This window comes from Pseudophryne corroboree, chromosome 3 (genome assembly GCF_028390025.1).
Source record: "Pseudophryne corroboree isolate aPseCor3 chromosome 3, aPseCor3.hap2, whole genome shotgun sequence".
Classification (NCBI taxonomy): Eukaryota; Metazoa; Chordata; class Amphibia; order Anura; family Myobatrachidae; genus Pseudophryne; species Pseudophryne corroboree.
This window is the reverse complement of record NC_086446.1, coordinates 360,212,437-360,284,525: the sequence shown is the minus strand read 5'-3', so window position 1 is coordinate 360,284,525 and position 72,089 is coordinate 360,212,437. Positions and strand designations below refer to the sequence as shown.

Below are 72,089 nucleotides of genomic sequence, written 5' to 3'. Positions count from 1 at the left end.
GCCTCAGTGCTCTGTCTGGTGCAGTGTGCCTCAGTGCTCTCTGTCTGGTGCAGTGTGTCTCAGTGCTCTGCCTGGTGCAATGTGTATAACGTGCTCTATCTGGCGCAATATGTATAACGTGCTCTACCTGTCGCAGTGTGTATAGGAGGTTCTACCTGGTGTAATGTGTCTCAGTGCTCTCTACCTGGTGCAATGTGTCTCAGTGCTCTCTACCTGGTGCAATGTGTCTCAGTGCTCTCTACCTGGTGCACTGTGTCTCAGTGCTCTCTACCTGGTGCAGTGTGCCTCAGTGCTCTCTACCTGGTGCAGTGTGTCTCAGTGCTCTCTACCTGGTGCAGTGTGCCTCAGTGCTCTCTACCTGGTGCAGTGTGTCTCAGTGCTCTGCCTGGTGCAATGTGTATAACGTGCTCTATCTGGCGCAATATGTATAACGTGCTCTACCTGTCGCAGTGTGTATAGGAGGTTCTACCTGGTGCAATGTGTATTAGGTGCACTACAGTGTGCTGTAATGTAAATTGCCACTATTATGTGGCCATGCCCCTTCCCCACAAAACAACGCCCCTAAATTTTTGATGCGCGCCTTTGGCGCGCACTGTCCATGTTTTTGCCTATAGGTATGGGAGCACCAAGCATTATAGTATGTACCTAAGTTTGCCCATCTAATTTAAAAATGTGCCCTCCCGCATGAAAAAGTGCCCTCCCGAATGGAAAAATGTGCCCTCCCCGTGATCAGCACCCTGCCCTAAAAAAAATCCTAGAGTGAACACTAATTATATCGGCACACCGCTGCGCCAAAGCATCTCCATCGAGACCTGCTGGCGGGTGAGCACTGTAGGTGTACTATAATGGTATGCTGGTGTCTGTTTTATTGTAATGACTGACTTGGAGTGCGTCCACTTTCTATGTGTATCTATATTACTATTGGGAAAGGTACCTGAGCACGCTGCTACTGTTCACCCTTAGTGCCGGATAGCTACATATGGTATGTGTGTGTATATGTAGGGGGGCACCAACATTTATCATGCCTCCGAGCGACTGGGACGAACTTACGCCACTGTGGGGGAGGTATGTGGACTAAAGTGATGGTAATATTATTATTACTATATCCATCTTAAAATACTTTTTAATATTAAATTAATCTCTATTTTATGTTTTTAATATGGTAAAGGGGAAAAAACAGGAAAGGCAGAGTATTGAGGGGTCACCAATCTCTTACTTTGTCAGGGGCACTCAGACCCCCAGATACACCCTTGATTAGGGGCCCAAACAAAAGAAGCACTCCAGTCCCAAAAGTGACAGTTCCTGTCGCTGAATTGCTTGGTTTGTTAAACTGTGCACGTCCTTTTTAATAGCCAACATAAAAGTGGGTGGGAGGGCCCAAGGACAGTTCAGTCTTGCACCACCAACTATCTTGCCTCTTGACTCCTAGTATGACTTTACGCCCATGATCAGTGATATATGTGGATGGATTTCAAGCAACACAGTAGATTATATAACTTGTAACAAGGTTTATTAAGTAACTGGAACTTGCAGGGTTAATACAATATGTACAGATCCATGGCAACAGTAACTATGGGGTGTATTCAATAGCTGTCTGAAGCTGCCGTTTTGTCGGAAAGATGGCAGCTTCCGACAGATTTTGGTCGGAAGGGGTTCCGACCTATTCAAAATGTGCAGTTTTTTTCCGACAAGTTGGGAATTCCCGACTTGTCAGAAAACACGTGGATCAGCGGAATAGCCGCCAATCCGTGTGCTTCTATCGGAAATGGGTCTAAATCCGACAGGTTTTGGCCCCTTTTCCGACAAACTCGATCCGACTTGAAAATAAGTCGGATTGAGGTGAGGAGACGGAGAAGGGGTTCAGGGCGGGGGGTAATTCAGACCTGATCGCTCGCTAGCTGTTTTTTGCAGTCCTGGGTTCACATAGTCGATTGCATGTGCAGCCGAGCAGTACAAAAACACTTTGAGCAGTTTCTGAGGGACCAGAATTGATGTCAGACACCCGCCCTGCAAACGCTTGGGAATGCCTGCATTTTTCCAACCACTCCCAGAAAATGGTCAGTTGACACCCACAAATGCCTTCTTCCTGTTAATCACCTTGCGATCGCCCGTGCGAATGGATTCTTCACAAAAAGCCATTGCAGAGCAATGAACAGCTTTGTACTTGTGCGACGCACCTGCGCATTGCGAGCAGGTCTGAATTACCCCCGGGGAGCGGTGCAGCAGGCTACGGAGATCGGGGATGAGAGGTACATTGACGGTCGTCCCCGGGCCAGGCACCTCTCTTCCTGCAGCGCCTCCCCCTGCCGCAGACATGTCCCCCCTGTCGCGAGCTCCTCCCACCGCCCGCCGATTTCAACTCCCCGCCCACCACTCTCTGCTCCCCCCGCCGGTCGCCAGTCTCTGCTCCCCCCGCCGGCTGCCGATCACAGCTCCCCCTGCCGCCGCTATCAGCGCACCCGGCAGCTGCTGACAGTTAGCGGCAGGACAGGACACTGGGAACGGGCAAATCCGACAGTCGGATTTGGCCGTTCATTGAATAGCCTTTGTTGGATCCATTCCGACAACTGCATGTTTGAATGGATCCGACACTTATTGAATACACATCTATAACAGGTCACCTGCACATGGTATAACTGATCATATGTGTGCAGTAGCTTAAACGTGATGACATAGGGGGTAATTCAGACTGGATCACTGCAGCAACATCGATCGCAGTCTGAATCTTTTTATGGAGTGTGCACGCGCAGTGGCCGCACTGCACGTGCGCACTCCGTGATCCCAGTGAGATGCTATCAGCATCTCTGGGCTGCAATTGCCTTTCCTGATTGACAGGAAGAGGCAGTCGCGGGGCAGGAGGGGGCGTGCCGCGGTTGGTGGGTCGCGGTCCAGACAACGGTGGCGTGTCCAGACCGTTAGGGGAGGCGGGCTGTGGCAGCTGCATGACGTCACATGCAACAGCTGCAACCCAGGAAGCGGGTAGGTAAGAGGTAAGAAGTGTCGGAGAAGGCGCCAGGTAAATAGCAATGAGCGGGTTCGGTTCCTCTGAATCCGAACCCCCCCGAACTTCACCCAATTTACACGGTTCCGAGGCAGACTCGGATCCTCCCGCCTTGCTCGGTTAACCCGAGCGCGCCCGAACGTCATCATCCCGCTGTCGGATTCTTGCGAGATTCGTATTCTATATAAGGAGCCGCGCGTCGCCGCCATTTTCACTCGTGCATTGGAACTGATAGGGAGAGGACGTGCAGCGTTCTCTCAGTTGTGTTCAGTGTGCTGCAAATATCTGTGCTCAGTGTGCTGCAAATATCTGTGCTCACAAATATCTGTGCTCAGTGTGCTGAAAATATCTAGGTTCTCTGCCTGAAAAACGCTCCATATCTGTGCTGCATTGTAGTATATAGTAGGGGGACAGTGCAGAATTTTGCTGACCAGTGACCAGACCACCAGTATTATATCAGTACGGTACAGTAGGCCACTGCTCTACCTACCTCTGCGTCGTCAAGTATACTATCCAGCCATACCTGTGGTGCATTTTAGTTGTGCGCAGTATATATAGTATGAGGACAGTGCAGAATTTTGCTGACCACCAGTATATAATATATAGCAGTACGGTACAGTAGGCCACTGCTCTACCTCTGTTTCGTCAAGTATACTACAAAAGTTCAGTAAAATGACCCAAAAATCAAAATTAAAAGCGTCTGATGAGAAGCGTAAACTTGCCAATATGCCATTTACGACACGGAGTGGCAAGGAACGGCTGAGGCCCTGGCCTATGTTCATGGCTAGTGGTTCAGATTCACATGAGGATGGAAGCACTCATCCTCTCGCTAGAAAACTGCAGTGCCACTCCTAGATGGGCCAGGTGTTTGTGTCGGCCACTTGGGTCGCTTAGCTTAGTCACACAGTTACCTTATTGTACCTCTTTTTTTCTTTGCATTATGTGTTGTTTGGGGACTATTTTTTAAATCTGCCATCCTGTCTAACACTGCAGTGCCACTCCTAGATGGGCCAGGTGTTTGTGTCGGCCACTTGGGTCGCTTAGCTTAGCCATCCAGCGACCTTGGTGCACCTCTTTTATTCTTTGCATCATGTGCTGTTTGGGGACTATTTTTTAAATCTGCCATCCTGTCCGACACTGCAGTGCCACTCCTAGATGGGCCAGGTGTTTGTGTCGGCCACTTGGGTCGCTTAGCTTAGCCATCCAGTGACCTTGGTGCACGTCTTTTTTTCTTTGCATCATGTGCTGTTTGGGGACTATTTTTTAAATCTGCATCCTGTCTGACACTGCAGTACCACTCCTAGATGGGCCAGGTGTTTGTGTTGGCCACTTGGGTCGCTTAGCTTAGCCATCCAGCGACCTCGGTGCAAATTTTAGGACTAAAAATAATATTGTGAGGTGTGAGGTGTTCAGAATAGACTGGAAATGAGTGAACATTATGGTTATTGAGGTTAATAATACTATGGGATCAAAATGACCCCCAAATTCTATGATTTAAGCTGTTTTTTAGGGTTTTTTGTAAAAAACACCCGAATCTGACAAAAAAGTTTCAGGGAGGTTTTGCCAAAACGCGTCAGAATCCAAAACACGGCCGCGGAACCGAATCCAAAACCAAAACACAAAACCCGAAAAATTTCCGGTGCACATCACTACAGGTAAACCTGGACCCCTCCAAGAAACCTAGGCCCAGGAATTTAATACCTGTCCCTCTTGGGCTCCTGCCAACATGCAAGGTCAGCAAATCAGTAAATACAGCCTCCTCATCATGTTGGATAGTGCCATGTCCCCAGGGGTTAAAGTGGGCCAGAACAGGGCAAAACTGTGTTCCGTCAGTTGTATATTCTGGCCCACCTTGCCCAGCCTGCACAGCAGTACTGCCTGGTGAAGTAGGAAGGTGACCTACTGTGCACTGCACCACTCAAAACAATAGATGTGTCTTGTGGCAGGCGGGTGGTACTACAGAAACATGACCCACCTTTCCCCTTCTATAGCAGGCTCGGAATAAGACAGAAGGTGCTCGCCCAGCCCCTACCTCCTCATTCATTAGCATCTTTAAAGCCAAAATTTTAATCAGCGAGTGGAGGAGCTGGAGGGAGGAGGCCAGTATAAAATCAATACATTAATAAAGGGGGGGGGGGGGGGGTGACGCTGATGAGATCAAGGGGGACATGTACTCAGCAGAGATAAAAGTGGAGAAGTGAGCCAATTGAGAAATTACCCATGGCAACCAATCAGCATTGCCGTAACATTTATAATTTGCATACTTTAAAAGTATACAGAGCAGCTGATTGGTTGCCATGGGCAACTTCTTCACTGGCTCACTTCTCCACTTTTATCACTGCTTAATACATGTCCCCCATAAGGTGGGAGCTGGAGAGAGGCAGAGGGGATGGAACTGAAGAGATGCAGGAGGGAGAGATGGTGCTGGAAAGACGCATGGGAATGACACTGGAGAAATGTAGGAGGATGGTGTCTCCAGGATTTTAGATCAGGGAAGACCACATTTTACCCATCCCCAAAAGTGTTGGGGTAATGCAGGGCAAATGACGCTGGTGAGACATAAGGGGGAGCTGGAGAGATGCTGGGAGGCATGGGACTGGAGATACGCATGAAGGGATGGCGCTGGAGAGATGCTGGGAGGGATGGCAATGGAGACAGGCAGGAAGGGGTGATACTGAAGAGATACAGGGGGGATGGTGCTGGGGAGACGAAGGTGGATGATGCATGAGTGACATAGGAGTACAATGTCTCCAGGATGTTTGATCAGGGAAGTTCACATTTTACCCTGCCCCAAATCTACTATTACTTTGGATTAACTGGTTGAACCTTTGAAGATCACATATTATTCTTACGCAAACAGTTGGCTTACGTACCAGAGATCTCCTATATGCATACTGAAAACCGGCTCAAGACACTGCCTGCCAAGAGAGGCACAATTTCTTCAGAGGGCCTCCGTTCCCAAGAAACCTCCATATAGGTAAGAAAAGACTTGCAGGATTTCAAAGTTTTTAAGGGACAAAAATTTTTTTTTTTGCTCTGAACATCATCAATCCTTTTTGCGCCTCTAGGAGGGGCAAGACACCAACTCCGCCTAGCAATGGGGACGGTGAGAATGAGTTCCACCACTTTTCCAGGCCCACTTTAAGCCCTGCATGTCCCATGTGGGTATTCCTAGTGTTTCTAGGTGTTAGGTTACCCCATATTCCATTCGACTAAAAACACACATGCACACAACAGTTAGTAATTCTTAGTTACTTTTTCTTACTGTGTTTTGAGACAAACACTAGCTACCACCCCATCTTTCTTCTTCCTTTCACCTCCAAATTATTTGAGCGATTTGTCTACAGCCGTCTCACCAGCTATCTCTCTGACAACTCCATCCTTGATCCTCTCCAATCTGGCTTTCACCCACTTCAGTAGATTCAAACTACCCTGGTCAAAGTTGACAATGACCTGCTTTTGGCAGAATTCAGGGGTCACTTTTCTCTGCTCATGCTCTTGGACCTCTCTGCTGCCTTTGACACCATGATCATTCGATTCTCCTCTATACCCTCCTGTCCATTGCCCTTCCTGGCACCCTCTATGTGTCTGACTCCGGCTCCACCCCACCCCTTTCCATCCTTCCCATTGGTGTCCCCCAGGGTTCTGCCCTTAGATTCCTGCTCTTCTCCCTGTACACTGCTTCCTTGTGTGAACTCATAAGATCCTTTGGTCTAAAATACCACCTCTATGTGGATGACATGCAACTATACCTTTCATCGCCTGATCTCTTCCCCTCCATCCTCTCTCAAGTATCCAGCTGCCTCTCAGCCATCTCCTACTGACTGTCTGAGCACTCCCTGAAGCTCAACATGGACAAAACAAAACTCAGACTTTTCCCCATCCAGAGTACAATATCTCTATCACTGTTGACAACACCATCATCTCCACTGTACCCCACATCTGTTGCCTGGGTGTCACTCTTGACTCCTCCCTCTCCTTCGTCCCCACGTTCAATCTCTAGCTCAATATTGTCAGTTCCAGTTGTGTAACATCGCTCGCATCAGGCTGTTCCTCTCCCAGAGTGCGACCAAACTTATTTCTCAACTTGACAACTGCAACCTCCTCTTTACTGGCCTCTTACTTTCCTAACTCGCTCCCCTCAAATCTGTTCTCAGTGCTGCAGCTAGACTCATCTTCCTCTCCCCCAACTCCACATATGACACCCCTTCGCCAAAACTTGCACTGGCTCCCCTTCCCCTACAGAGTACTCTTCAAACTCCTCACCCTCACTTACAAGGCCCTCTTCAACTCCACTGCTTCCTACATCTCCAACCTCAGCTCTTGACATACTTCCTCCTACTCCTCGGGTCGGAAAATGACCACTGCGTGGTCACTGCATCTCACGCTCCATTGAAGATTTTGCCTGTGTTACCCCCTTCACTAGAATGAATTCTCTCACTCTATCAGACCCCCCCCCGACCTTGCAAAGCTTCAAAAGGGCACTGAAAACCCACCTGTTCATCAAAGCATACCCTTCCACCACACAACCAGTTTCGAGATCACTCTCCCCACCACCTGCCTCATGCCCTGACCATCTCTACCCTGCTTACTTCCTGCCCCCCGGCTTGCTTGTGCCTCATGTCACCTGTCTGCCTTCCCTCTCCTGCTAGATTGTAAGCTCCTTAGAGCAGGGACCCCTTCCCTCCTGTTCTTGCAACCCTCTTCTCTCACACATCAACTACAACCCTTCCCTACCCAGTGGCCGTCTAACCTACATCTTCTCTCACTCACGATTACTCCTTCGCTTACATTACAATCCAGTTGTATTGTGATTTGTGGTGTGTTAACAGTGGCGGATCTTGCCACGGGCAAGCAGGACTTTTGCCCGGGGCGCCGCCTTCCGGAGGGCGCCGGCGCCATCCGGAGGGCGCCGCACCATGGCAAGATCCTCCACTGTCAGTGTGCGCCCCAGCAGTGTCCCCCCGTTGTGCCCCCCCTCCCGCTGTGAGAAGGGAACCAGACGCTATGCGTCTGGTTTCCCTTCGTGGCGCTGGTCCTCCCCCGCTCTGAAGGGAATCAGACGCTAAGCGTCTAGTTTCCCTTCATGGAGAGGACCTTTGGTGTGCGGTGCGCGATGACGTCATCGCGCACCGCACAGCATTGTGGCACAGACGCTAGGGGTCATAATTGACCTCTAGCGCTTATGCTGTGCTATGGGAGAGACGTCATGACTGACGTCTCTCCCATAGATCTGAGGAGAAGAGCGGCGCCGGTCTGCAGGGTCTGGAAACAGGAGCGGGGTACAGTAAGTATACTTTTTTTTTTTTTTTCCTTTCAGCGGCGCTACAAATGGGGGGCGTGACTGACCACGCCCCCACATTAAGCCACGCCCCTAACTTTTGCCCGGGGCGCCGCAAGGGCAAGAACCGGCCCTGTGTGTTAATTGTTACTTGTACTCCATTTAGTTTTAGTTACTGTAATGTGATACGTGTTTACCCTGTATTGTTCTAAAGTGTGTTGTATGTTTGTTGCTGCAAACTGCTTGTTGCCCCTTATAAATAAAATATAATAGTAATAACCTGCAAGAACATTAGACATCTGAGTAGCCTTCAGGTTACTCAGGATAAATAATGTAATCAGCCAGCAGAGGCCAAGGTCCTAATTCAGACCTGATCGCTGGGCTGCTAATTTTGCTGTCCTGCAATCAGATAGTTGCCGCCCAAGGGGAGTGTATATATGCTCGTGCAAGTGTGCGATCGAATGTGTACGCTGTGCTTCAAATATCCCTCAGTCAGCGGACAGCTGCAAATCCGTTCGCATCTCACTCACCATGAAATGTTTTTTTCCACTGTGTGCAGTCTGTGCGCAGCCCAGGACTTACTCCTACAGTGCGATGAGAACAGGCTGATCAGGTCCGGAGCTGACGTCACACATCCTCCCTGAAAACTCTTTGGAATGCCTGTGCTTTCCCTGACACTCCCAGAACCGGTCAGTTAAAACCCACAACTGGTAACCGGTCAGTTACCACCCACAAATGGCCTCTTCATGTCAATCAGCTTGCGAATGGCTGTGCCATTGAAATTTTCGCACCAGTTTGTTGCTGTTTGGCGACGTATGTTAGTGTTTGGCGACGCGTATGTGCATTGCGGTGCATATGCATGCGCAGTCAATCGATAATCGACAGCGATCCGGTCTGAATTGGACCCCAAGAAATCTGCATCTATGTCTGTCCAAGCTTTAATAAATTTCACCTTTTGTCTCCAAGACCCCATACCTAGGCTTTGTCACTGGTTCCTATTGAATGTAATTAGGCCCCCAAACGCCCTTTGGCAATTTTAACTTCCCATATTTCAGGACCTGAGAGTGGTTGGGTAGTATCTCAAATAGGGGCTAGAAAAAGCATTGCCCATTTAAATTCCAGGCATTCTATAAACACAATCGGGAGTTCTGGATTTGGACATATGGTCTAATTATTGAGAAGGCACACACACACTGATTGATATCGGGAGATTTTTGTTACTGCCTGACAGATAAGATGATCGAAGAGTGTTGTATGTGTGGGCTAGATTTGTTCGAGTTGTCGGAGAAATGCCGAAATGATCTTTCATACAAACTATACAATAAATTAAGCTGCGTACACATTAGGTGATGTGTACCCAGCATGGCAGTGACGTGACCCGGCGAGGGTGCAGGCAAGATCGTACACATGGGTAAATGCCATGTGAAGGAATATATTCATTCCTATCTTGTGCTGTATATGCATAAAATACAAAACATAGATGTAATTTCAATTAATGATACACAAACTATTTTCTCACAGTCATGTCCATGCCATATGCCACCAGTGGCAAACGCAGGATTTGCATGGGGGGGTTTCCAGAACTGGGCGGAGCCAATCACGGGGGTGGGGACTGAGGTGACCCAGTATATGCTGGGTCCGTAAAACTAGTGTGTCTGTGTGTGTGTATATATATATATATATATATATATATATATCTACACATATATATGCTTGTGCCATTATGCCACAGTTTACACCGCACCACTGGCTGTTGGAGTGATGCAGGTCGTTGATTAAGTGGATGCATTAAAATCATTTATACTAAAGTCCTGGAGTGCCATGTCCTGTCTTGGACATTTGTTTGTTCTGACTCTTCTACATATATATGTACGTAGGCAAGACCATACGCAATGCCAGGGAGCGATTTGCCCTGCACAGGTCCGCATTAAAAGCAGCACTTTTATCCAAGAAATCGGAACAACCCGTGGCCAGACACTATGTCGAGAAGCAACATACGTTGAAAGATTTACAGTTCCAAATTATTGACCATATCCCCATTAATCCAAGAGGCGGAGACAGAGCAGCCACCCTACTTAGACGGGAAGCAACGTGGATGTATAGATTGGACACTGTGAGGCCGAAAGGTCTTAACGACAGAATCCAATGGAGTGTCTTCTGAGTAATATCTATTAGCACTTGTCTCCACCATTTGACTATGGGGACGGTTGTATTGTTGACATTTCTGATCATGTACCAGACCCATCAGCCCTCACACTTTATGACTTATGCGTGCCGCTTAATATGTATTTCTCTCACTGGTATAGTATTGTATAATTTAGGTGTTTATCATTAATGACTCTTTGATCCATTATGAGATTGCTAGTGCTAGACTACCAGGTGATCTTTTAATCCAGTTTATCATGTCTGTTTTTGGTATGCTGTATGTTACGACAGCACACTGTAACAGTTTCTTCCTATCTTATGTAATTGTCATTTCACTCTCAATCACCCTCAGCCTGAAGTCACGCTTCCTCCGCAACCCCAGCACCCGCACTTGCCGTAGGCATCCATGGCAACCAAGGAGCGTCTGGTTGCCAAGGCAACGTGACGGCCCGGGACACGCTGGAGGTCACGTGACCAGGGCATTGACACGTCACCACATCCAGGGCGGAAGCTCCAGGCTCCCCAGGACGCTGCACACCTTCCCACACGTGGGTCCTCCTCACCATAAAGGTAAATGTTTTGCACTGTTTTCACACTTTGTATTTGGCTCACCTTGAAAAAGGGGCTTGCGTGCCCCGAAACGTTGGAGTTACCAGCCATGAATTAAAAGCACCAGCACTTTATTCACGCTGTGTCAGTCTCTGAGTGCCGCTGTTTGTTACACAGTTTGCTACCTGCATTAATTCCTCCAGATGGCACCTGAGCAACATATCCATCGCTAGGAGAGTGCCGATCCGACAATTGCAAGTATATATATATATATATATATATATCTACACACACACACATATATATATATATATATATATATATATATACACATACACACACACATACATATACACAGGTGGTCTTCAGTATGCCGGCGGTCGGGCTCCCGGCGACCAGCATACCGGCGCCGGGAGCCTGACCGCCGGCATACCGACACTTATTCTCCCTCGTGGGGGTCCACGACCCCCCTGGAGGGAGAATAGAATAGTGTGGCGCGCGTAGCGTGGCGAGCGCAGCGAGCCCGCAAGGGGCTCATTTGCGCTCGCCACACTGTTGGTAAGCCGGCGGCCGGCCTCCCGGCGCCGGTATGCTGGTCGCCGGGAGGCCGGCCGCCGGGAGATCGTAGTGAACCCATATACACATATACATAGCATATTAAACATGCATACATATATATATATATATATATATATATATACACACACATACAGTACACATATATATACACATGTATATATATATCATATGTGTGTGTGTGTGTGTTTATATGTATGTATGTATGTATATACATGTGTATATATGTAGGCACATGGATATATATGTACTATAATTAAAATAAAGTAAACTTTTATTGCACTTGCAAGTGCCACCAGGAAGACAGCAGGCTGCAGAGGACGCTAGACAGTCATTAATAATACTCATGCAGCAACAACAACAAAAAAAAATATATATATTTTTTTTAAGTGGAGGGGGTTTCTGGGTACTCGGAACCCCCCCCCTGGGTGCGCCACTGGCCACATAGACGCCTTTGTGGACAGGGCACATGCAATCTCATAGAGGCCAACAGATCTCAAGCTCTAATTGCAATTTCTTCCTTTTGTGTGAACAAGACTCCAATGAAGTGTAGACATGATTGCAAACATTTTGAAATATCCCCCAGGAACATTATCATTCCATCTTTGTTGAATGTTATATCAGTAAATCTGTTTTTCATTTTAAATGCCCCTTTGTTATAAGTATCTTCTGAAGCCTAGATAATAACAATGGATTGTCCAAACTGCATTTAAAAAGCCTTAAACCAGGAATGTTATTGTGCAGTTTAGTCAATACTGAGAGGCAAAGATCATAAATTTCCAGGGACAAGTCTTTTAAACCTGCATCTGTCCCTGAGAATGAAGGACAGAGGGCAACAATGGTGTAAGCTAATGAGAATATACATAATATATTGGCCCTCATTCCGAGTCGTTCGCTCTGTATTTTTCTTCGCATCGCAGTGAAATTCCGCATAGTGCGCATGCGCAATATTCGCACTGCGACTGCGCCAAGTATCTTTGCTATGAAGATAGTATTTTTACTCACGGCTTTTTCCTCGCTCCGGCGATCGTAATGTGATTGACAGGAAATGGGTGTTACTGGGCGGAAACACGGCGTTTTATGGGCGTGTGGCTGAAAACGCTACCGTTTCCGGAAAAAACGCAGGAGTGGCCGGAGAAACGGGGGAGTGGTTGGGCGAACGCTGGGTGTGTTTGTGACGTCAAACCAGGAACGACAAGCACTGAACTGATCGCACAGGCAGAGTAAGTGTGGAGCTACTCTAAAACTGCTAAGTAGTTTGTGATCGCAATATTGCGAATACATCGGTCGCAATTTTAAGATGCTAAGATACACTCCCAGTAGGCGTAGGCTTAGCGTGTGTAACTCTGCTAAATTCGCCTTGCGACCGATCAACTCGGAATGAGGGCCATTGTACAGTATCATGTTTGTGGTTATTATCTTTTTAAGTAAAGTATGCAAAGTTGCAAACAAGGAGAGAAACTATCTCGAAACCACTTACACTCCTTTCTACATTGTTTTTCTCACATCAGATTATCTAGATTCCAACCTTATTACCAAAGCCATAGAAAACAGAAAGATATGCACACAAAAAGAACAAAGCAATACATTTGTATCATAACATTGAAACAGAACCTTCATTTCTCTCATGTAGCTGACAGTCAGAAAGGCATATTTATCTCAACAGCAAGATCCTCTCTATGGTAACGCATACCAAGCGAACACTGGGAACCAGAGGTCGCAGGGAGGATCAGGGGTGGGACAGATTTTGGAATTTGCTTTTTTTTTTTTTTAGTATAATGCATATATCAAAATCTGTGTACTGAGGGTTGTAGTTAAGTAACTATTGAGAAGCAGTTGGACATTAAACAAGAGTACTAATTAATGTAAAAATCATTAATACATATCACTATAAAATATTGTACAGTATGAGATCATTTTGTCTGCTTCATTTCCCCGATTGGATTCTATTAAGCAAGATTTCCTTCATAAAATGCGCTAGATAAAAACTAATGAAGACAAACTTTAGCTATTACCATGATATTGATCACTTTTGTTATGCAAAAAAAGAACCCCTGCAACCACAAGTGGTGACAGCAAGTAAAGGCCATCACATCCTGCAGTACTATTATTTATTATTTATTTATTAACAGTTTCTTATATAGAGCTGCATATTCCTTTACAATTAGAACAACAGTAATAGAACAAAACTGGGTAAAAAATAGACAGACATAGAGGTAGGAAGGTAGGACTAGATAGAGAGAATCCCTAAATCCAGCAAAAATTTAATTTTTTGCTAGATTTAGGGATTTTCAGCCTAGGATAAATAGAACCCTAATATACCTACCAAACAAGGGGCCTAATTCAGACCTAATCGCAGCAGCAAAATTGTTCTCTAACGGGCAAAACCATGTGCACTGCAGGGGGGGGGGGCAAATATAACATGTGCAGAGAGAGTTAGATTTGGGTGGGGTGTGTTTAAACTGAAATCCAAATTGGAGTGTAAAAATAAAGCAGCCAGTATTTACCCTACACAGAAACAAAATAACTAGAGATGAGCGGGTTCGGTTTTACTCGGATTTACCCGAATCTCCTTGTTGGCTCACGGACGTCACGTGTTTTGGTTAGCCAATAAAAAGAATCCAGAAAAAAATAAGATTTTACTTACCGGTAAATCTATTTCTCGTAGTCCGTAGTGGATGCTGGGGACTCCGTAAGGACCATGGGGATAGACGGGCTCCGCAGAAGACATGGGCACTTTAAGAAAGAATTTAGGTTCTGGTGTGCTTTGGCTCCTCCCTCTATGCCCCTCCTCCAGACCTCAGTTAGAGAAACTGTGCCCAGAAGAGCTGACAGTACAAGGAAAGGATTTTGGTAATCCAGGGCAAGATTCATACCAGCCACACCAATCACACCGTATAACATGAGTTTATAACAACCAGTCAACAGTATGACAACAACAGAGCATCAGGTCCAACCCTGATGCAACCATAACATAACCCTTATTGAAGCAATAACTATATACAAGCATTGCAGAAGAAGTCCGCACTTGGGACGGGTGCCCAGCATCCACTACGGACTACGAGAAATAGATTTACCGGTAAGTAAAATCTTATTTTTCTCTAACGTCCTAGTGGATGCTGGGGACTCCGTAAGTACCATAGGGATTATACCAAAGCTCCCAAACGGGCGGGAGAGTGCGGATGACTCTGCAGCACCGATTGAGCAAACACAAGGTCCTCCTCAGCCAGGGTATCAAACTTGTAGAACTTTGCCAAAGTGTTTGAACCTGACCAAGTAGCCGCTCGGCAAAGCTGTAATGCCGAGACCCCTCGGGCAGCCGCCCAAGAAGAGCCCACCTTCCTAGTGGGATGGGCCTTAACTGATTTTTGGCAGCGGCAATCCAGCCGCAGAATGAGCCTGCTGAATCGTGTTACAGATCCAGCAAGCACCAAGCTTGTTGGAAGCATACAGGAGAAACAAAGACTCTGTTTTCCTGACCCTAGCCGTTCTGGCTACATAAACCTTCAAAGCCCTGACCACATCAAGCAACTCAGAATCCTCCAAGTCAGTAGTATCCACAGGCACCACAATAGGTTGGTTTATATGAAAGGATGAAACCACTTTCGGCAGAAATTATGGACGGGTCCGCAATTTTGCTCTATCCGCATGGAAAACCAGATAGGGGCTTTTATGTGACAAAGCCGCCAACTCTGACACACGCCTAGCCGAAGCCAAGGCTAATAGCATGACCACCTTCCACGTGAGATATTTAAACTCCACCGTTTTGAGTGGTCCAAACCAGTGGGATTTCAGGAAACTCAACACCACGTTAAGATCCCAAGGTGCCACTGGAGGCACAAAAGTTGGCTAAATATGCAGCACTCCCTTTACAAACGTCTGAACTTCAAGTAGAGAAGCCAGATCTTTTTGAAAGAAAATGGATAGGGCCGAAATCTGGACCTTAATGGAACCCAATTTTAGGCCCAAATTCACTCCTGACTGCAGGAAGTGAAGGAACGGCCCAGCTGGAATTCCTCCGTAGGGGCATTCCTGGCCTCAAACCAAGCAACATATTTTCGCCATATACGGTGATAATGTTGAGCTGTTACGTCCTTCCTAGCCTTTATCAGCGTAGGAATGACCTCTTTCGGAATGCCTTTCTCTGCTAGAATCCGGCGTTCAACCGCCATGCCGTCAAACGCAGCCGCAGCAAGTCTTGGAACAGACAGGGCCCCTGTTGCAACAAGTCCTGTCTTAGAGGAAGAGGCCACGGGTCCTCTGTGTGCATTTCTTGCAGATCTGGATACCAAGTCCTTCGTGGCCAATCTGGAACAATGAGTATTGTTCTCACTCCTCTTTTTCTTATTATCCTCAGCACCTTGGGTATGAGAGGAAGAGGAGGGAATACATAGACCGACTGGAACACCCACGGTGTCACCAGGGCGTCTACAGCTATCGCCTGAAGGTCTCTTGACCTGGCGCAATACCTCTGTAGCTTTTTGTTGAAGCAGGATGCCATCATGTCCACCTGTGGCAGTCCCCACCGACTTGTAATCTGTGCGAAGACTTCCTGATGAAGTCCCCACTCTCCTGGGTGGAGGTCGTGTCTGCTGAGGAAGTCTGCTTCCCAGTTGTCCACTCCCGGGATGAACACTGCTGACAGTGCGCTTACGTGAGTCTCCGCCCAGCGAAGAATTCTGGTGGCTTCCGCCATCGCCACTCTGCTCCTTGTGCCGCCTTGTCGGTTTACATGAGCCACTGCGGTAATGTTGTCTGACTGAATCAGAACCGGTTGGTCGCGAAGCAAGTTCTCCGCTTGACGCAGGGCGTTGTATACGGCCCTTAGTTCCAGGATGTTGATGTGAAGGCAAGTCTCTTGACTTGACCACAGACCTTGGAAATCTCTTCCCTGTGTGACTGCTCCCCACCCTCGGAGGCTTGCATCCGTGGTCACCAGGACCCAGTCCTGAATGCCGAATCTGCGGCCCTCTAGAAGGTGAGCGCTCTGCAGCCACCACAGAAGAGACACCCTGGCCCTGGGGGATAGGGTGATTAACCGATGCATCTGAAGATGTGATCCGGACCACTTGTCCAGTAAGTCCTATTGAAAGGTCCTCGCATGGAACCTGCCGAAGGGAATGGCCTCTATGATGCCACCATCTTTCCCAGGACTCGAGTGCAGTGATGGGGATCCGGTCTGAAGATCGACAGTGTCTAGGTCGACAATGTTTAGGTCGACCACTATAGGTCGACAGTCACTAGGTCGACATGTATGGAAGGTCGACAGGGTTTCTAGGTCGACATGTGCTAGGTCGACAGGTCTAAAGGTCGACATGAGTTTTTCACATTTTTTTGGGGGGGGGTTTCTTTCATACTTAACGATCCATGTGGACTACGATTGGAACGGTAAAGTGTGCCGAGCGAAGCGGTAGTGGAGCGAAGGCACCATGCCCGAAGCATGGCGAGCGAAGCGAGCCCTGCGAGGGGACGCGGTGCACTAATTTGGGATCCCGGTCACTTTACGAAGAAAACGACACCAAAAAAAACAAAAACCTCATGTCGACCGTTAGACCTGTCGACCTAGCACATGTCGACCTAGAAACCCTGTCGACCTTCCATCCATGTCGACCTAGTGACTGTCGACCTATAGTGGTCGACCTAAACATTGTCGACCTAGACACTGTCGATAAAACAAACCACACCCCAGTGATGCACTGACACCTGTTTTGGTTTTAATAGGTTCCTGACCAGTGTCATGAGTTCCTGAGCTTTCTCTATCGGGAGATAAACCCTTTTTTGGTCTGTGTCTAGAATCATGCCCAGGAAAGGCAGACTAGTCGTAGGAACCAACTGCGACTTTGGAATATTTAGAATCCAGCCGTGTTGCCGTAACCCTTCCAGAGACAGTGCTACGCTGATCAGCAACTGCTCTCTTGATCTCGCTTTTATGAGGAGATCGTCCAAGTATGGGATAATTATGACCCCTTGCTTCCTCAGGAGTACCATCCTTTCCGCCATTACCTTGGTAAATATTCTCGGTGCCGTGGAGAGACCAAACAGCAACGTCTGAAATTGGTAATGACAATCCTGTACCACAAATCTGAGGTACGCCTGATGAGGTGGATAAATGGGGACATGAAGGTCTGCATCCTTTATGTCCAGAGACACCATAAAATCCCCCCCTTCCAGGCTTGCGATGACCGCTCTCAGCGATTTCATCTTGAACTTGAACCTTTTCAGGTATATGTTCAGGGATTTTAAATTCAATATGGGTCTGACCGAACCGTCCGGTTTCGGGACTACAAACATGGTCGAATAATAACCCCTTCCCTGTTAAAGGAGGGGAACCTTGACCACCACCTGTTGAAGATACAATTTGTGAATTGCAGTTAACACTATTTCCCTCTCGTGGGGGGAAGCTGGTCGGGCCGATTTGAGGTATCGGTGAGGGGGCATCTCTTCGACTTCCAGCTTGTATCCCTGAGACACAATTTTTATTGCCCAGGGATCCACCTGGGAGTGAACCCACTTGTGGCTGAAATTTCGAAGACGTGCCCCCACCAGGCCTAGTTCCGCCTGTGGAGCCCCAGCGTCCTGCGGTGGATTTTGTAGAGGCCGGGGAGGACTTCTGTTCCTGGGAACTAGCTGCGTTGTGCAGCTTCTTTCCTCTGCCCCTACCTCTGGCACGAAAGGACGCACCTCGGACTTTCTTGCTTTGTGATCGAAAGGACTGCATTTGATAATGTCGTGCTTTCTTAGGCTGTGCGGGAATATAAGGCAAAAGATCAGAATTACCAGCTATAGCTGTGGAGACCAGGTCCGAGAGCCCTTCTCCACACAATTCCTCAGCCTTGTAAGGTAAACCTTGCATATGCCTCTTTTAGTCGGCATCACCTGTGCATGTTCCACAGGACACGTCTAGCAGAAATCGACATAGCGTTGACTCTAGAACCCAGTAGACTAATGTCTCTTTGGGCATATTTTATATATATATATATATATAAGACAGCATCTTTTATATATATATATATATATATACATATGTATACACATACTAGGGTCTCCATGTCCACGCTGCTAAAGCGCTATAAGCCCATGCCGACACAATCGCCGGTCTGAGTAGTGTAACAGCATGTGTGTAAATGGACTTCAAAGTACTTTTACTGCATGCTATCTGCAGGATCCCTGAGGATAGCTGTTAAGTCAGCGCTACCTTTTGGGTAAACTTGACATGCTTTGTCCACCCTAATGGAAGATTCCCATCGTATCCTGGCCCTAGTAGGGAAAGGATACTCCCTGAGAATTCTTTGTGGGAAGCTGCAGCTTCTTGTCTGGAGATTCCCGCTCTTTTTCTTCTTGAGAGGAGGGAAATTTGCCTCAGCTTTCTTCCCCTTAAACATGTGTACCCTTGTGTCAGGGACAGATGAGTCATCAGTGATATGCAAAACATCTTTCATTACAATAATCATATATTGAATTCTTTCCTGCCATTTTGGCTGTAACTTTGCATTATCGTAGTCGACACTGGAGTCAGACTCCGTGTCAATATCAGTGTCTATTATTTTGGATAGTGAGCGTTATGAGACTCTGAATGTCTCTGCGACATAGGGACAGACATGGGTAGATTCCCTGTCTGTTCTCAATCTTTTGTGCAATAAATTTTCCTCAGCACTTAATTTCACATATCCAATCAGGTGTCGGCGTTGTCGACGGAGACACCACACACACACACATTTGCTCCATCACCTCCTTAGGAGAGCCTTTTACCTCAGACATGTCGACACACACGTACCGACACACCACACACTCAGGGAATGCTCATCTGAAGACAATTCCCCCACAAGGCCCTTTGGAGAGACAGAGAGAGAGTATGCCAGCACACACCCCAGCGCTATATGATCCAGGAAAAAACACAGCAATTTAATGTTTACCCAGTAGCGCTGTTATTATCTGCGCCAAATTATGTGCCCCCCCTCTTCTTTAAAACGCTCTCTTCTACCGTGGTATAAGCAGGGGAGAGACCGGGGAGCTTCCTCTCAGCGGTGCTGTGGAGAAAAAACATGACGCTGGTGAGTGCTGAGGAAGAAGCCCCGCCCCCTCGACGGCGGGCTTCTGTCCCGCTTAAATATAAATTTTCTTGGCGGGGGCTCATACATATATACAGTGCCCACTGCCCAACTGTATATTTGTTTACTTTTGCCAAAAGGAGGTCCAAATGCTGCCCAGGGCGCCCCCCCCCCCCCCCCTGCGCCCTGCACCCTTACAGTGACCGGAGTATGTAAGGTGTGTGGGAGCAATGGCGCACAGCTGCAGTGCTGTGCGTTACCTCAGTGAAGAACGGAGTCTTCTGCCGCCGATTTCAAAATCTTCTTGCTTCTCATACTCACCCGGCTTCTGTCTTCCGGCTCTTCAAGTACCATTGAGACACAGAAGGAATAGTGTGAATACGGCTAGGCCAGCGGTGGCCAACCTGTGGCTCTTGAGCCACATGTGGCTCTTTCTTTACTCAAATGTGGCTCCCAACACTCAAAGTCACGTGACCACAACAGATACAGAAACCGCTGCACTCTGCGAGGGGGGCGGCGGCGCGGCTCTGGGATCGGACGGCGAGGGTGAGATCCTGTGTACGATCCCTCTGGAGCTAATGGTGTCCAGTAGCCTAAGAAGCAGGACCTAGCTTCAGAGAGTAGGGCTGCTTTTCTCCCCTCAGTCCCACGATGCAGGGAGTCTGTTGCCAGCGGAGCTCCCTGAAAATAAAAAACCCAACAAAATACTTTCTCTCAGCAAACTCAGGAGAGCTCACTGAAAAGCACCCAGCTCGCTCTGGGCACAGTATCAAACTGGGGTCTGGAGGAGGGGCATAGAGGGAGGAGCCAGAGCACACCAGAACCTAAATTCTTTCTTAAAGTGCCCATGTCTCCTGCGGAGCCCGTCTATCCCCATGGTCCTTACGGAGTCCCCAGCATCCACTAGGACGTTAGAGAAATGTTTGTTTATAGCTCTCTTCTAATAGCGATGCAAAAGTTATTCTGCACAATTTATCAGAGTAGATAAGGAAATCACAATGGCTTAAAAGGACTGTGGAGTAAGCCTAGTATAATCCCTTGGGAACTGCTGATGCAAAACTTTTGACTTGTAATTTGTTAACTTTCCAGGGAGCCATAAAAGGGAAATGCTGATTTACTGGGGAAACTCTGAGCCGGCCACACCAAATCATTTCCTTAAAGTGGTAGAAACGCCCCTGGACATAGTGCAATATTTATTCCTATGCGAGTGTGGAACTGGACAGCAGTGGGGTGTAGATGGGCTGAAGCTGCATAAAGTATATGACTGCATAAAGTATATGAAAAATACAAAGAATATATTAGAAATATCTTCTTTGTATTATTATAATCAGTTTTATAGTCAAAACTCTGGAGTAAAAAGTCTATGGCAGGTGAGGCAGTGACTCCCTGGCTATCTTTTCTGCACATCTCTGATCAAAACTCACCAAATTTCCAGCAGGATATACTGCTGCACCTGTGAATAATGCCCACATGAACTCTTTGGCTCATATATTGTGTGTAAATATGACTCTGGTTCTAGCCAGTGCCTGCTTAGCCAGTTACCTCACTGAAAGTCCCGCCAAAGTCCTGGGTCTGTCCCAGAATTTGGAACACAGTTCCAAGCCAGGCCGGACCCAATACTTACATTGTTCCCACTGCGGCGGAATATCCTGGATTGGCACCATTCACACTGCACACGGGTGCGGTGTCCTTTGGCCAGCACTTGCAGACGACATCATCTCCAAGTGCCGGGAAATCTGTCAGATTGGTACCCTGGGGCATGGCCATGGTCCTGTTAGGGTCTAACATAGCAAGCTTCCCGGGTTGGATTCCTGGATAACTGGACCTCAGGTTTTTTTTTTGGATCCTTTTCCACTGAGCAAAACTCAGGTTGATACACGTTCATGTGCAAAAACCCGAGCCTTTGAAGGCAGTGGAAAAGGATTATTGACAAGCAAAACTTTCTTGGGTACCTACTTGGACCGGAAATCCACCATAAGAGTCCAGGCTTGTTGGTATCTGCCTTAGATGTGTCTCCTCACCAACGCATTTCGGCTTATAGTAGCACACCTTGATAAAGGCTTCTATAAGCCGAAACGCGTTGGAAGGAGACACATCTAAGGCAGATACCAACAAGCCAGGACCCTTGCGGTGGGTTTCCGGTCCAGCGAGGTACCCAATAAAGTTTTTGTTTGTCAAACGTGATTTGGTGTGTACTATACATCGCAAATTATGGTATGCTGCATGACGTGAATTTTAATCAAAATTTTAATCAATTAAAAAACGTTATTACACTATTGCCACCTACTATTTTTCCCTACATGTAATATAAGAATGGGAGAAGTCTTATACCAAAAGGGAAATACTTCAAGTACCATTGAGACACAGAAGGACTATTAGAGATAAGAAGGAGGACTTAGATGTAATCATGCCGCTGTATAAGGCATTGGTACGTCCGCACCTGGAATATTGTGTTCAGTTTTGGGCACCATTGTATAAAAAAGACATCAGTGAACTCGAAAGTGTTCAAAGGTGAGCTACTAAATTGATTATAGGCCTAGAAGGACTGGACTATAAGGAAAGACTTGCTAGGCTGAATATGTATACACTAGAAAAGAGGCGCCTAATATGTAAAGGGACATCACAAAGAGTTATCAGAGGAATTATTTATTAAAAGAACACAGTTTAGGACACGTGGGCACTCACTGCGACTGGAGGAGAGAAAGTTCCGAACACAACGGAGGAAAGGGTTCTTCACTGTTAGGGCAATCAGGATGTGGAATTCCCTGCCAGGGAAGGTGGTAATGGCGGACTCTGTAATTGGATTTAAAAAAGGAATGGATAAATTTCTGAATGAAAAAGCTATCCAAGGTTATATTACTTAAAATATCAACGTGGTTATTCCAGGGGTAACATGAGTTATAGTAGCTAACTAGTCATAAAACATTATTTAGCAACTATGTAGAATCATCACAACTTAAAACAGGTTGAACACGATGGGCAATTTGCCTCTGTTCAACCTCAAATACTATGTTACTATGTTACTATGACTGATTATCATTATATGTGATCTTGGACAGGATACTATTATCCATTTATTATATCAATATACACAGGATTCCATCATCTGGTTATTATACCAATATATACAGAATACCATCTTACTCTGTCTATACCCTTTTTTGCATTTGCGCCGGTCTACTGTCGAGTGTTATATTGCACATGTGTGTTGCTGCTAATGATGACCACAGGCACATTGCTCCCCTTTAATTTGCTGGTAATTGCTGCTATATACATGGGGAGAAGCGGTATCAGTGAACATACAGTAATGTGCGCTGATACCCCTTATCCCCCATAACTATAATTATAATGATCTTGGGCCTCAGTCTGTATCACATAAATGAGAGGAAAATTACCTAGCCCCATCAATTTCACTTAGATAGTTGAAAATACAAATCACACACAGTCCTTGAGCTCAAGGTCAAAACATGGGACTCCCTGGACTAGCATAACTAAACTGCCTCAGAACACTATCCATGTGTACATCTATTGGGAATAGTAAACTGTGGTCAGCAAAGCGGAGCCAGCCACCATGCCCGATGCGAGCCAACGAGGGTACACATTTTAGTATTCTGAATAAGTTTAATGATGTTCTGAATAGTGATGAGCAGGTTCGGTTTCTCGGAAACCGAACCCCCCCTAACTTCACCCTTTTTACACGGGTCCGAGCCATACTCGGTTTCTCCCGTATGGCTCGGTTAACCCGAGCGAGCCCGAACGTCATCATCCCGCTGTCGGATTCTCGCGAGATTCGGATTCTATATAAGCACCCGCGCGTCGCCACCATTTTCACTCGTGCATTGGAAATGTTAGGGAGAGAACGTGGCTGGCGTCCTCTCCATTTATTTATTGTTGAGTTGATGCAAATATTTGTGCTTGCTTATATCATTGTGGGGACTGGGGAGCAGCTTTATATTAATATAGGAGGAGTACAGTGCAGAGTTTTGCTGATCAGTGACCACCAGTTTTATCCGTTCTCTGCCTGAAAAAAACACTCCATATCTGTGCTCAGTGTGCTGCATATATCTGTGCTCACACTGCTTAATTGTGGGGACTGGGGAGCAGCTGTATTATATAGCAGGAGTACAGTGCAGAGTTTTGCTGACAGTGACCACCAGTATACGTTGTCTGCCTGAAAAACACTCCATATCTGTGCTCAGTGTGCTGCTTTATTGTGGGGACTGGAGAGTCGGGACCACCAGTATAATATTATATAGGAGGAGTACAGTGCAGAGTTTTGCTGACACAGTGACCACCAGTATATATAGCAGTACGGTACGGAAGGCCACTGCTGTACCTACCTCTGTGTCGTCATTAAGTATACTATCCATCTACATTCTAATTCTATACCTGTGGTGCATTTTAGTTTTGCAGTTTGCTGACACAGTGACCACCAGTATATATAGCAGTACGGTACGGAAGGCCACTGCTGTACCTACCTCTGTGTCGTCATTAAGTATACTATCCATCTACATTCTATACCTGTGGTGCATTTCAGTTGTGCAGTTTGCTGACACAGTGACCACCAGTATATATAGCAGTACGGTACAGAAGGCCACTGCTGTACCTACCTCTGTGTCGTCATTAAGTATACTATCCATCTACATTCTATACCTGTGGTGCATTTTAGTTTTGCAGTTTGCTGACACAGTGACCACCAGTATATATAGCAGTACGGTACGGAAGGCCACTGCTGTTCCTACCTCTGTGTCGTCATTAAGTATACTATCCATCTACATTCTATACCTGTGGTGCATTTCAGTTGTGCAGTTTGCTGACACAGTGACCACCAGTATATATAGCAGTACGGTACGGAAGGCCACTGCTGTACCTACCGCTGTGTCATCATTAAGTATACTATCCATCTACATTCTATACCTGTGGTGCATTTTAGTTTTGCAGTTTGCTGACACAGTGACCACCAGTATATATAGCAGTACGGTACGGAAGGCTACTGCTGTACCTACCTCTGTGTCGTCATTAAGTATACTATCCATCTACATTCTATACCTGTGGTGCATTTTAGTTTTGCAGTTTGCTGACACAGTGACCACCAGTATATATAGCAGTACGGTACGGAAGGCCACTGCTGTACCTACCTCTGTGTCGTCATTAAGTATACTATCCATCTACATTCTATACCTCTGGTGCATTTTAGTTTTGCAGTTTGCTGACACAGTGACCACCAGTATATATAGCAGTACGGTATGGAAGGCCACTGCTGTACCTACCTCTGTGTCATCAAGTATACTATCCATCTACATTCTATACCTGTGGTGCATTTTAGTTTTGCAGTTTGCTGACACAGTGACCACCAGTATATATAGCAGTACGGTACGGAAGGCCACTGCTGTACCTACCTCTGTGTCATCAAGTATACTATCCATCTACATTCTATACCTGTGGTGCATTTTAGTTGTGCGCAGTATATATAGTAGTAGGTCATTGCTATTGATACTGGCATATAATTCCACACATTAAAAAATGGAGAACAAAAATGTGGAGGTTAAAATAGGGAAAGATCAAGATCCACTTCCACCTCGTGCTGAAGCTGCTGCCACTAGTCATGGCCGAGACGATGAAATGCCATCAACGTCGTCTGCCAAGGCCGATGCCCAATGTCATAGTAGAGAGCATGTGAAATCCAAAAAACAAAAGTTCAGTAAAATTACCCAAAAATCAAAATTGAAAGCATCTGATGAGAAGCGTAAACTTGCCAATATGCCATTTACGACACGGAGTGGCAAGGAACGGCTGAGGCCCTGGCCTATGTTCATGGCTAGTGGTTCAGATTCACATGAGGATGGAAGCACTCATCCTCTCGCTAGAAAAATGAAAAGACTTAAGCTGGCAAAAGCACAGCAAAGAACTGTGCATTTTTCTAAATCACAAATCCCCAAGGAGAGTCCAATTGTGTCGGTTGCGATGCCTGACCTTCCCAACACTGGGGGTCATTCCGAGTTGTTCGCTCGGTAAAAATCTTCGCATCGCAGTGATTTTCCGCTTAATGCGCATGCGCAATGTCCGCACTGCGACTGCGCCAAGTAAATTTGCTATGCACTTAGGAATTTTATCCACGGCTTTTTCTTTGTTCTGGCGATCGTAATGTGATTGACAGGAAATTGGTGTTACTGGGCAGAAACAGGCCGTTTTATGGGCGTGTGGGAAAAAACGCTACCGTTTCCAGAAAAAACGCAGGAGTGGCCGGAGAAACGGGGGAGTGTCTGGGCGAAAGCTGGGTGTGTTTGTGACGTCAAACCAGGAACGACAAGCACTGAACTGATCGCAGAAGCCGAGTAAGTCTTGAGCTACTCAGAAACTGCTACGAGGTGTGTAATCGCAATATTGCGAATACATCGTTCGCAATTTTAAGATGCTAAGATTCACTCCCAGTAGGCGGCGGCTTAGCATGAGCAAATCTGCTAAAATCCGCTTGCGAGCGAACAACTCGGAATGACCCCCACTGGACGGGAAGAGCTTGCGCCTTCCACCATTTGCACACCCCATGCAAGTGCTGGCTGATGGTGAGGTGGTTTGTTTAAGTCAGGCACCCGGGGAGACACCTGTTGTCCGTGGGACGAATATGGCCATTGACATGCCTGGTCAAAATACAAAAAAAAATCACCTCTTCGGTGTGGAATTATTTCAACACAAATGCGGACAACAGGTGTCAAGCCGTGTGTTGCCTTTGTCAAGCTGTAATAAGTAGGGGTAAGGACGTTAACCACCTCGGAACATCCTCCCTTATACGTCACCTGCAGCGCATTCATCATAAGTCAGTGACAAGTTCAAAAACTTTGGATGACAGCGGAAGCAGTCCACTGACCACTAAATACCTTCCTCTTGTAACCAAGCTCCTGCAAACCACACCACCAACTCCCTCAGTGTCAATTTCCTCCTTACCCAGGAAAGCCAATAGTCCTGCTGGCCATGTCACTGGCAAGTCTGACGAGTCCTCTCCTGCCTGGGATTCCTCCGATGCATCCTTGAGTGTAACGCCTACTGCTGCTGGCGCTGCTGTTGTAGCTGCTTGGAGTCGATCGTCATCCCAGAGGGGAAGTCGGAAGACCACTTGTACTACTTCCAGTAAGCAATTGACTGTCCAACAGTCCTTTGCGAGGAAGATGAAATATCACAGCAGTCATCCTGCTGCAAAGCAGATAACTCAGGCCTTGGCAGCCTGGGCGGTGAGAAACGTGGTTCCGGTATCCACCGTTAATTCAGAGGCAACTAGAGACTTAATTGAGGTACTGTGTCCCCGGTACCAAATACCATCTAGATTCCATTTCTCTAGGCAGGCGATACCGAAAATGTACACAGACGTCAGAAAAAGAGTCACCAGTGTCCTAAAAAATGCAGTTGTACCCAATGTCCACTTAACCACGGACATGTGGACAAGTGGAGCAGGGCAGACTCAGGACTATATGACTGTGACAGCCCACTGGGTAGATGTATTGCCTCCCGCAGCAAGAACAGCAGCGGCGGCACCAGTAGCAGCATCTCGCAAACGCCAACTCGTTCCTAGGCAGGCTACGCTTTGTATCACCGCTTTCCAGAAGAGGCACACAGCTGACAACCTCTTACGGAAACTGAGGAAGATCATCGCAGAATGGCTTACCCCAATTGGACTCTCCTGGGGATTTGTTACATCGTACAACGCCAGCAATATTGTGCGTGCATTACTTCTGGGCAAATTCCAGCACGTCCCATGTTTTGCACATACATTGAATTTGGTGGTGCAGAATTATTTAAAAAACGACAGGGGCGTGCAAGAGATGCTGTCGGTGGCCCGAAGAATTGCGGGCCACTTTCGGCATTCAGCCACCGCGTACAGAAGACTGGAGCACCACCAAACAATCCTGAACCTGCCCTGCCATCATCTGAAGCAAGAGGTGGTAACGAGGTGGAATTCAACCCTCTATATGCTTCAGAGGATGGAGGAGCAGCAAAAGGCCATTCAAGCCTATACATCTGCCCACGATATAGGCAAAGGAGGGGGAATGCACCTGACTCAAGCGCAGTGGAGAATGATTTCAACGTTGTGCAAGGTTCTGCAACCCTTTGAACTTGCCACACGTGAAGTCAGTTCAGACACTGCCAGCCTGAGTCAGGTCATTCCCCTCATCAGGCTTTTGCAGAAGAAGCTGGAGACATTGAAGGAGGAGCTAAAACAGAGCGATTCCACTAGGCATGTGGGACTTGTGGATGGAGCCCTTAATTCGCTTAACCAGGATTCACGGGTGGTCAATCTGTTGAAATCAGAGCACTACATTTTGGCCACCGTGCTCGATCCTAGATTTAAAACCTACGTTGTATCTCTCTTTCTGGCAGACACAAGTCTGCAGAGGTTCAAAGACCTGCTGGTGAGAAAATTGTCAAGTCAAGCGGAACGTGACCCGTCAACATCTCCTCCTTCACATTCTCCCGCAACTGGGGGTGCGAGGAAAAGGCTAAGAATTCCGAGCCCACCCGCTGGCGGTGATGCAGGGCAGTCTGGAGCGAGTGCTGACATCTGGTCCGGACTGAAGGACCTGCCAACGATTACTGACATGTCGTCTACTGTCACTGCATATGATTCTCTCACCATTGAAAGAATGATGGAGAATTATATGAGTGACCGCATCCAAGTAGGCACGTCAGACAGTCCGTACGTATACTGGCAGGAAAAAGAGGCAATTTGGAGGCCCTTGCACAAACTGGCTTTATTCTACCTAAGTTGCCCTCCCTCCAGTGTGTACTCCGAAAGAGTGTTTAGTGCAGCCGCTCACCTTGTCAGCAATCGGCGTACGAGGTTACTTCCAGAAAATGTGGAGAAGATGATGTTCATCAAAATGAATTATAATCAATTCCTCCGTGGAGACATTCACCAGCAATTGCCTCCAGAAAGTACACAGGGATCTGAGATGGTGGATTCCAGTGAGGACGAATTAATAATCTGTGAGGAGGGGGATGTAAACAGTGAAAGGGGTGAGGAATCGGAGGATGATGATGAGATGGACATCTTACCTCTGTAGAGCCAGTTTGTGCAAGGAGAGATTGATTGCTTCTTTTTTGGTGGGGGCCCAAACCAACCAGTCATTTCAGTCACAGTCGTGTGGCAGACCCTGTCGCTGAAATGATGGGTTTGTTAAAGTGTGCATGTCCTGTTTATACAACATAAGGGTGGGTGGGAGGGCCCAAGGACAATTCCATCTTGCACCTCTTTTTTCTTTCATTTTTCTTTGCATCATGTGCTGTTTGGGGACAATTTTTTTGAAGTGCCATCCTGTCTGACACTGCAGTGCCACTCCTAGATGGGCCAGGTGTTTGTGTCGGCCACTTTTGTCGCTTAGCTTAGTCACACAGCGACCTTGGTGCGCCTCTTTTTTTCTTTGCATCATGTGCTGTTTGGGGACTATTTTTTTGAAGTGCCATCCTGTCTGACACTGCAGTGCCACTCCTAGATGGGCCAGGTGTTTGTGTCGGCCACTTTTGTCGCTTAGCTTAGTCACACAGCGACCTTGGTGCGCCTCTTTTTTTCTTTGCATCATGTGCTGTTTGGGGACAATTTTTTTGAAGTGCCATCCTGTCTGACACTGCAGTGCCACTCCTAGATGGGCCAGGTGTTTGTGTCGGCCACTTGTGTCGCATAGCTTAGTCACACAGCGACCTTGGTGCGCCTCTTTTTTTCTTTGCATCATGTGCTGTTTGGGGACTATTTTTTTGAAGTGCCATCCTGCCTGACACTGCAATGCCACTCCTAGATGGGCCAGGTGTTTGGGTCGGCCACTTGTGTCGCTTAGCTTAGCCATCCAGCGACCTCGGTGCAAATTTTAGGACTAAAAATAATATTGTGAGGTGTGAGGTGTTCAGAATAGACTGAAAATGAGTGGAAATTATGGTTATTGAGGTTAATAATACTATGGGATCAAAATGACCCCCAAATTCTATGATTTAAGCTGTTTTTTAGGGTTTTTTGAAAAAAACACCCGAATCCAAAACACACCCGAATCCGACAAAAAATTTTCGGTGAGGTTTTGCCAAAACGCGTCCAAATCCAAATCACGGCCGCGGAACTGAATCCAAAACCAAAACACAAAACCCGAAAAATGTCCGGTGCACATCACTAGTTCTGAATCAGTTTAGTTATGCCAACCCAGGAATCCCACAGGGGCGCTTTAACTTTAAGAGAAGAGGAGGCCCGTGTGCTGCCTCCTCCATTCGGGCCCCCTCCTCTCTGCTGGTAGCACTGGAAAGTCTGAGCACTAGAGGGTTCAGACTCTACTGCACATGTGCAGATCACCGGGAAAATGGTGCGGCGGACATTTTCCCAGTAATTTCTCTACTGCACATGCACAGAACACTGTGAAAATGACTGCTTTGCCATTTTCATGGTGATTCAACAGCACTGCTGACATCGGTGCGGGACTCCGGAGGGGTAATTTTTTAAAATATGGATGCAGCGTGTGTGGTGGGAGCCCCGTCTGGACTCAGGGGCCCGTGTGCACTGCACACACTGCACCCATTATAGATACGCCAGTGGTATCCCATGCAAGGGCACAGCTACTGTACCATAGGCACAGGGAGTGCAGCTGCTATGGGGCCCAGAGTTGAGAGGGGCCCACCTTCCCTGTCAAAGTTTCATGTGTTATATACATTTTTCACCATTGGGTGGTACATAGGGGCCCTTACACGGAATGTCATAATGTGACTTGGAGGTAATGTGTTGTATAATGTGTACTGGAAGCCCTACAATTTGACATAACGTGAACTAGAGCACTACTATGGTTCACTAAAAAAACTAGGGCACTATTATGGGGCAAAACATTAACTAAGACACTACTATGGTTCAAAAAAGGAGCTAGGGCACTATTATAGGACATAAATGTAACAGCTGCTGCAGAGCGGTGTCTACCTAGAGGCATTGGCACAGGGGCCCCTTCAAACTGTTGCTATGGGGCCCACAAAGTTCTGTCTATGCCCCTGGTCCTATGTTCTGAACTTGAACTTAGTTCTTGTATTCCTCCGATTGTCAGTCACTGTGGTCAAATATAAATAGTTTAAATGCATTTTTTTCCATTTTATCTATATTTAAAGTTAACTGTATACTGTGCATGTCATTTACTGTGTATTGCTGAAGTTTTTTCTCCAGAAATGTTGGTAGTAAATGATTTTTTATTACCACACTAAGGGGTATATTCAATTAGGGTCAGATCCATTCCATTCCCGACATGCATTTGTCCGAATGGATCCGACAACCCCTATTCAATCTCATCTCAATTCGACTTTTAAAAAGTCGAATGAGATGAGGGACCCAGAGGAGGAGAGGGGGGAAGTGGGGGAGCCGCGGGGAGACCAGCGGGGCAGCCGCCGGCAGACAGAGGAGATCAGCGCTACAGTAGCGCTGCAGGAGGATGTTACACAGCCGCCCAACCTCATGGCAGTGTCCACCCGGCTCCAGCAAGCGTGACCTCACTTGCTGGAGCCCGGTGGAAGCTGCCGTGAGTGGGGTGGCTGTGTAACATCCTCCTGCAGCGCTGTGCTGTAGCGCTGATCTCCCCTATATGCCCGTGGCTGTCCCCCGTCTCCCTGCGGCTCTCCCCCCTCTCCTCCTCTAAGTCCCACGTCTCAGTCCGACATTTTTTTATGTCGTACTGAGATGGTCGGAAACGGGGCCAAATCCTGTCGAATTTGGCCCCGTTTCACTCAAAAGTACGTGAATCGGCAGCTATACCGCCGATTCACGTACTATTCGACAAGTCGAATTCCCAGACTTGTCGAAAAAAAACTGATGGGACTGAATAGGTCGAATCACTATTCGACCTTAAAAAGTCGAAAACTGCCGTCTTTTCGACAGACGGCAGTTTTCGACCCTAATTGAATATACCTCTAAGGGGGTAATGCAGACCTGATCGTAGATGTGTGAAAAAACGCACATCTACGATCATTTTCTCTGACATGCGGGGGGACGCCCAGCAAAGGGCAAGTCCGTCCCGCATGCTGGGTCCTGCTCATCTCCCCGCAGACATGCGAAAGCATCACATGGTGGCGATGCTTTCGCATGGTTCAAATAGCCAGCTACCAGCCATATTTTGGGTTGCAGCAGCTGCGACCTGCCCCAGCAACGGTCCAGACACGCCTGCGTTATCCGGACCATGGGGGTCATTCCGAGTTGATCGCTAGCTGAAAATGTTTGCTGCGCAGCGATGATGCAAAATAAAGCACTTCTGCGCATGCGTATGCGGCGCAATGCGCACGCGCGCCGTACTTTCACAACCGCCGATGTAGTTTCACACAAGGTCTAGCGAAGCTTTTCAGTCGCACTGCTGGCCGCAGAGTGATTGACATGAAGTGGGCGTTTTTGGGTGTCAACTGACCGTTTTCAGTGAGTGTTTGGAAAAATGCAGGCGTGCCAGGAAAAACACAGGCATGGCTGGGCGAACGCAGGGCATTTTTGTGACGTTAAAACAGGAACTGAACAGTCTGAAGTGATCGCAAGCGCTGAGTAGGTCTGAAGCTACTCTGAAACTGCACAAAATTATTTTGTAGCCGCTGTGCAATCATTTCGTTCACACTTCTGCTAAGCTAAAATACACTCCCAGTGGGAGGCGGCATAGCGTTTGCACGGCTGCTAAAAACAGCTAGCGAGCGATCAACTCGGAATGACCCACCATGCCCCTTAAATGGAGCATTGACGCCCCATTCCCGCCCCCCTCTAGGTCTTAAACAGCATTCTGAAGAGAACGCAGTTGAGGACCTCGCACATGTGCGTACCGGCGTACGCGCATGTGCACATGTGCGAAATACGCTTCATATTGATTTTTGCACACTTGCGACAGTGTCTGAATTAGACCCTAAAAACAATTCTATTGCAGCAATTGGGTCACTTATGATAATCAGACCACAACAATATTGTCTAAAAAATTGCCTAATAAATGTACGTTATGTTTAAAAGTATAATTTCAGAGTTTCAGATATAGTCCAGGTAATCAGTGCTTTCCATCCATTAACTTGAATGAAACCATTTTTTTTTTTGTTACGTATGCCTTCATACAGTAGCATTGGCACTTATATAATAATATAATTTTATCTTTCTTGCTTGCTATCATTTTAGCATTCCAATATTGCAAGTTGTCTTTGGAATCATCAGAACTTTGCATTCCTTCTGTCAAACTCCTTTACCTTATGTTATATTGTTGTATATGTTTACTGAACCTTTATAATCTTAAAATCTGCAAATTTTAAGCAAATCTGGGAACAATTGGGTTAACTGGAAAGGACTTATCTTTCCATACATAATCGCTTAGATATTTACTCCAGCCCTACAGTATCTCACCCCCTCCCTCTTCACCTGAATCTGAATCAACTCTTTTGTCTAAACTTTAGCAGAAAAAAGCAGTCTGTTTGCCTAGTGTCAAAAGTAACTTTGAGGACAGTTTAAAAAAAAAAAAAAAAGGATCATTCCAGCAGACCAATGAGACATTTCTTTTGTTCTTGCCATGAGAAGAAGTACTGGTAAAATTCCTATGGGCTTTTAGGCACCACCCAGTTTGTAAGGGATAAAAAGAGGCTGGAGGAGAGAAAACAGTTACACTCCTGTGATCTGCATCTCCAAGTCTGCACTAGCTAGCCACTTCTACCATGTCTTACAGTGTTCGCCAGTCCACCACTTCAAGTTCCTTCAGGGGGCTGGGAAGTGGTATTGGTGGGGGAGCTGGTAGAGTTTCCTTCAAAGCCCCAAGTGTTCATGGTGGGTATGGGGGCCAGGGTGTTTCTGTGTCTTCTGCTCGTTATGTCTCTTCTGGCTTTGGTGGTGGTCTAGGAGGTGGTAGCAGTGGCTACAGCAGTAGCTTTGGATCTGGTGGTGGGTATGGCGGTGGGTACAGCGTTAATGTATCAGGCGATGCCCTGCTGACTGGCAATGAGAAGGAGACCATGCAGAACCTGAATGACCGCCTGGCTTCCTACCTGGATAAGGTGCGCTCTCTGGAGACTGCCAACGCAGACTTGGAGGTGAAGATCCGAGATTGGTATGAGAAACAAGGGCCCAGACCAGGTCGTGACTACAGCCACTACTTTAAGACCATTGAGGACCTGAGAGACAAGGTGAGTGGTCATATATGCCTCCTCTTATAACATATGGTACACATTGTTCTTTTCTCCTTGGCTAGCGAGGAAGTGAAAAATTTCAGTATACAACATGTTAATAAAACTTCCCATGTGATAAAAATTCTTTGTCTAATCCTATGCAGCACTGTGTACAATTCTGAATTACAGTAAAAATACAGAATATAATGTCAGAATCATTTTCTATATAATCTCTAGATCTCGTTATACTTAGTTCTTATAAGCATGTTAGTGAAATGCTTTTTCTTAACCCTTGTGACTTTTCTGCCTGAATAACAGCTCATGTATATAATTCTCTTGCACTTTTTTATAATCAAGTTGTCAACTCTCTCTAGAATTTCTATTTCTGTGTGGAATCCTCCACAGTTTACAATCGCATTACTTCCTCACCTTATATAATTTAACGGAATAACGTACAGCTACGTTCTTTAATTGTTGTAGCAACATGTCACTGGCTGATTAACATGCAGGTGCTTAATAACTGTTATCCACCTGTTCCTTCATATACATTCTCACAGTTTAACCTTTTATGCTAGTAATCCCTTGGCAAGGAAACACCAATGACGCTGTATGTGAAATGTGCACACTCAAACCTGTGGTAGGAAAGGAGAGGGGAGAGGGGGGGAGGGGGGGAGGGGAGGCTTTTTGCAGAGAGCAGAGCAGGCAGCGCCCAAAATACGCCCCCATGCCACCAATGTTCCAGAATGCAGAACAAGCGGAAGTGTATATGTGGCCATTCAGACCAATAGGATCCATTATCCTTTTCATTTTCATGATTTTTCCTGGCAGTGAAAACTGCTAGGAAATGTATGATTTGTAAGACCAGTGGGCGATTGGCTTTATTGTGAAAGGATATACAGTATACTGTACTTCATAGTGTTGACATTGGTTACACATAATGATTGGGACTTAGGGTATCCTGTGATTTGGGGCACTTATATCTATAATACACTTAACAATGTTTTAATAGTAGCCCTGTCTTTTCCTACATGGCTTCTTTCCTTATGAATGTGACTGTTGGAGGAGGCTGTTATCACCAAGTATGAGTAATAACTTTCTTTCTGGTTAACAAGTCCTGGATAAGAGATCTCATATCTGTATGCACAAATGCTTCACATTTTTTTATTTCACTGCAACATTTTACCATTTTCTGGTGTTTTAAAATTATTAATAATTAATGCTAAAATTAGATTAGAATAAATCACAAATTAATTATGAATAATGGCTGTCTTACCTATTTGCATAGATTTGTGTTTAATGCAGCTTCCATCCTGGAGCTAGACTTCTAGAGAGGTTAGGAAAGGAAAACCTGAACTAGACAGGTTTATTTGATCAAAATAGCAGACTGTTTTATAATGTTATTCTTAATTAGAATTATACAGTACTACTACTTATGTATTATACTGTATGCTACCATCACTGGGAGGCTTGTCCCTGTGTGCACAAGCTTTTCAGTGAAAATCCCAGACCTTGAGAAATTGGGAAACAGGGATGACTGGATCTGCACATGTTAATGCTTCATATTGTTTACCGAGTGTTTATAATACAAACCTGAGGCCTTGAGATCATCTCTGTATCAAGGTGACCCAAAACTACTAAACACACTCTCTAATGCTAATGTGATACTACTGTCACTAAATACTATGGGCCTTAGTCAGGTTTGTTAGCAAACCAAAAAAGTTAGCAATTAGGCAAAACCATGTTGCACTGCAGGGGGGCAGATATAACATGTGCAGAGAGAATTAGATTTGGGTGGGGTGTGTTCAAACTGAAATTTAAATTGCAGCCAGTATTTACCCTGCACAGAAACAATATAACCCACCAAAATCTAAATCTCTCTCTCTCTGCACATGTTACATCTCTCCCACCTGCAGTGCAACATGGTTTTGCCCAATTGCTTACTTTTTTGGTTTGCTATCAAACCTTTATAAACCTTAATCACTAATTTAGAGACTGAGGTATCCCATCTGACTAGTAAACATCCACTTACATTGTAAACAACACTTGTGCCCCATAGTCATTTATCATCTGGGTGTGGCATATCCAGAAACCATCTCAATAATATAATTTTGTATGTTCTGTTCAAGGTCTTTGTTATTAAAACATGTGTAGATGAGGATGAGGGGGGGTTTCCTGTTGGAGAGAGTGAAAATGAATTAAATAATGTGACATTTCCTGCCTTTCAGATTCTTGCTGCTACTATCGACAATTCCAAAGTTGTCCTGCAGGTAGACAATGCCAGGCTGGCAGCAGATGACTTCAGAACAAAGTGAGTAGTGAACCCTCTTTGGCTACATGACTTGAACAACTTTTTAATTCTAATTTATTCTATACAAATAATGTATAATTAATTATAACGTCTGTCTTGGTATCAGTGTAGATACAGTATGTGTATTATATATAACTAGTGTTAACAGCTGGTCAAAATGATGGACAACATAACAGTAACGTCGGCGCCAGTGGCTGTGTGTAAGCGAAAAGAGTTACACTTGAATTTTTCCGCCGGGTACCATCTAGTGGCCACTGGAGCACAAAACACTTGAATCCCCCCCCAAAAAAAGGTGAGGAGCAGCGTTAGCCTTTTATTATATAGGACAAACTTGGTTAAAATGGTTAAATGCTCATACTGCATTAGGGGAATTGAATTAACCCCGAAATTGTTTTGGGAGATATAAACAGGCTTTTACCATGATTTTTTGCCTGATTTTTTTTTTTGGGGGGGGGGGGGGGGGGGGGCAATTCAATTGTAGCCTGTTTTCCTCCAGAAAAATATCCAATTTTCAGGCAAAAATTTTATATTTTCGTGATCGCGAAAACAAGGCAATTAACAGGGATTTTGTTTTGGGACCTCAGCGGGTCCCCAAAAAAATCCCCAATAAGTGCTGGCGTTAGGCTGCTTTTGGGGCTAATTGGATAGCCCTGGGGGATCAATTAGCCCCTGATCAGTTGCCTGCAGTAATTTAATTTAATTCATTCTCATTAAAGATAATGCTCTTTATAAATTCTAACCATGCTATTAGTATAGTTATAGTAATGTATAAAATGACAATGAATTATTCTATCTGAAATTTCCTGAGACATGTCTGTGCCAACCTCTGTAAATGAATTAAATAAAGCCTAAAATACATGTACATTGATCTTTAGTATATGATATTGTGATAACGCTTGTATGGATGGCATATTATGAGCAGGCAGGGTGTGGCCCTAATACAGGGAAGCTTTACACATGACTTTTGCATTTTGGGCCAAATGTAATAGCCTGCGAGCTGCAAATGGCTTTGACTTTTTAAAAATGCTGTAGAGTTAAATTTCGCAGCTAAATCAACATCATCTCACCATTTGTTCAACACGTAGGCTATTGCATTTTAGCTATTTGTCTCTTTAATGTATTTTTCCATGACCAGGAAGGGATTGTTCACTGTTGATTAAAAGATAATCAGTAAACAGCCACACAGGCTGTGCAATTACAGTATTTCTTAATATGACTCACATTACACCCACGTCTCCCATCAAAGGATGCTGGGTAAATAAACCCTGCTATACACATTGTTTCCCTTATGACTGAACAAAAAGTCCTGGGTACAGCATAACCCATTGTCAATATGGCCATGCTGGTACAAGTCCAAGTTATACCTGAGTCCTTCATCTGTATACAATGACAGAGCAAAGTCTGTGCTGTTTCCGCACATAATACTCTGCGTTCTGGATGGATAACCAACTAGCACCTATTGTGCGTGCTTGGGATTTTGGCAGGTGTCCTAGTGGTGTTATAAAGCATTTAATAATGGCCACACCTGGCTGTAAACTGCTGGAATAACAGAGCAGTGTTTTCTATGTCAATATGTGACTTTTTATTTTACTTTGTAAAAAGGCGTAATAATAGTTCTTAATCAGTATTATCAGTTATAAGTTAAAAGTACAGCCCATAAAAGAAAAATATTTTCACTATATATATATATATATATATATATATATATATATATATATATATATATATATAATTGATGTTAGCAGTCAGTTGGGGAGCCACGATAAGCCTAAAGCTGGTCTGTTGATAGTTAATGACTTGTACGAGTTAAGTCTACCGAGCACTATGTGCTTCCTTTGTACAGGTTAGGTCCGCATGATCGGCGGCTGGGATCCCAGCCGCAGAATGCCGGCCCCAAAAATAACTACTAACTAATACTAAAATACAGATGTGTCCATGCTTATCTTGACCTTTAATAGGAATAATTGAGACTGGGCAGTCGGACTTAATCCCTTGCTGTAATGACTTAGGTGGTCATTCCGAGTTGCTGCTGCTGCGATCAATAGTCCACACCTATGGGGGAGTGTATTTTAGCTTAGCAGGGCTGCATTCGCTTGTGCAGCCCTGCTAAGCAAAAAAAAATTCACTCAAAACAAGGCTCGGCATATACCTACTTACCCTGTGCGATGGATCCAGCGATGATGGGCTCGGCTTGGACGTCACTCCTCCGGCCTCCGTTCACCTGGGCATGCCAGCGTTTTACTTACCACTCTCCGAAAACTGCTCCAAACGGTCCAAATCCGCCCTGCACTGCCCTCTTCCTGTCAATCTTCTTTGCGGTCCGTCCAGCGACCGCTTTCTTCTTTAGCTGCGGCCGCCGTGCATGCGCATTCCGCACCCATTCACACCGCAGCGATAAACCGCTGCGTGCAAACGGGTCGGAATGACCCCCTTAATCCCCTGCTGTATTGTTCTCTGTATTGTATTGAAGCTGAGAACAAGGGTTTATGTTAATAAACCATGTTGTGCCTAGGCGCAGCAAACTAGTCAAGATAACCGTGTACCCATCTGTAGTGTGTAGGGTTATTTTGTAACTACTTCAAATGAATGTCACAACAATAATGTTCACTAGTTACTGTACAAGTTAAATAACTAGGTGGGGAACCTGAAGACAATAATTCAGTAAGTGCTAAACATACTGTTATTGTTGTTTACACTTTATGATTTGTGAACATATAGTTTAGTCCCCCCCCCCCCCCCCTCCACAATTAGTGATCTGCAGATTATTATCGGTAATCAAATAGTAACCAGACTTCTTTTCTTTGAGGTTTGAGAATGAGCTTGCCCTTCGCCAGAGTGTGGAAGCTGACATTAATGGATTGCGCAGAGTGTTGGATGAACTGACCCTGGCTAGAACTGATCTGGAGATGCAGATAGAGAACTTGAAGGAGGAGCTGGCCTACCTGAAGAAGAACCATGAAGAGGTAATATCATTAAGCATTGTATTTAGCCTTAAAACAAGCTTACTTTGTACGCAGCACTAATAAATCAATTGCATCATTCTTAAGAATCAAGACTTTGATCTAGGTGAAGTCTACAAAGAAATTGTTCACCAGATATTTGAAAAAAATAAAAAACAATTATAGAAATAATTTGAGGATATGTCATGAAAAGTAAGATGTCTATACACATTTTTTGGAGTTTTATTTAGAGTGGTGGTATAATTTTCAAACTTTTAATGTCTCATTCAGGAAATAAACGCGTTACGTGGACAAACCGGTGGTCAAGTCAGTGTTGAAGTGGACTCGGCACCAGGTGTGGATATGAGCAAGATTTTGGCTGATATGAGAGATCGGTATGAGCTGATGGCTGAGAAAAATCGCAAGGATGCTGAAGCTTGGTTCTTCACTAAGGTAGTGTGATAATTTACAGCAGTCAAAACTGAAAAGCAAAACATTTTGTATAACTTTTCTAAGCTACTATACTTCCTATGTAATCAAAACATATTTCTCTTCAATTGTGTAGACTGAAGAACTGAACAAGGAAGTTGCCACACACACAGAACTGATCCAGACCAGCAAGACAGAAATCACAGACCTAAGACGCACGCTCCAAGGGCTTGAGATAGAACTCCAGTCTCAACTAAGTATGGTTAGTATTGTTGGACTGTTTGTGGAAAATGAAAGCAATGGCAAAAGCTCATTCCAATGGGTGCAGACAATGAGCTGCAGGGTAAACCCCACGGCTAATTAATATGTCTCCAAGAATAAAATGCTTGAAAGTTTAGATTTCCCAAAAACTGGGATGCCAGCGTAGTTTGATTGGTTACAAGAGAAGAAAGGCACTGATGTTTTACTGAAGAATATTCATTATTATAATATATTATCCTTCTGTCTACAGAAATCATCCCTTGAAGGTACTCTTTCAGAAACAGAAGCACGATTTGGTGCGCAACTGTCACAAATTCAAGCGTTAATTGGCAGTTATGAGGCACAACTTGGTGACCTCCGTTCAGACATGGAACGCCAGAACCATGAGTATAAAATGCTCATGGATATCAAGACACGTTTGGAACATGAAATCGCCACCTATCGTCAGCTCCTGGAAGGACATGATGCACAGTGAGTACAGAGCTTTATTGTTGGTTACCTTGTTCATTACCTATACTAAGTGAGATAGCCATTCTGTGGACTCAATGCAGCCAATGAATTCACTAAGAACCAGCAACAATTTAGAAGGATGATACTTTGTGCAACAGTTATAACTGGGTCACTTTGAACTGATAGGCTGCATTGCATTGTCATGAATTTTGGCTCTGATCATAAATCCACTTAATTTGTGTTCAATAAACCATGCATGAACTAAATTGAATATATGTTCCTAAATCATAGAAACATAGAAACATAGAATTTGATGGCAGATAAGAACCACTTGGCCCATCTAGTCTGCCCCTTTTTTATCCTTAGGTAATCTCAACCCTTTTTGAACCTCAATTCTTTGTAAGGATATTCATATGCCTATCCCAAACATGTTTAAATTGCTCAACAGTCTTAGCCTCTACCACCTCTGATGGGAGGCTATTCCACTTATCCACTACCCTTTCTGTGAAGCATTTTTTCCTTAAATTTCCCCTGAACCTGCCTCCCTCCAGTTTATGAGTACAGTATGTCCTCGAGTTCTAATACTTCTCTTCCTTTGAAGAATGTTTCCCTCCTGAACTTTGTTAAAACCTTTGGTATATTTGAAAGTTTCTATCATGTCCCCCCTTTCCCTTCTCTCCTCCAAAATATCATGTTCCAAACATGAGCCTGAAAGAGTAGGGAAGGTTACCCCCTTCCCAGTACCAGGACCCACTGGAGCTCTCAATGGCCCTGGTTCCAGAGTGTGAATGTATTGTAAGAATATATTTATTTGGAAAATAGATGGAATGTTACAGTAAATGTCTGTGAAAGCCACAGTACTCAGAACTTGAAGTACCTTTCCTGTTTGGAAATTATTTGAGTAACATTTGTAGGGAGTATAGCTTTTTCCTGGGAGAATAGCTTTTATATCTTCATTTATACTCATTGTTCTAGTGGAGCTGGGAATTTCAAAACTAGTTATATAAGCAGGTTATAATTTAAAGAGAAAAAATAAGACCACTACCTACTGTACTTTTCTCATATATTTTTTGTTTTTGTTTTGCTCAACAGGATTGTTGGGGGCACAACCAAAGATGGTAAGTAGCACGATACGTTGGGTTCTTCATTATTGTACTTTTAGAAAAAATATATTCCAAACTGTCTGATAAACGGGATGCGGTCATGGGACCGGTGCTCGGCATCCCGGTGGTCACCATGCGGATGCCGGAATCCCGAGCGATCAAAATGCCGGCAGTCACAATGCCTATCCACAGGGACCACGACACCTACAGTGGAAATAGAACCATGTGAAGGACGCAGCAAACCACAGAGCCCGCTCCGTGGCATTGTTGCGCTTTGATGTAGGATATATTACTGTCTATGCCCTTGTAACGGACAATAAACTGGGTCTTTTTTCCACTTAATAATTAGTGGTTACAAATGTAAAATAAATGGTCAAGAACTGATCAGAAAATACGTTTTTTTAAGTAAAGCTGTGATTGTGGGGGAATATTTTTTCGCAATGCACAGCAGATGTCATGTCTTTAGTCTAATGAAGGACAAAGAGATTAGAACTTTTATAGTCTGACGCGGGCAGTTAACAGAACACCTGCAAAGCAAAAGTAAATAGAAAAGAGCGCTCAATTATGTACTGTATGTATGTCTAATTTAGAATATTTTCTTTACTTTTTTTTTGTAGTTAAAATCGAAAGAAAATGAGAAATGAGTAATTAGGCAGCTTCCTTTTAAGAAGACCCTCCTCTTTTTCTGCACGCAAACTTGGCTTATGCAGGAGCATATGCAGGAGCTATGGAGTCAAGATCTGTTACATTTCCCAAATGACCTACAGATCGCATATAATGTTTAACACCTGGATGTAGTGGATGAATTAAAAGCTTGCTTTTATAAACTCTTTTATTCTACAGCTGTCTAATAAATAACAACTTTGGGTCAAGCATAAAACTAGTTGTCTTTATTAATACAATGTTTAAAATAAAAGAATACCATACGCAAAATATTCAGAACATTTCTATTGTTAATTACATATACTGTACTGATCGTCTGCATACTGGGCCTAAATCATGTTTGTATGGAAAGTAGCTAGAAAGTTGCTGTGTAATTCCATGTAACTAATAATAATTAATAATGTTCTTTATATAGTGTTTTTCTCCCACAAGAGTCAAAGTCACTTTACATATATAAAAAACATGATACATAGTACAAAGCCATTAGAATTACATCAAACTGAAAAACATACAGACATAACTAAGAACAACTAAACCTAGAAAGCACAATAAGCATAATGCAGAGTTAGTTCACTATGTAGGATTACCCTGGGTGGAATAGGTGACACCAAGAAGAAATTACACAAAATGGGTGTCTGCAGTGTCCTAGCGCTAGGGGTAGTGTCCCAACATAACACTCAGATCCATGTCATTAATTCTAATCATGAGCATACTAGATGAGGGAGCCATGTTGGAATCACCATAGCAACCATCGATTGCAATTCACAATGTTTCCAGGCACCTGTCAGTCTGCATAAGCATTAGCTTACTCAGGCTGGCCATCTGATCCAGACACCCAGGTCCAGTAAGTCTGTCTGATGATGCAGACCCTGAATGCATCATGCCTTCAAAACAGGGGTGACACTCCCCTGTTTTGAAGAATAGTGCAGGGTGCTGCCCAGTGGTGCAAGTGGGCGGGTACGGGTGGGTACGGCGTACCCGTAAGAATTTAGCCGTGGGTACGCCGTACCCACACCGACGGGCCGCCGCTCCTCTTCCTTCTCTCCCCTGCTCCACGCCGCACCCGCCGTCCCCGCCGCACCGCCACTGATGTGAGGGAAGGAGAGCGCAGCCTGCGCCTCTCCTTCCCCTCAGTCTCCGGTGGGTGTCTCAGTTTACTTCAGCGCCGATCCGTGAGCCAATCAGAGCTCGCACCCGCGAGCTCTGATTGGCTCACGGATCGGCGCTGAATTAAACTGAGACACCCGCCGGAGACTGAGGGGAACGAGAGGCGCAGGCTGCGCTCTCCTTCCCTCACATGACAGACAGGACGGCAGCGGCAGCGGTGAGTAGGGGAGGGGGGCATGTTTACCTGGCACTGGGGGGGGGCATGTTATACCTGGCACTGGGGGGGCATGTATACCTGGCACTGGGGGCATATCTGGCACAGGGGGGCATATATACCTGGCACTGGGGGATATCTGGCACTGGGGGGCATGTAATACCTGGCACTGGGGGATATCTGGCACTGGGGGGGCATGTTATACCTGGCTCTGGGGGCATATCTGGCACAGGGGGGGTATATATACCTGGCACTGGGGGATATCTGGCACAGGGGGGCATGTATACCTGGCACTGGGGGCATATCTGGCACAGGGGGGCATATATACCTGGCACTGGGGGATATCTGGCACAGGGGGGCATGTATACCTGGCACTGGGGGATATCTGGCACTGGGGGGGCATGTTATACCTGGCACTGGGGGATATCTGGCACTGGGGGGGCATGTATACCTGGCACGGGGGGATATCTGGCACTGGGGGCATATCTGGCACAGGGGGGCATATATACCTGGCACTGGGGGATATCTGGCACAGGGGGGCATGTATACCTTGCACTGGGGGATATCTGGCACTGGGGGCATATCTGGCACTGTAGGGGCATTTCTGTATCTGGCACGGGGGGCAATGTATATCTGACACAGTGGGGGCATTTGTGTATCTGGCACTGTGGGGCAATGTGTATCTGACACTGTGAGGCAATGTATGGCACTCTGGGGGCATTTCCTTATCTGGCACTGTGGGGCAATGTGTATCTGACACTCTGGGGACATTTGTGTATCTGGCACTGTGGGGCAATGTGTATCTGGCACTGTGGGGCAATGTGCATCTGGCACTGTGGGGCAATGTGTATCTGGCACTGTGGGGCAATGTGCATCTGGCACTGTGGGGCAATGTGCATCTGGCACTGTGGGGCAATGTGTATCTGGCACTGTGAGGCAATGTGTATCTGACACTCTGGGGACATTTGTGTATCTGGCACTCTGGGGACATTTGTGTATCTGGCACTGTGGGGCAATGTGTATCTAGCACTGTGGGGTTATGTGTATCTGGCACTGTGGGGCAATGTATATCTGGCACTGTGGGGCAACGTGTATCTGACACTATTGGGGTCATACGTGTATCTGCCCCTCCCCCATATGTGTATCACGCCCCCATTTTCATTGGCCACGCCCCATGTGGCATTTGGCCAAACCCACAGTACCCGTAAGACATTTTTTCTACTTGCACCACTGGTGCTGCCCCTATTCTCCCCCCCCCCCCCCCCCCCATACACTGCAGCATGTCAATCGGGGCTGCAGGCGATATCACAAGACCCATTCTGCACATGTGCACAATGGGTCTTGCTCTTGCGCAGACCCCACACCGTCGCATTTGTACATAAACCATAGAATTATGTACAAATCTGAATTAGACCCATAGTGGAGGTAACCATTTTGCGGCCTATACAAGTATACATGAGTATGCAGCCTAAACTGTATGTACTAGGCATACTAGAAATCAATTTATTTGTTAAGGCACAAGTCTCTTCTTGTGGTGTTCGTGGAACCCTGTGTTATAATTAGAGATGAGCGCCTGAAATTTTTCGGGTTTTGTGTTTTGGTTTTGGGTTCGGTTCCGCGGCCGTGTTTTGGGTTCGAACGCGTTTTGGCAAAACCTCACCGAATTATTTTTGTCGGATTCGGGTGTGTTTTGGATTCGGGTGTTTTTTTCCAAAAACACTAAAAAACAGCTTAAATCATAGAATTTGGGGGTCATTTTGATCCCAAAGTATTATTAACCTCAAAAACCATAATTTACACTCATTTTCAGTCTATTCTGAATACCTCACACCTCACAATATTATTTTTAGTCCTAAAATTTGCACCGAGGTCGCTGTGTGAGTAAGATAAGCGACCCTAGTGGCCGACACAAACACCGGGCCCATCTAGGAGTGGCACTGCAGTGTCACGCAGGATGTCCCTTCCAAAAAACCCTCCCCAAACAGCACATGACGCAAAGAAAAAAAGAGGCGCAATGAGGTAGCTGTGTGAGTAAGATTAGCGACCCTAGAGGCCGACACAAACACCGGGCCCATCTAGGAGTGGCACTGCAGTGTCACGCAGGATGGCCCTTCCAAAAAACCCTCCCCAAACAGCACATGACGCAAAGAAAAAAAGAGGCGCAATGAGGTAGCTGTGTGAGTAAGATTAGCGACCCTAGTGGCCGACACAAACACCGGGCCCATCTAGGAGTGGCACTGCAGTGTCACGCAGGATGGCCCTTCCAAAAAACCCTCCCCAAACAGCACATGACGCAAAGAAAAAAAGAGGCGCAATGAGGTAGCTGACTGTGTGAGTAAGATTAGCGACCCTAGTGGCCGACACAAACACCGGGCCCATCTAGGAGTGGCACTGCAGTGTCACGCAGGATGTCCCTTCCAAAAAACCCTCCCCAAACAGCACATGACGCAAAGAAAAAAAGAGGCGCAATGAGGTAGCTGTGTGAGTAAGATTAGCGACCCTAGTGGCCGACACAAACACCGGGCACATCTAGGAGTGGCACTGCAGTGTCACGCAGGATGTCCCTTCCAAAAAACCCTCCCCAAACAGCACATGACGCAAAGAAAAAAAGAGGCGCAATGAGGTAGCTGTGTGAGTAAGATTAGCGACCCTAGTGGCCGACACAAACACCGGGCCCATCTAGGAGTGGCACTGCAGTGTCACGCAGGATGTCCCTTCCAAAAAACCCTCCCCAATCAGCACATGATGCAAAGAAAAAGAAAAGAAAAAAGAGGTGCAAGATGGAATTATCCTTGGGCCCTCCCACCCACCCTTATGTTGTATAAACAAAACAGGACATGCACACTTTAACCAACCCATCATTTCAGTGACAGGGTCTGCCACACGACTGTGACTGATATGACGGGTTGGTTTGGACCCCCCCCAAAAAAGAAGCAATTAATCTCTCCTTGCACAAACTGGCTCTACAGAGGCAAGATGTCCACCTCATCTTCACCCTCCGATATATCACCGTGTACATCCCCCTCCTCACAGATTATCAATTCGTCCCCACTGGAATCCACCATCTCAGCTCCCTGTGTACTTTGTGGAGGCAATTGCTGCTGGTCAATGTCTCCGCGGAGGAATTGATTATAATTCATTTTAATGAACATCATCTTCTCCACATTTTCTGGATGTAACCTCGTACGCCGATTGCTGACAAGGTGAGCGGCGGCACTAAACACTCTTTCGGAGTACACACTTGTGGGAGGGCAACTTAGGTAGAATAAAGCCAGTTTGTGCAAGGGCCTCCAAATTGCCTCTTTTTCCTGCCAGTATAAGTACGGACTGTGTGACGTGCCTACTTGGATGCGGTCACTCATATAATCCTCCACCATTCTATCAATGTTGAGAGAATCATATGCAGTGACAGTAGACGACATGTCCGTAATCGTTGTCAGGTCCTTCAGTCCGGACCAGATGTCAGCATCAGCAGTCGCTCCAGACTGCCCTGCATCACCGCCAGCGGGTGGGCTCGGAATTCTGAGCCTTTTCCTCGCACCCCCAGTTGCGGGAGAATGTGAAGGAGGAGATGTTGACAGGTCGCGTTCCGCTTGACTTGACAATTTTGTCACCAGCAGGTCTTTCAACCCCAGCAGACCTGTGTCTGCCGGAAAGAGAGATCCAAGGTAGGCTTTAAATCTAGGATCGAGCACGGTGGCCAAAATGTAGTGCTCTGATTTCAACAGATTGACCACCCGTGAATCCTTGTTAAGCGAATTAAGGGCTGCATCCACAAGTCCCACATGCCTAGCGGAATCGCTCCCTTTTAGCTCCTTCTTCAATGCCTCCAGCTTCTTCTGCAAAAGCCTGATGAGGGGAATGACCTGACTCAGGCTGGCAGTGTCTGAACTGACTTCACGTGTGGCAAGTTCAAAGGGCATCAGAACCTTGCACAACGTTGAAATCATTCTCCACTGCACTTGAGACAGGTGCATTCCATCTCCTATATCGTGCTCAATTGTATAGGCTTGAATGGCCTTTTGCTGCTCCTCCAACCTCTGAAGCATATAGAGGGTTGAATTCCACCTCGTTACCACTTCTTGCTTCAGATGATGGCAGGGCAGGTTCAGTAGTTTTTGGTGGTGCTCCAGTCTTCTGTACGTGGTGCCTGTACGCCGAAAGTGTCCCGCAATTTTTCTGGCCACCGACAGCATCTCTTGCACGCCCCTGTCGTTTTTTAAAAAATTCTGCACCACCAAATTCAAGGTATGTGCAAAACATGGGACGTGCTGGAATTTGCCCATATTTAATGCACACACAATATTGCTGGCGTTGTCCGATGCCACAAATCCACAGGAGAGTCCAATTGGGGTAAGCCATTCCGCGATGATCTTCCTCAGTTGCCGTAAGAGGTTTTCAGCTGTGTGCGTATTCTGGAAAGCGGTGATACAAAGCGTAGCCTGCCTAGGAAAGAGTTGGCGTTTGCGAGATGCTGCTACTGGTGCCGCCGCTGCTGTTCTTGCGGCGGGAGTCCATACATCTACCCAGTGGGCTGTCACAGTCATATAGTCCTGACCCTGCCCTGCTCCACTTGTCCACATGTCCGTGGTTAAGTGGACATTGGGTACAACTGCATTTTTTAGGAGACTGGTGAGTCTTTTTCTGACGTCCGTGTACATTCTCGGTATCGCCTGCCTAGAGAAGTGGAACCTAGATGGTATTTGGTAACGGGGGCACACTGCCTCAATAAATTGTCTAGTTCCCTGTGAACTAACGGCGGATACCGGACGCACGTCTAACACCAACATAGTTGTCAAGGACTCAGTTATCCGCTTTGCAGTAGGATGACTGCTGTGATATTTCATCTTCCTCGCAAAGGACTGTTGAACAGTCAATTGCTTACTGGAAGTAGTACAAGTGGGCTTACGACTTCCCCTCTGGGATGACCATCGACTCCCAGCGGCAACAACAGCAGCGCCAGCAGCAGTAGGCGTTACACGCAAGGATGCATCGGAGGAATCCCAGGCAGGAGAGGACTCGTCAGACTTGCCAGTGACATGGCCTGCAGGACTATTGGCATTCCTGGGGAAGGAGGAAATTGACACTGAGGGAGTTGGTGGGGTGGTTTGCGTGAGCTTGGTTACAAGAGGAAGGGATTTACTGGTCAGTGGACTGCTTCCGCTGTCACCCAAAGTTTTTGAACTTGTCACTGACTTATTATGAATGCGCTGCAGGTGACGTATAAGGGAGGATGTTCCGAGGTGGTTAACGTCCTTACCCCTACTTATTACAGCTTGACAAAGGGAACACACGGCTTGACACCTGTTGTCCGCATTTCTGGTGAAATACCTCCACACCGAAGAGCTGATTTTTTTGGTATTTTCACCTGGCATGTCAACGGCCATATTCCTCCCACGGACAACAGGTGTCTCCCCGGGTGCCTGACTTAAACAAACCACCTCACCATCAGAATCCTCCTGGTCAATTTCCTCCCCAGCGCCAGCAACACCCATATCCTCCTCATCCTGGTGTACTTCAACACTGACATCTTCAATCTGACTATCAGGAACTGGACTGCGGGTGCTCCTTCCAGCACTTGCAGGGGCGTGCAAATGGTGGAAGGCGCATGCTCTTCACGTCCAGTGTTGGGAAGGTCAGGCATCGCAACCGACACAATTGGACTCTCCTTGTGGATTTGGGATTTCAAAGAACGCACAGTTCTTTGCGGTGCTTTTGCCAGCTTGAGTCTTTTCAGTTTTCTAGCGAGAGGCTGAGTGCTTCCATCCTCATGTGAAGCTGAACCACTAGCCATGAACATAGGCCAGGGCCTCAGCCGTTCCTTGCCACTCCGTGTGGTAAATGGCATATTGGCAAGTTTACGCTTCTCCTCCGACAATTTTATTTTAGGTTTTGGAGTCCTTTTTTTACTGATATTTGGTGTTTTGGTTTTGACATGCTCTGTACTATGCCATTGGGCATCGGCCTTGGCAGACGACGTTGCTGGCATTTCATCGTCTCGGCCATGACTAGTGGCAGCAGCTTCAGCACGAGGTGGAAGTGGATCTTGATCTTTCCCTAATTTTGGAACCTCAACATTTTTGTTCTCCATATTTTAATAGGCACAACTAAAAGGCACCTCAGGTAAACAATGGAGATGGATGGATTGGATACTAGTATACAATTATGGACGGGCTGCCGAGTGCCGACACAGAGGTAGCCACAGCCGTGAACTACCGCACTGTACTGTGTCTGCTGCTAATATATAGACTGGTTGATAAAGAGATAGTATACTCGTAACTAGTATGTATGTATAAAGAAAGAAAAAAAAACCACGGTTAGGTGGTATATACAATTATGGACGGGCTGCCGAGTGCCGACACAGAGGTAGCCACAGCCGTGAACTACCGCACTGTACTGTGTCTGCTGCTAATATATAGACTGGTTGATAAAGAGATAGTATACTCGTAACTAGTATGTATGTATAAAGAAAGAAAAAAAAACCACGGTTAGGTGGTATATACAATTATGGACGGGCTGCCGAGTGCCGACACAGAGGTAGCCACAGCCGTGAACTACCGCACTGTACTGTGTCTGCTGCTAATATATAGACTGGTTGATAAAGAGATAGTATACTCGTAACTAGTATGTATGTATAAAGAAAGAAAAAAAAACCACGGTTAGGTGGTATATACAATTATGGACGGGCTGCCGAGTGCCGACACAGAGGTAGCCACAGCCGTGAACTACCGCACTGTACTGTGTCTGCTGCTAATATATAGACTGGTTGATAAAGAGATAGTATACTCGTAACTAGTATGTATGTATAAAGAAAGAAAAAAAAACCACGGTTAGGTCACTGGTATATACAATTATGGACGGGCTGCCGAGTGCCGACACAGAGGTAGCCACAGCCGTGAACTACCGCACTGTACTGTGTCTGCTGCTAATATATAGACTGGTTGATAAAGAGATAGTATACTCGTAACTAGTATGTATGTATAAAGAAAGAAAAAAAAACCACGGTTAGGTCACTGGTATATACAATTATGGACGGGCTGCCGAGTGCCGACACAGAGGTAGCCACAGCCGTGAACTACCGCACTGTACTGTGTCTGCTGCTAATATATAGACTGGTTGATAAAGAGATAGTATACTCGTAACTAGTATGTATGTATAAAGAAAGAAAAAAAAACCACGGTTAGGTCACTGGTATATACAATTATGGACGGGCTGCCGAGTGCCGACACAGAGGTAGCCACAGCCGTGAACTACCGCACTGTACTGTGTCTGCTGCTAATATATAGACTGGTTGATAAAGAGATAGTATACTCGTAACTAGTATGTATGTATAAAGAAAGAAAAAAAAACCACGGTTAGGTCACTGGTATATACAATTATGGACGGGCTGCGGAGTGCCGACACAGAGGTAGCCACAGCCGTGAACTACCGCACTGTACTGTGTCTGCTGCTAATATATAGACTGGTTGATAAAGAGATAGTATACTCGTAACTAGTATGTATGTATAAAGAAAGAAAAAAAAACCACGGTTAGGTGGTATATACAATTATGGACGGGCTGCCGAGTGCCGACACAGAGGTAGCCACAGCCGTGAACTACCGCACTGTACTGTGTCTGCTGCTAATATATAGACTGGTTGATAAAGAGATAGTATACTCGTAACTAGTATGTATGTATAAAGAAAGAAAAAAAAACCACGGTTAGGTCACTGGTATATACAATTATGGACGGGCTGCCGAGTGCCGACACAGAGGTAGCCACAGCCGTGAACTACCGCACTGTACTGTGTCTGCTGCTAATATATAGACTGGTTGATAAAGAGATAGTATACTCGTAACTAGTATGTATGTATAAAGAAAGAAAAAAAAACCACGGTTAGGTCACTGGTATATACAATTATGGACGGGCTGCCGAGTGCCGACACAGAGGTAGCCACAGCCGTGAACTACCGCACTGTACTGTGTCTGCTGCTAATATATAGACTGGTTGATAAAGAGATAGTATACTCGTAACTAGTATGTATGTATAAAGAAAGAAAAAAAAACCACGGTTAGGTCACTGGTATATACAATTATGGACGGGCTGCCGAGTGCCGACACAGAGGTAGCCACAGCCGTGAACTACCGCACTGTACTGTGTCTGCTGCTAATATAGACTGGTTGATAAAGAGATAGTATACTACTAATATTATATACTGGTGGTCAGGTCACTGGTCACTAGTCACACTGGCAGTGGCACTCCTGCAGCAAAAGTGTGCACTGTTTAATTTTAATATAATATTATGTACTCCTGGCTCCTGCTATAACCTATAACTGGCACTGCAGTAGTGCTCCCCAGTCTCCCCCACAATTATAAGCTGTGTGAGCTGAGCAGTCAGACAGATATATAATATATATAGATGATGCAGCACACTGGCCTGAGCCTGAGCAGTGCACACAGATATGGTATGTATGTGACTGAGTCACTGTGTGCTGTGTATCGCTTTTTTCAGGCAGAGAACGGATTATAAATAAAAGTGGTGGTCACTGGTCACTATCAGCAAAACTCTGCACTGTACACTACTGAGTACTCCTAATGCTCCCCAAAATTAGTAAATCAAGTGTCTAAACGGAGAGGACGCCAGCCACGTCCTCTCCCTATCAATCTCAATGCACGTGTGAAAATGGCGGCGACGCGCGGCTCCTTATATAGAATCCGAGTCTCGCGATAGAATCCGAGCCTCGCGAGAATCCGACAGCGTCATGATGACGTTCGGGCGCGCTCGGGTTAACCGAGCAAGGCGGGAAGATCCGAGTCGTTCGGACTCGTGAAAAAAAACATGAAGTTCTGGCGGGTTCGGATTCAGAGAAACCAAACCCGCTCATCTCTAGTTATAATACCTGAAAGGAACAACTAAAGAACTAAAGAGGAATAGGACTGCTCTTGGCTGAAGTACAGGACAATGTAGAGTCCTGATTCTTTATATTTGGGTGCAGGACATAACTTGTATTTGTCTTCTGTCTAGACCTGTTCCTCCTAACAGTCTCAATTCAGTTATCTTTTATCCAGCCTGCCTGTTGGTGTTTCCATACTAGTTCCTGCTGTAAGTTTTCATTACTCCTTCTACAGAACAAAACAATTTGTGTTGGCAAGATTCCCAGTTTCCTTCATTTAATAATCTCATTATTGGAGAAATTTAATTTTCTTCAGGAAAAATATGTCAATGAAGGGGCGTGCAGTTTAAATATAGTACAGGTTGAAGGTTATGGTAGTTGTGTTTTGCAAAAGTTTAGGAATGTTTTTCTAGAATTCTAAAAGGCAAAGTGATCCTGTATATGGTGGTATGACATACCGGTACTGTAATTCTCCCAGGCTTCAACTGCAATATTATCAAATACCATTCCCTTACATTTCCCCTAACATTGCTGCTCAATTTTCACTTCAATCACTGGTTAAAGTCTCAGCTCTAATCTCACCAAATGAAAATATATACTGTATAAGTAAACTTTTTATAGGCAGGAAACAAATACTGTCATACTCTACAGGGAAAAAGAGCCGGCACATCCATTGCAAAAAAGCTTTATACAGCATGATGCAAATTATCCACATGATAACAACCAAAAATGTCCACGCAAAAAGTGCATGACCAAGAGTGCAACATATGAGGAGACTTGACAATATCGATGTGCAGCATACAGTAAATAAGCAGCATGACTGTGTGGAGCACTTATTCATGTCTCAGGGTATGGAAGTAAGCCATTCTCTTGGTGTAACAGGACTGTTACACCAGGAGGATGGCTTGCTTCCAGTGGCGGCTCCAGAGGTGGGGCTGCAGCGCAGTCCAAATTTAAAATAAGGGAGCCACACCAACTGCCACCAACTGTCATCCCAAACTGACTCACTGGCAGTTGGTGTAGGCTCCACTATTTGAACTTTGGACTGCATTGCAGCCCCACCTCTGGAGCCGCCACTGCTTGCTTCCATACCTTGACACACAAAAGATACTAGAAGCCAAGTAAGTTGGTGTAACAATCTGTTCCTCCTCCTGTCATAATGATGTGTACTGAAAGCATTAGCAGCTAGAATTCCCAGATCCACCGTGGATGCAGCTCTCTGATGTATTTCATCCTGGACAAGAGGGAAAGGGTCTATTTTCCCAGTGCCAGTAATCCAAGGAGGTCATGTGATGCAAAAATTACATATGGTTTCACTCTAATAGAAAGATTTTATGTTACAACATAATACAACCAAATACAAATACAAATACCAATAACATAAAAATAATGTTTTGTAAAATTTCCCCAATGTTTCACCACGTTTTAATATGCAGCTCTCTTCACAGGTACCAGCATATAGGGATAGGAAAGAAGCACACACAAAATTAAATAAACTCCGGATGCCATAGGTCACGTGCTCAATTTTGTCCAAGATGGCCGTCATCACCTGGATGTACAACTTCTACAGAGACATACTTAATTTATTATGAAAAGAAATGTATTATTTAATTAATAATGTATTATTAAACAGGAAACCTGACATGGCAGCTCCCAGTTTAATATTTGTATAAGCACAATTTTTTGTATCAAACTTCGAAGAAGAAATATACTTGATTTGTGATAAAACATTTTTTTATATATTCAACAGGAAAAATGACATGGCAGCTCCCGAAAATTATTATAGTCAGCAGAAAAAAATGGCAGCTTCCGATCTCATATTTGTATAAACCCACCATGGACTCCTCTCTCTTCAGTCCTTCGCCTTTCCCCTACTCCATCCTTTAAGTTCACAGCAGTAATATCTCATTTTCATTAAAATATACAAAAAACAATATCTATATTTCCAATGGCTTCAGGGTATAACTCATATAGAGTCCTCTTCATACCCCTATCTAACATGACAAACCGTAATTGTTCATGACATAATGTGTCCAATCATAGTAGACCATAATAACAAGAATAGCTACATAAGATAGACAAACATTTGTGTCCCAAATTCACAACAAAAATATCATAATTTTCATTAAAATTATACAAAAGAGTAATATCTATATTTCAATGGCTTCCGAGTATAGGCCTTGCCTTCTTCTTGATACCCTTTATGAGACTCTGTTATTACTTGAAATATTCTCCTGATAGCCAGTACATACCAACTCATATAGAGTCCTCTTAATACCCCTATCTAAAAACTAGTGATGTGCACCGGAAATTTTTCGGGTTTTGTGTTTTGGTTTTGGATTCGGTTCCGCGGCCGTGTTTTGGATTCGGACGCGTTTTGGCAAAACCTCCCTGAAATTTTTTTGTCGGATTCGGGTGTGTTTTGGTTTCGGGTGTTTTTTTTTTTACAAAAAAAGCCTAAAAAACAGCTTAAATCATAGAATTTGGGGGTCATTTTGATCCCATAGTATTACTAACCTCAATATCCATAATTTACACTCATTTCCAGTCTATTCTGAACACCTCACACCTCACAATATTATTTTTAGTCCTAAAATTTGCACAGAGGTCGCTGGATGACTAAGCTAAGCGACCCAAGTGGCCGACACAAACACCTGGCCCATCTAGGAGTGGCACTGCAGTGTCAGACAGGATGGCAGATTAAAAAAATTGTCCCCAAACAGCACATGATGCAAAGAAAAAAAGAGGTGCAATGAGGTAGCTGTGTGACTAAGCTAAGCGACCCAAGTGGCCAACACAAACACCTGGCCCATCTAGGAGTGGCACTGCAGTGTCAGACAGGATGGCAGATTAAAAAAATTGTCCCCAAACAGCACATGATGCAAAGAAAAACAGAGGCGCAATGAGGTAGCTGTGTGACTAAGCTAAGCGACCCAAGTGGCCGACACAAACACCTGGCCCATCTAGGAGTGGCACTGCAGTGTCAGACAGGATGGCACTTCAAAAAAATAGTCCCCAAACAGCACATGATGCAAAGAAAAAAAGAGGTGCAATGAGGTAGCTGTGTGACTAAGCTAAGCGACCCAAGTGGCCGACACAAACACCTGGCCCATCTAGAAGTGGCACTGCTGTGTCAGACAGGATGGCAGATTAAGAAAATTGTCCCCAAACAGCACATGATGCAAAGAAAAAAAGAGGCGCAATGAGGTAGCTGTGTGACTAAGCTAAGCGACCCAAGTGGCCGACACAAACACCTGGCCCATCTAGGAGTGGCACTGCAGTGTCAGACAGGATGGCACTTCAAAAAATAGTCCCCAAACAGCACATAATGCAAAGAAAAACGAAAGAAAAAAGAGGTGCAAGATGGAATTGTCCTTGGGCCCTCCCACCCACCCTTATGTTGTATAAACAGGACATGCACACTTTAACAAACCCATCATTTCAGCGACAGGGTCCGCCACACAACTGTGACTGAAACGACTGGTTGGTTTGGGCCCCCACCAAAAAAGAAGCAATCAATCTCTCCTTGCACAAACTGGCTCTACAGAGGCAAGATGTCCACCTCCTCCTCATCGTCCGATTCCTCACCCCTTTCACTGTGTACATCCCCCTCCTCACAGATTATTAATTCGTCCCCACTGGAATCCACCATCTCAGGTCCCTGTGTACTTTCTGGAGGCAATTGCTGGTGAATGTCTCCACGGAGGAATTGATTATAATTCATTTTGATGAACATCATCTTCTCCACATTTTCTGGAAGTAACCTCGTACGCCGATTGCTGACAAGGTGAGCGGCTGCACTAAACACTCTTTCGGAGTACACACTGGAGGGGGGGGGAGGGCAACTTAGGTAAAATAAAGCCAGTTTCTGACAGAGCCTCCAAATTGCCTCTTTTTCCTGCCAGTATACGTACGGACTGTCTGACATGCCTACTTGGATGCGGTCACTCATATAATCCTCCACTATTCTTTCAATGGTGACAGAATCGTATGCAGTGACAGTAGACGACATGTCAGTAATCGTTGGCAGGTCCTTCAGTCCGGACCAGATGTCAGCACTCGCTCCAGACTGCCCTGCATCACCGCCAGCGGGTGGGCTCGGAATTCTTAGCCTTTTCCTCGCAGTCCCAGTTGCGGGACAATGTGAAGGAGGAGCTGTTGACGGGTCACGTTCCGCTTGACTTGACAATTATCTCACCAGCAGGTCTTTGAACCTCTGCAGACTTGTGTCTGCCGGAAAGAGAGATGCAACGTAGGTTTTAAATCTAGGACCGAGCACGGTGGCCAAAATGTAGTGCTCTGATTTCAACAGATTGACCACCCGTGAATCCTAGTTAAGCGAATTAAGGGCTCCATCCACAAGTCCCACATGCCTAGCGGAATCGCTGTTTTAGCTCCTCCTTCAATGTCTCCAGCTTCTTCTGCAAAAGCCTGATGAGGGGAATGACCTGACTTCACGTGTGGCAAGTTCAAAGATTTGGAGAACCTTGCACAACATTGAAATCATTCTCCACTGCGCTTGAGTCAGGTACATTCCCCCTCCTTTGCCTATATCGTAGGTAGCTGTATAGGCTTGAATGGCCTTTTGCTGCTCCTCCATCCTCTGAAGCATATAGAGGGTTGAATTCCACCTCGTTACCACCTCTTGCTTCAGATGATGGCAGGGCAGGTTCAGGAGTGTTTGCTGGTGCTCCAGTCTTCGGCACGCGGTGGCTGAATGCCGAAAGTGGCCCGCAATTCTTCGGGCCACCAACAGCATCTCTTGCACGCCCCTGTCATTTTTTAAATAATTCTGCACCACCAAATTCAATGTATGTGCAATGCATGGGATGTGCTGGAATTTTCCCACATGTAATGCACGCACAATCTTGGTGGCGTTGTCCGATGTCACAAATCCCCAGGAGAGTCCAATTGGTGTAAGCCATTCTGCGATGAAGTTCCTCAGTTTCGTAAGAGGTTGTCAGCTGTGTGCCTCTTCTGGAAAGCAGTGATACAAAGCGTAGCCTGCCTAGGAACAAGTTGGCGTTTGCGAGATGCTGCTACTGGTGCCGCCGCTGCTGTTCTTGCTGCGGGAGGCAATACATCTACCCAGTGGGCTGTCACAGTCATATAGTCCTGAGTCTGCCCTGCTCCACTTGTCCACATGTCCGTGGTTAAGTGGACATTGGGTACAACTGCATTTTTTAGGACACTGGTGACTCTTTTTCTGACGTCTGTGTACATTTTCGGTATCGCCTGCCTAGAGAAATGGAACCTAGATGGTATTTGGTACCGGGGACACAGTACCTCAATAAATTCTCTAGTTCCCTGTGAATTAACGGTGGATACCGGAAAAACGTTTCTCACCACCCAGGCTGCCAAGGCCTGAGTTATCCGCTTTGCAGCAGGATGACTGCTGTGATATTTCATCTTCCTCGCAAAGGACTGTTGGACAGTCAATTGCTTACTGGAAGTAGTACAAGTGGTCTTCCGACTTCCCCTTTAGGATGATGATCGACTCCCAGCAGCAACAACAGCAGCGCCAGCAGCAGTAGGCGTTACACTCAAGAGTGCATCGGAGGAATCCCAGGCAGGACTATTGGCCTGCAGGACTATTGGCTTTCCTGTCTAAGGAGGAAATTGACACTGAGGGAGTTGGTGGTGTGGTTTGCAGGAGCTTGGTTACAAGAGGAAGGGATTTAGTTGGCAGTGGACTGCTTCCGCTGTCACCCAAAGATTTTGAACTTGTCAATGACTTCTGATGAATGCGCTCCAGGTGACGTATAAGGGAGGATGTTCCTAGGTGGTTAACGTCCTTACCCCTACTTATTACAGCTTGACAAAGGCAACACACGGCTTGACACCAGTTGTCCGCATTTCTGTTGAAATAATTCCACACCGAAGAGGTGATTTTTTTTTTGTATTTTGACCAGGCATGTCAATGGCCATATTTGTCCCATGAACAACAGGTGTCTCCCCGGGTGCCTGCATTAAACAAACCACCTCACCATCAGAATCCTCCTGGTCAATTTCCTCCCCAGTGCCAGCAACACCCATATCCTCATCCTGGTGTACTTCAACAGTGACATCTTCAATTTGACTATCAGGAACTGGACTGCGGGTGCTCCTTCCAGCACTTGCAGGGGGCGTGCAAATGGTGGAAGGAGCCACCGCTTCTCGTCCAGTGTTGGGAAGGTCAGGCATCGCAACCGACACAATTGGACTCTCCTTGGGGATTTGTGATTTAGAAGAACGCACAGTTCTTTGCTGTGCTTTTGCCATCTTAACTCTTTTAAGTTTTCTAGCAGGAGGATGAGTGCTACCATCCTCATGTGAAGCTGAACCACTAGCCCTCAGCAGTTCCTTGCCACTCCGTGTCGTAAATGGCACATTAGCAAGTTTACGCTTCTCCTCAGACGATTTTGATTTAGATTTTTGGGTCATTTTACTGAGCTTTATTTTTTTGGATTTTACATGCTCTCTACTATGACATTGGGCATCGGCCTTGGCAGACGACGTTGATGACATTTCATTGTTTCGGCCATGACTAGTGGCAGCAGCTTCAGCACGAGGTGGAAGTGGATCTTGATCTTTCCCTATTTTACCCTCCACATTTTTGTTCTCCATTTTTTAATGTGTGGAATTATATGCCAGTAATATATCAATAGCAATGGCCTACTACTATATATACTGCGCACAACTGAAATGCACCACAGGTATGGATGGACAGCATACTTGATGACACAGAGGTAGGTAGAGCAGTGGCCTACTGTACCGTACTGCTATATATTATATACTGGTGGTCAGCAAAATTATGCACTGTCCTCCTACTATATATATACTGCACAAAACTTAAATGCACCACAGGTATGGATGGGATAGTATACTTGACAACACAGAGGTAGGCAGAGCAGTGGCCTACTGTACCGTACTGCTATATATTATATACTGGTGGTCAGCAAAATTATGCACTGTCCTCCTACTATATATATACTGCACAAAACTTAAATGCACCACAGGTATGGATGGATAGTATACTTGACGACACAGAGGTAGGTAAAGCAGTGGACTACTGTACCGTACTGCTATATATTATATACTGGTGGTCAGCAAAATTATGCACTGTCCTTCTACTATATATATACTGTGCAAAACTTAAATGCACCACAGGTATGGATGGGATAGTATACTTGACGACACAGAGGTAGGTAGAGCAGTGGCCTACTGTACCGTACTGCTATATATTATATACGGGTGGTCAGCAAAATTATGCACTGTCCTCCTACTATATATATACTGTGCAAAACTTAAATGCACCACAGGTATGGATTGGATAGTATACTTGGCGACACAGAGGTAGAGCAGTAAACTACTGTTCCGTACTGCTATATATATACTGGTGGTCAGCAAAATTCTGCACTGTCCTCCTTCTATATACTACAATGCAGCACAGATATGGAGCATTTTTCAGGCAGAGAGCGTATAATACTGGTGGTCACTGGTCAGCAAAACTCTGCACTGTCCTCCTACTATATAATACTGCTGGTCCCCAGTCCCCACAATAAAGCAATTAGCACACTGAGCACAGATATTTGCAGCACACTGAGCACAGATATGGAGCGTTTTTCAGGCAGAGAACGTAGATATTTGCATCACACTGAGCACAGGTATTTGCAGCACACTGAGCACAGATATTTGCAGCCCACTGAACATAGAAACTGAGAGGATGCCAGCCACGTCCTCTCTCGATGATCTCCAATGCACAAGTGAAAAATGGCGGCGATGCGCGGCTCCTTATATAGAATACAAATCTCGCGAGAATCCGACCGCGGGATGATGACGTTCGGGCGCGCTCGGGTTAACCGAGCAAGGCGAGAGGATCCGAGTCTGCTCGGACCCGTGCAAAAAAGGGTGAAGTTCGGGGGGGTTCGGATCCCGAGGAGCCGAACACGCTCATCACTACTAAAAACAGTGTTTATTCATAATGTGTTGTATCCAACCCTGATAAACCGTGATAAGAAAAAGTGACAACAAAAGACAGTCATATATATTCATGTCCCTAAATCAACCATAGACAATTTTTCCGTAGGGGTCTATTACCCTTATCTTTTTGTGCACAGTCTCCCCCTTCCTTCCAATTCCCTCCTACAGTATCTCTGTTATCAACTTCCATTCTATATAGTTTTCCCTTCTTATTAATGTGTACCTTTACATTACTCTGTGCTTCCTTCTATAAGTGTATCTTTTTATTATTCCTTTATTATTCCTTGTGCAAAACTCCTTTTTCAAAATTTTCCTATCCATATATACACTTTTGATGTTGAGCCCGTTCTTTGTTTCTTCCATCGTGATACCCAATGAACCTCTCATCCATTTTAGTTCTTACTCGTGTTTTGTTAACTTTTTTTTTAACCCAAGTGTTTACAAATAAAATGGAGTGAAAAACATTCCCTTTTTACCTATTAGTTCCCTAGTTCCCCTTGTAAGTGTGCTCTAGGAGCCTCCGGGGTATCAAAAATTAAAGTCTCTCCATTTTCAATAATTCTCAATTTTGCCGGGTACCATAATGAAAACCTTTTTCCATTTTCAGCCAGATGTTTACAAATAGGCTGAAATAACTTCCTTTTTTGTTGTAAAGCGAATGAAAAGTCTTGGAAAATTAAAATGTTTGTCCCTTCTACACTTATAGGCGACTTTTTCCTTGATGCCCTACATATTTTTTCCTTAATGGGGTACTCAGCAAATTTCATTATCACCGGCCTAGGACTCTCTTTATTTCTCTCTGTTATTGGGCCTAAGTGATTTGCTCGATCTATTCTGACGTTACTCAGCTCTTCCTGGATATCTAGTGCTTTTGCTACTTTATTAGTAATATACTAACCCAATTTTTGGTCACTAATAGACGAGGGTATTCCTATAAATCTCAAATTATTTCTTTATCCCTATTTTCAGCTTCATCCACTTTATCCAGAAGCCATTGTATTTGTTTAGTATGATTTTCTATTGTATTCTGTGCTGTCTCTGCCTCATCTTCCAGATCACTAACACTTTGGCCCTTATTCCGAGTTGATCGCTCGCTAGCTGCTTTTAGCAGCATTGCAAACGCTAGGCTGCCGCCCTCTGGGAGTGTATCTAAGCTTAGCAAAATAGCGAACGGAAGATTAGCAGAACTGCTACTAAATAATTTGCTGCAGTTTCTGAGTAGCTCCAGACCTACTCCTAGACTGCGATCACCTCAGTGCGTTTAGTTCCTGGTTTGACGTCACAAACACGCCCTGCGTTCGGCCAGCCACTCCCCCGTTTCTCCAGCCACTCTTGCGTTTTTATCTGGCACGCCTGCGTTTTTTAGCACACTCCCTGAAAACGGCCAGTTTCCGCCCAGAAACGCCCACTTCCTGTCAATCACACTACGATCACTCGAGCGATGAAAAAACGTCGCTCAACCTTGTGTAAATCTACAAAGTTTTGTGTGAAAGTACTTAGCGCATGCGCATTTTTACCGTTTTTTTACTTTATCGCTGCACTGCGAAAATCGGCAGTGAGCGAACAACTCGGACTGACCACCTTTGTTCCAGTAACTCTATTCTGTTGGTATTTTCTCCAGTTTTTGCTAGTGCTGAGTTTAATGATGTCTGTATCAGGTCTAATTTTGTATCTATCAATGAGAGTGAGACTGTCTCCCCTCTTTCTCTTGGGTGGCTATCATCTGCTTTTTCCTTTGTCCTAGTGGGGGTATTCCCTGGGGGAGGAATCTCTGCTTGTTATTTTATCAGGGATGACTGGGCTATTTTCTTGCTCTGTGTTTATTTTTCACCATTTCTACTGTTTGTGTTTGGGACATCGGGAAAGATCTCGTACTACTCGTTTTGGAAATACATTTCTCCATGCCCCTTTGGGCCTCTGATCTAATTTTAACTTTCACCTACCACCTTTCTCTAATACACAGTTTTGCCTATCCAGACTAAATATAGACAGAGCATAGAAAGAAAAAAAAAAAAAGGGTGGGGTGTGGGAGAGAGGAAGGAATACAAAGTTATTAATGCATCTAGTTCACAGGTTCTCAAACTCGGTCCTCATGACCCCACACAGTGCATGTTTTGCAGGTCTCCTCACAGAATCACAAGTGAAATAATTAGCTCCATCTGTGGACCTTTTAAAATGTCAGTGAGTAATTAATACACCTGTGCACTTGCAGGGTTACCTGTAAAACATGCACTGTGTGGGATCCTGAAGACCGAGTTTGAGAACCACTGATCTAGTTCAACGTTCTCCACATATATATATATATATATATATACTAGCTGGAGTACCCAGCGTTGCCCGGGATTTTAAGAATGTTTGTTTACAAAAATTAATTTAAATATTAAACACACAGTATAAATAACATAGTATAAAAGAGCATGTAAAATATTACACACATCAATAAAATGAAAACACAATGGGCTGCTGGGGGACTGTGCTACTTCCACTATATAGCTCTCAGTGTGTGGGTTCGTGCTACCTCCATTCCCCTCCTCACATAATGTCACCGCCCCTGTCACATGCAGCCCTGTCATCACTGACATATCATACATGTCATGATACAGTCTGTGCTGCTGGCCCACCCCTAGGGGTGCTAGTGGCATGTTACCCCCACAGTGTTTGTTCCCAGAGTGTAAGTAACATGTTTAGCAAGTTTGGTGTAAATTGTTCCTGGCATTCCAGAGTTATGCTGTCTGCTGAAAAACTCTGTGCTGCTGCCTCAACCGTAGGAGTGCTAGGGGTGTCTGACCCCCACAGTGTTTGTTCCCAGCTTGTTAGTCATATGTGTACCAAGTTTGTTGTAAATTGGTCTAGGCATTCTGGAGTTATGCTGTCTCCTGAAATTCTCTGTGCTGCTGTCCCACCCCTAGGGGTGCTAGTGGTGTCTAACCCCCATAGAGTTTGTTCCCAGATTTTAAGTGAGATGTATACCAAGTTTGGTGTAAATTGCTCCAGGCCTTCCACAGTTAAGCTGTCTGCTGACATACTCTGTGATGCTCTCCAACCCCTAGGGGTGCTAGGGGTGTCTGACCCCCCACATTGTTTGTTTCCCGAGTGTGAGTCATATGTGTACCCAGTTTGTTGTAAATTGGTCTAGGCATTCAGAAGTTATGCTGTCTCCTGAAATACTCTGTGCCGCTGTCCCACCCATAGGGGTGGTAGGGGTGTTTTCGAGATTGTAAGTCAGATGTGTACCAAGTTTGGTGTAAATTGCTCCAGGCTTTCCACAGTTATGCTGTCTGCTGACATACTTTGTGCTGCTGTCCCACCTCTAGGGGTGTCTGAACCCCACATTGTTTGTTTCCCGAGTGTAAGTCATATGTGTACCCAGTTTGTTGTAAATTGGTCTAGCCATTTGGGACTTATGCTGTCTCCTGAAATACTCTGTGCTGCTGTTTCACCCCTAGGGGTGCTCGGGGTGTCTACCCCTACAGAGTTTATTCCCAGATTGTAAGTGAGATATGTACCATTTGGTGTAAATTGCTCCAGGCCTTCCATAGTTTTGCTGTCTCCTGAAATACTCTGTGCTGCTGTACCACCCCTAGGGGTGTCTGAACCCCACAGAGTTTGTTCCAAGATTTTAAGTCAGATGTGTACCAAGTTTGGTGTAAATTGCTTCAGGCCTTCCACAGTTTTACAGGCTGCTGACATACTCTGTGCTGCTGTCCCACCCCTAGGGGTGCTCGGGTGTCTGAACCCCATAGTGTTTGTTTCCAGAGTGTAAGTCATATGTATACCAAGGTTGTTGTAAATTGCTGCAGGCATTTCAGAGTTATGCTGTCTGCTGAAATACTCAGTGCTGCTGCCTTACCCCTAAGGGTGCTAGGGGTGTCTTACTCCCACAGTGTTTGTTGCCAGATTGTAAGGCATATGTGTACCAATTTTTGAGTACATTGCTTCAGTAATTCCGGAGTTATGCTGTCTCCAGATATACTCTGTGCTGCTGTCTGCCCCCTAGGGGTGCTAGGGATTTCAAATTGATTTAGTTGCCTCCGCCATGTTTTAATACACTTGTATGTGAAATTTCATGATCTTCGCTTGTAAACTGTGTATTTGTATAGAAAGACAGAAGGACAGAATGACAGATTTTCATTTTTATATTTTTCTGGTTCGAATATAAGAACATCGGATATGTATGTACTAATTAAGAAAACCACATTGGACCTATTAATTATCTGCAATATACGGTGTCCATATCTGATGTCTGAATTTTTTATTATGTCAGCCATTTGTTATTCACTGTGATTGTTGAATACTTTTATATAAATATATGAAAAAATTCTTTTAAAGTGAATTGTGGTCAAATCCTGGAAGATACTGTATCTTTGGGTTTAGCTCCCTTAGACACCACCCCTTTCTTTGTATATATATATATGAAAAAACAAATGAAAATAGGTGCCTCCTAGTGTAATATTGTCAAATCTTAGGTACCCTTCACCAATAGCCACACTCTAGTGAATTGAAGGAGTACCGTATTAGGTGGAATTCCAACCACCTGATGATAAGTTGTATATCACTCTGTCACAAATCTGTTATCTCCCTTAGTATCAGTATCGTCTAGGCAGGAAATAACTTGGTGGTGTTCTGACATATGACTAGTCATATGAAGTAATAAAATCAGCTTATCTGTAAAATGTAGTCTCAGTCTACAGGATAAACCTCACTCAACGCGTTTCGTCCGATGCATGTAGCTGGACTTCCTCAGGAGTATATATAGTGTAAATGCAGAGGCGGAACTCCGGGAGGCAGCGGTGTCGGCTGCCGCTGGGCTCCTGCCCTGAAAAGGGCGCCTCGCTTCCATGTGAGTTCTTCTGTGCAGCCTGCAATGAGTCAAACTGACTCATTCCTGTAAGCCGCGGGCTGTAAAGAGGCCACTCCGGCGCTAATCCTGGGAGAGTACGGGTGACTGCACTGGTGCGCGCCTGCTGTTGGAGTTAGGAGAGGAGCTGCTGCTGCCGCTGCCCCGCTGCTGTGGGGAAGGGGGGACGGGACAGATGGACACACGTGCGAGGCGGTGTTCAAGAGCTGGTACCATGCTTGCCTTGGATTCCACTCCCTAATTGCGCTCTGCCTCCGGTAATTCGGGAGGATAGAAGAGCCTTCTTTCACTACACAAGGTATCCATCTAGGCTCCCTTTCTCCCTCTGTGAGTGCACTGCCAGTATATGGTATGTATGTTTGTATATATATATATATATATATATATATATATATACATATAGTCCCATGAGCATCCTCACTAATCCGTAATTCAAAGGCCAACCAGATGGTGCTTAACTCCAAGGAATGGTAGATTCCAAAATACAGTCATTTTTGAAAGAGGGCACTCACCAATTTTTTAAAAGGCAGCATGATGCCTTTGGTGTACTGCGGTCTACAATACTTTGCCGATGTCTTGACAAAGATCACTGTGATGTGATCGAAACGTTGACTGTCTTCATGATGTGGTAATAAATAACCTTTAACCTTTTTTAAAAAATTGGTGAGTGCCCTCTTTCAAAAATGACTATATATATATATATATATGTATATATACCAGTCACGATGACCCCATTCTGCCTCATCCCGTCCTCCAGACCTCTGTTGCTCCATCTGCCCCCCCCCCACTTGCTAAGTCCTTCTGCCCGCCCGCGACCATCCCTCCCTAGCTCCATCCCATATTTACTTGTCCTCCCGCAGGGAATACTTATGTTTTACCGAAAGACGGGATGCTGTCTGTCAGCATACTGACAGCAGCATCCCGTCTGTCAGAATGCTGGCAGGGGGCGTGCGCAATGAAGCCCCTTGCATGCTTGTTGCGCTCGCAACGCAGCGGTCTCGGTGATTCTTATCCTACTCTATTGGTGTTGTGGACACCCACGAGTGGGAATCAGACCTGTGAGCCGGCATTCTGGTGTCAGTATCCGGACCGCTAGGAATCCCGACAGCCAGCAAACTGATTGCCTCCCCTCCCACAGTATCGGTCACATAATAGACCCTACATCACTTTCAGCTCCAGGCCCATGTGGACCCTAAACTGGCACTGGTCTGCTGTGCCTGCTGGGATGTATCATTAGCACAAGGTTAAAAATGCAGCCAAACCTCCAAAAATGCAGTTTTCAGAGGTTTGGCGGCTTACTACTTATCCACCAAGCCTAGACCCCAGGGCTTGGATGCTGTGGGCAACACCATCTTTAGATGGGTTTCTATCACATTTCCCATTGGACCCCTCCCAGCATCCCCCAGCGGGGCATGTCAGCCCACGCATGCATAGATAGGACTCCGGGTCATTCACCGGGAAGTCCTACTGTATCATGGCAAAGAATAGCTGTCACCACAAGAGCTGTCCTTTGGAAATTTCTTCATGCATACGCCATTATGCTTGCAAAGAATGGCAGGATATATATAAATATATATAGTCTGCAGGATCAATATTGCTGCCCGTGTGTGTGTGTGTATATATATATATATATATATATATGTGTGTGTGTGTGTGTGTGTATATATTTGTCTCTGTATAGGGGGGCACCTATGTTTATCTTGCATCCGGGCATCTAGGACAAACTTACGCCACTGTGTAAATGTTCTCCTTCAGTTTTATAAACAGCATTTATACCATCCACTCAATTCTGAACACAATTGCATGTGAATATAACTCTTATTTCTTCACCCCTCTTCACCACCCACTGTCTAGTGGACTTTATGGGGGCACCACTTAATTATGTGTATTCCTTTGGCAATATGTCCTCTTTACAGACTTTATATAATCAACTCAGTTCTAGGCACACTTGTATGAGCACCTAAATTCTCCTTCTTCACCCTCTCTTTACCACCCACTATCTAGTGGACTCTATGAGGGCACTATTTATTTGTATATATTCCTTTGGCAACATGTCATTTTACATGCTCTGTATAATCAACTCAGTTCTGAGCACAATTGTATACATATATAAGTTTTCCTTCTTCACCTCCTCTTCACCACCCACTGTCTATTGAGCTCTATGAAGACACCATTCATTTGTATGTATTCCTTTAACAATCTGTCCTTTTTATACTCTCTCTATCTAGTGAGGTGACAAGCAGTCTCTATACAGACACTTTCTTCACTGCCCCAAATATTTATGCAGACTTACCAAGGGCCTCTTTATAGTGAGTGTCTTACAATCCTTCCTGCCGGTGTGCTCCACTTCTCTTTGCCGTCTGTGTGTGGGGGAATGGCATTTCCTACCTCTTTGTTGCCTTAGAAAAGCTGTTGCATTCCCTCCGTTAGCTTTTTATTGCGGTGGGTGCCCATATTGCAGTGAGTGCCTTTCTCCCACTTCCTCAGTTAATATATTGACTGCTTGGTAGGAGGGGGGAAGAGCCAGGCTGCTCAAGCTCTCCCTTTCATCTCAGTAGGCTGCAGGGTCGTAACTAGGTGTGTGTCGATGGTGCCTTGCCCACAGCGCAAATGCACTGAAGGCACACCATCTGGCATCACATCCCCTGTACGGCCATTTTTAGCAGTCAGTCACTGCTACTTGAAGTCCTGCCACCGCCGCTTGTGTCCCACCTCCGCAAGGAGTGGGAGCGCTGTTGTAGGCACCATCAGGCCGCACACACCATCCCGCTGTCCCACTGTGTCTGCAAGGGACTGGGAGGTGTACCGCAGCCACCATGTGAGAGTAGCCATCCCTCCACTCTGTGGCTGAGCCCTGCTGGCGCCAGTGGCTGTCTCTCGCTGCCGCTGGTAAGGGCTGCGGTGCATCACCACTCCCCCCACTCTTTTCCTGAGCCCTACTTGTGCCGCCGGCTGTCTTCTACTGTCGCTGTACTGGACTCCATAGCGTGGCTGCAGCTACCGGACCCGAGGAGAGTTTCAGCGTTCTGTGGATGCTGGATTGTTGCATCCCCCAGGTGAACACGCACACACACACACCACCCTCCCCTCTACCTCTGCCTGCTTAATGTGTAAAAAAGGGGGACTCTGCTTGCTTAATGTGTAAAAAGGGGGACTCTACTACTGTAATGTGTAAAGAAGGGGGACTCTGTTACTGTAATGTGTAAAAAGGGGGACTCTGTTACTGTAATAGGTAAAAAAAGGAGGATTCCATTACTGTAATATGTAAAAAAGGGGGACTCTGCTTGTTTAATGTGTACAAACGGGGACTCTCCTACTGTAATGTGTAAAAAGGGGGACTCTACTGCCATAATGTGTAAAAAAAGGGGACGCTGCCTGCCTAATGTGTAAAAAGGGAGACTCTGCTTATATAATGTGTAAAAAAAAGATGGACTCTGCTTGCTTAATGTGTAAAAAGGGGGACTCTGCTACTGCAATGTGTAAAAAATGGGACTACACTGCCGTAATGTGTAAAAAGGGGGGACACTGCCTGCCTAATGTGTAAAAAAGGGGACTCTGCCTGTTCAATGTGTAAAAAGGGGGACTCTGTTACTGTAATGTATAAAAAAGGGGATTCTGTTACTGTAATGTGTAAAAAAAGGGGGACTCTGCTTGCTTAATGTTTAAAAAAGGGGACTCTAATGTGTAAAAAGGTGGACTCTGCTGATATAATGTGTAAAAAAAGGTGGACTCTGCTTGCTTAATGTGTAAGAAAAGGGGACTATACTACCATCATGTGTAAAAAAGGGGACTCTGCCTGCCTAATGTGTAAAAAAGGGGACTCTGCTGATATAATGTGTAAAAAAGGTGGACTCTGCTTGCTTAATGTGTAAGAAAAGGGGACTATACTACCATAATGTGTAAAAAAGGGGACCCTGCCTGCCTAATGTGTAAAAAATGGGGACTCTACCTCTGCCTATTCAATGTGTAAAAAGGGGGACTCTTACTGTAATGTGTAAAAAAGGGGGATTCTGTTACTGCAATGTGTAAAAAAGGGGACTCTGCTTGCTTAATGAGTAAAAAAGGGGACTCTGTAATGTGTAAAAAGGGGTACCCTACTGCCATAATGGGTAAAAAAAAAGGTGGACTCTTCTTGCATAATGTGTAAAAAGGGGGACTCTGCTAATGCAATGTGTAAAAAAGAGGACTCTACTGCCATATTGTGTAAAAAAGGGGGACTCTGCCTGCCTAATGTGTAAAAAAGGGGACTCTAGCTCTGCCTGTTTAATTTGTAAAAAGGGGGACTCTGTAACTGAAATGTGTAAAAAAGGGGGACTCTGCTTGCTTAATGTGTAAAAATGGGGACTCTGCTACTGTAATGTGTAAAAAGGGGGACTCTACTGCCATAATGTGTAAAAAAAGGGGATGCTGCCTGCCTAATGTGTAAAAAAAGGTGGACTCTGCTGATATAATGTGTAAAAAAAGGTGGACTCTGCTTGCTTAATGTGTAAAAAGGGGGACTCTGCTACTGCAATGTGTAAAAATGGGGACTCTGCCTGCCTAATATATAAAAAAGGGGGACTCTACCTCTGCCTGTTCAATGTGTAAAAAGGGGGACTCTGTTACTGTAATGTGTAAAAAAGGGATTCTGTTACTGTAATGTGTAAAAAAGGGGGACTCTGCTTGCCTAATGTGTAAAAAAGGGGGACTCTGCTTGCTTAATGTGTAAAAAGGGGGACTCTGCTACTGTAATGTGCAAAAAAGGGGACGCTGCCTGCCTAATGTGTAAAAAAGGGGGACTCTGCTTGCTTAATGTGTAAAAAGGGGGACTCTGCTACTGTAATGTGCAAAAAGGGGGACTCTACTGCCATAATGGGTAAAAAAAGGTGGACTCTGCTTGCTTAATGTGTAAAAACAGGATTTTAATACCTACCGGTAAATCCTTTTCTCCTAGTCCGTAGAGGGTGCTGGGGTCCACTTCAGTACCATGGGGTATAGACGGTTCCGCAGGAGCCATGGGCACTTTAAGACTTTTCTAGAGTGTGAACCTGCTCCTCCCTCTATGTCCCTCCTCCAGACCTCAGTATAGGAACTGTGCCCAGGGAGACGGACATTTCGAGAAAAGGATTTACTTTTAAATTAACGGTGAGATTCCTACCAGATCACAATTCAACCATGCCGCACAACATGGTATTCAACAAAACTCATGCCAACAAGCATGAACATTACAGCAACCGTGCTGAAAACTTAACAAAATAACAACTGCAGGTAAAGTACGCACTGGGCGGGGTGCCCAGCATGCTCTACGGACTAGGAGAAGAGGATTTACCAGTAGGTATTAAAATCTTGTTTTCTCATACGTCCTAGAGGATGCTGGGGTCCACTTCAGTACCATGGGGTTATACCAAAGCTCCAGTACGGGCGGGAGAGTGCGGATGACCCTGCAGCATCAATTGACCAAACTTGAGGTCCTCATCGGCCAAGGTGTCAAACTTGTAAAACTTTGCCCCTGACCAAGTAGCTGCTCGGCAAAGTTGTAACGCCGAGACCCCCCAGGCAGCCGCCCAGGATGAGCCCACCTTTCTAGTAGAATGGGCATTCACCGAATTCGGTATCAGCAATCCTGCCGTGGAATGTGCATGCTGAATCGTACCTCTGATCCAGCGCACAATGGTCTGCTTAGAAGCAGGACACCCAATCTTGTTGGGAGCATACAGGACAAACAGAGCCTCTGTTTTCCGTATCCGAGCTGTTCTTGCGATATAAATTTTCAAAGCTCTGACCACATCCAGAGACTTTGACGCAGCGAAGGTGTCAGTAGCCACTGGCACCACAATAGGTTGGTTTATATGGAAAGAAGAAACCACCTTCGGAAGAAATTGCTGACGAGTTCTTAACTCAGCCCTATCTTCATGGAAGATCAAGTAAGGACTCTTGTGAGACAAGGCCCCTAACTCAGACACCCTCCTTGCGGATGCCAAGGCCAACAGCATGACCACTTTACAAGTGAGAACTTCAACTCTATCTCCTGTAGAGGATCAAACCAATCTGATTGAAGGAACTGCAACACCACATTAAGATCCCATGGTGCCACTGGAGGCACAAATGGAGGTTGCATGTGCAGAACCCCCTTCACGAACGTCTGAACTTCTGGAAGGGAGGCCAATTGTTTCTGAAAGAAAATGGACAAGGCCGAAATCTGGACCTTGATTGAACCCAATCTTAGGCCTGCATCCACACCTGCCTGCAGAAAATGTAGAAAATGTCCTAACTGAAACTCTTCCGTAGGAGCCTTCTTGGATTCACACCAAGACACATATTTTCTCCAAATACGGTGGTAATGTTTAGACGTTACTCCTTTCCTGGCCTGAATCAGAGTGGGAATTACTTCTTTGGGAATACCCTTTCGGGCTAGGATCCGGCGCTCAACAGCCATGCCATCAAACGTAGCCTCGGTAAGTCTTGATACACGCACGACCCCTGCTGCAGCAGGTCCTTGCGAAGAGGAAGAGGCCGAGGATCTTCTATGAGCAACTCCTGAAGATCTGGATACCAAGCTCTCCTTGGCCAGTCTGGGACAATGAGGATCGCTCGAACCCTTGTTCTCCTTATGATCTTGAGCACTTTTGGAATTAGTGGAAGTGGAGGAAAGACATACACCGACCGAAACACCCACTGGCTCACCAGTGCATGCACTGCTATTGCTTGAGGGTCTCTCGACCAGGAACAATAACTCTGAAGCTTCTTGTTGAGACGAGATGCCATCATGTCTACTTGAGGAACTCCCCAAAGACCTGACACCTCTGCGAAGACTTCTTAGTGGAGGCCCCATTCTCCTGGATGGAGATCGTGTCTGCTGAGGAAGTCTGCTTCCCAGTTGTCCACTCCCAGAATGAAAATTGCCGACAGAGCTCTTGCATGTCTTTCTGCCCAGAGGAGGATCTTTGTCACCTCTGCCATCGCCGCTCTGCTTTTCGTTCTGCCCTGACGGTTTATGTACGTGACTGCTGTTACATTGTCCGACTGGATCTTTACGGGTTGATCTTGAAGAAGATGCCCCGCTTGTAGAAGGCCATTGTTAATGGCTCTCAACTCCAAAACGTTTATGTGAAGACAGGTTTCCTGACTTGACCATCTTCCTTGGAAGCTTTCACCCTGTGTGACTGCACCCCAGCCTCGGAGACTTGCATCCGTGGTTACTAGGACCCAGTCCTCAATCCCGAACTTGCGTCCCTC

The 72,089-nt window shown here is 45.6% G+C and overlaps 1 protein-coding gene across 1 annotated transcript; it reads left to right on the top strand.

Annotated features, from left to right (window-relative positions):
* Nucleotides 1-33,199: 33,199 nt before the first annotated feature.
* On the top strand, nucleotides 33,200-42,076 carry LOC135055592 (keratin, type I cytoskeletal 19-like). Its single transcript, XM_063959827.1, has 8 exons — nucleotides 33,200-33,724; nucleotides 35,932-36,014; nucleotides 38,821-38,977; nucleotides 39,245-39,406; nucleotides 39,519-39,644; nucleotides 39,894-40,114; nucleotides 41,186-41,211; nucleotides 41,814-42,076. The coding sequence occupies exons 1-8, from the start codon at nucleotides 33,260-33,262 to the stop codon at nucleotides 41,831-41,833; spliced, it is 1,260 nt and encodes a 419-aa protein (XP_063815897.1). The 5' UTR covers nucleotides 33,200-33,259; the 3' UTR covers nucleotides 41,834-42,076.
* The last annotated feature ends 30,013 nt before the right edge of the window (nucleotides 42,077-72,089 follow it).

Coding starts and splice junctions, on each gene's coding strand:
- LOC135055592 (XM_063959827.1), top strand. CDS start 33,260: ATGTCTTACAGTGTTCGCCAGTCCACCACTTCAAGTTCCTTCAGGGGG. Junction 39,407..39,518: donor AAGCTTGGTTCTTCACTAAG/GTAGTGTGATAA, acceptor TCAATTGTGTAG/ACTGAAGAACTGAACAAGGA. Junction 39,645..39,893: donor TCCAGTCTCAACTAAGTATG/GTTAGTATTGTT, acceptor TTCTGTCTACAG/AAATCATCCCTTGAAGGTAC.